Genomic DNA, 72089 nt, shown 5'->3' with positions numbered 1-72089 from the left:
TGGGGGGAGGGGAGCTGTATACCCATGGGGGGAGCTGTATAACCATGGGGGGAAGGGAGCTGTATACCCTTGGGAGGACAGCTGTATACCATTTAGGGGAAGGACAGCTGTATACCCTTTAGGGGAAGGACAGCTGTATACCCTTGGGAGAGGAGGACAGCTATATACCCTTGGGAGAGGAGGACAGCTGCATACCTTTGGAGGAGCTATATACCAGGGAGGTGAGCTGTATACCCTTGAGCCGAGTGTTAGCTGGCTGAGAACAGCTGGTATATTATATATATAAAAAAAACAAAAACAACAATTGATAGCACCTCCAAGATTAAGACAAGTGTGGACAGGTGCAAGCCGAGACAAGAAGTCAATATAACCCAAAATTGTTTTTGGTTATAGTGACTAGTTGTCTAGACTTGCACCTGTTCACACTTGGAGGGTGTTTGTCAGGTGTTTTATATTTGCAGTATACTCCTTTTGGACTGAGCATTTCGCCCATGAGCCCAATGTGTTTTTATTTCGAGCTGGATCCTGACCTTAAAATTGTAAGCTTTCAGTCCGGGTAGAGACATATAAGGTTAGGATCCCAACAAAGGGGTACGCCTTGTCCCTGGCTGTTGGGCTCTGACAAATTGGCCAATTTGTGCTCTAGATACTTAATTTTTGAATAGTTTCTATAGATGTAATGCAATTCCAATTTTATAGATTCAATATTTACATTTTATAGCATTTCAGAGTCCAGCTGTATCTTTTTGGTTCTATTGTAGTGAAATAAGCATAAAAAAGTCATGCTAGCCGCATGCACCTAATTGTCTAGTATGTACTAGAATAGTAGACATTGTTCTATAATTGGTAATACAGAACGTCTCAAGGTGATGCTAGAAAGAATGTTCCTATAGTGTGATGTAAGTACAACGCATTCTGTACTTCCCAACGTGCCACAACGGAAACGTGGGATAAGTACCAGTGTCACGCTGTTCACAAATGTACGACCTGCACAACATAGGGGGGCGGTGTGAAATACTGCATCCCCTCCCCCGCCGCTGCAGAGGCCAGAGAAAGTGAATGTCAGCAACAGGATTATGCTGAGGTCTTGTTAGTTTTTTGGAACTAATGATTGTCAATGAGAGCATGGTGTGACTGTTAGGCTACGTTCACATATTGGGGGTCCTCATTGCCTCCTATATGAAGAGGTAATGTGGTTCTTGCTGACCTTACATAAAGAAGTGCTGTGACTGCGGGGAATCCGGCAGGAGGATAAACAGTATATTAACCTAAATGGGGCAATCCAAGATATCAGCAATGTGCGGGAGCAGAGAGAACCCCAGATCGCAGGCTGTGCGGCTGTCACCTTTCACCGGTAGCATCTGCTGATTCACATGATAAGTGTGGCTTGTGGCTCAGCAGATCTGTATTTATGCCAAGGGTCAGGACACGTCCTTAGAAACGTCTGTTCCTGAAGAGGCACTTATTTCTCAGAACTGACCATGTAAACAAAACTCACAGAATGTCATTCCTGAACAAAAGCTCCGGCTCCATCTGAACATGCTTAAAGGGTTAATCTCGTCTTCAAAATCCTATCCCAATATGTAGCAGGCGTAATAATAATAATAAGAATATTAGCAAATATCTCCAATTAGAAATGGAGTATAGTTCTTCTGACTCAGTATGACCACTACCAAGTAACTAAGTGTGACTATATGCGTGGCCGTAACCATAGATACCTAAGCTCCTGCAATGCCCTGCACATGAGGTAAGTGATATCTTACCAGGAGTGCTAAAATATATTATTATTATACCTACTACATATTAGGATAGGATCTGAGAGATGGGAATACCCCTTTAAGCATGTAGCTGAGCCCAAGGAGCTGTCTCTTTCCAAACCAGGCTCTCAATAGACATTGTACATTGACTGAGGTGTCAATCACAGCAAGGGGCCTGTCTGACTGCTGTGTACATTAGTTTTTAGTCCTGCACTGTTAAATCACAGGGTAATAAAGCCATTAGATTGCATAAACGATAGCTCACAGACATAGATAAGAGCAGCCACAAGCAACTAAGGGTACCATCACATTTTAGCGACGCTCCAGCGATCCCACCAGCGATCTGACCTGGTCAGGATCGCTGGTGCGTCGCTACATGGTCGCTGGTGAGCTGTCAATCAGGCAGATCTCACCAGCGACCAGTGACCAGCCCCCAGCCACCAGCGACTCGTGGAAGCGATGCTGTGCTTGGTAACTAAGGTAAATATCGGGTAACCAAGCGATTGGTTACCCGATATTTACCTTGGTTACCAGCGCACACCGCTTAGCGCTGGCTCTCTGCACTTGTAGCCAGAGTACACATCGGGTTAATAAGCAAACCGTTTTGCTTATTTACCCGATGTGTATTCCGGCTATGTGTGCAGGGAGCAGGGAGCCAGCACTGGCAGCGTGAGAGCAGCGGATGCTAGTAACCAAGGTAAATATCAGGTAACCAAGCAAAGGGCTTTGCTTGGTTACCCGAAATTTACCTTGGTTACAGCTTGCCGCAGGCTGTCAGAAGCCGGCTCTCTGCTCCCTGCACATTCAGATTGTCGCTCTCTCGCTGTCACACACAGCGATGTGTGCTTCACAGCGGGAGAGCAACAACTAAAAAATGGTCCAGCACTGTGTGCAACGAGCAGCGATCTCGCAGCAGGGGCCAGATCGCTGCTCAGTGTCACACACAGCGAGATCACTAATGAGGTCACTGCTGCGTCACAAAAAACGTGACTCAGCAGCGATCTCGCTATGTGAGAAGTACCCCTAACTAATTATGACTATATGAGTGGTCTTAACCCGGTCTAATACTCACCCTCCAGCATTTTCACCTTTTTCAGCGCCACTCTGGTCCCGCAGCACCAACTTGGGCTCGTAACGTCTGACTGGCCACAAGCCAGAAGTTACATCACAAGCTCTCAATACAAGTCTATGTGAGCCAGAACACGTTTCTCATAGACTTATATTGATTTGTAACCTCCGGAGTGCTCTAGAAAATACTGGGCTGCAGGCAGGTCACAAAGTGCCTGAGACTGCCAGGAGCGGCAGTGTTAGGAGATGAAGACGCTGGAGGGCGAGTATAATACAGGGGGCATAGATTTAAAGCACCCCTCCAGCAATGCATTAAAAAAAAAAAGAAAAAAGAAAACGCTAGAGTAGTGCTTTAAGAAAGCAAGTGCACATCATCAGGAAGGAGAGCACAGCACGTCCAAGAAATATACATAACATAACAATCTTAAGTAAATGCAATTATGCAGAGCAAACAAGGCAAACATCCTTATAAGATAAAACAATAAAACAAAGAAACAGACACGAGTCCCCGGGAAAATAAACACTGTGTAGACGGTCACCCAGCAGATCATCCAAGACCATGAGTCCCCGGGACAATATAATCTGTAGACCGTCACCCAGCAGATCATCCAAAACCATGAGTCCCCGGGAAAATAAACACTGTGTAGACGGTCAACCAGCAGATCATCCAAGACCATGAGTCCCCAGGAAAATAAACACTGTGTAGACGGTCAACCAGCAGATCATCCAAGACCATGAGTCCCCGGGAAAATAAACACTGTGTAGACGGTCAACCAGCAGATCATCCAAGACCATGAGTCCCCAGGAAAATAAACACTGTAGACGGTCAACCAGCAGATCATCCAAGACCATGAGTCCCCGGGACAATATAATCTGTAGACCGTCACCCAGCAGATCATCCAAGACCATGAGTCCCCAGGAAAATAAACACTGTGTAGACGGTCAACCAGCAGATCATTCAAGACCATGAGTCCCCAGGAAAATAAACACTGTGTAGACGGTCAACCAGCAGATCATCCAAGACCATGAGTCCCCAGGAAAATAAACACTGTATAGACGGTCAACCAGCAGATCATTCAAGACCATGAGTCCCCGGGAAAATAAACACTGTGTAGACGGTCAACCAGCAGATCATCCAAGACCATGAGTCCCCGGGAAAATAAACACTGTGTAGACGGTCAACCAGCAGATCATCCAAGACCATGAGTCCCCAGGAAAATAAACACTGTGTAGATGGTCACCCAGCAGATCGTCCAAGACCACGAGTTCCCGGGACAATATAAACTGTAGACCGTCACCCAGCAGATCGTCCAAGACCGTATACCCCTAACAGTCCCAATATAAGAAGAGACGCAGCAAACCCTAGAACACTATGTCTGAAAAGGAGCCGAGCGACAACCCTGCTACTGCCTTGAGCTAAACTCACACAAGCATATACACAGTGCTCAGCAGAAGTGAGTACACCCTCTCTGAAAAGTAAAATTGTAAGTATGGAAGAGCGGACACGGACTGTAAAAGTCTGGATCCGCGCAGTTTCACAGGTACTCGGGTAGCAGGCCCGGGCCTGGGGTTTAATCCGGATCCGGAACTCAAGAAATGAAAAAGAAAATAAGAATGAAGCACTTACCGAGGCTCAGTGTCATGGCGGCAAACTGTTTCCAGGTCGCGCACTCACTTCTGGTGCCGCGCATTATCTCATCGCATATACACTGCTTGGCGTCTGTGATTGGTTGGAGTCAGATGCGCTCCCAGCTTGTGTGACAGCGTCTGACTGCAACCACTCACAGGCGCTGTCTGCGGGTCTGCACTGAGGTCGAAAAATAAATAAAACAATTGGCGCAGGTCCGCCCATATTATGTTACACAGCACAGATAAAACATATGGCTACAGGCTGCAGCCCCCAGCCGTGCCCTTATCTTGGTTGTGTATCAAAATAAAAAGAACTTTTTTTCCCTTTTTTTTTATTTAAATAATTAAATGCAATGAGATAATGTGCGGCACCGGAAATGAATGCGCGACCTGGAAACAGCTGGTCACCGGGACACGGAGTCAGTAAACCGTGTGCGGTCCTACCCCCTGTCTATTCCACCACCATTTTTAATTGCCGTACTCTGGTCCCCATAGACTTATATGGGAACTGGTTTCCGGACAGGAGCTGGATTTTACACTTTTTTTTTTTTTTTTTTTAATGGGACCCGCCGGTTATCTGCTAGTCCGCTCATCTCTAATTGTAAGCAATCTCACTGAACACAAGAACAATTTCCAAAATTTGGAGAGGTCCAAGTTTCATAGAACATTTTTTTTAACCCATGACATGAAAGTTGAGGTTAAAGTAAACCCGACAACTGATACATACTGCCCGATCTACAGGCAGCACGTACCAGACACCGGCCGCCCGATCTACAGGCAGCGCGTACCAGACACCGGCCGCCCGATCTACAGACAGCGCGTACCAGACACCGGCCGCCCGATCTACAGGCAGCGCGTACCAGACACCGGCCGCCCGATCTACAGACAGCGCGTACCAGACACCGGCCGCCCGATCTACAGGCAGCGCGTACCAGACACCGGCCGCCCGATCTACAGGCAGCGCGTACCAGACACCGGCCGCCCGATCTACAGGCAGCGCGTACCAGACACCGGCCGCCCGATCTACAGACAGCGCGTACCAGACACCGGCCGCCCGATCTACAGACAGCGCGTACCAGACACCGGCCGCCCGATCTACAGACAGCGCGTACCAGACACCGGCCGCCCGACCTACAGGCAGCACGTACCAGACACCGGCCGCCCGATCTACAGGAAGCACCTACCAGACACCGGCTGCCTGATCTACAGGCAGCACATACCAGATACCGATTGCCCGATCTACATGCAGTACATACCAGACACCGGCCGCCCGATCTACAGGCAGCACGTACCAGACACCGGCTGTATGATTTCAGTCATATAAGTTTAATATTGAAACTCTGCAGTGTTTCAGAGAAAAACATAGTTAAATAGCTGCCATGGACCAAGTTGTATGGGAGACTAATCGGACAAGTGGGTCTTTGGTGGCAGTGGTGTCTCCACAGGAGGGCTGCTACTGTCCAGGACGCAGTGTCGCTGCACCATGTGTACATGTTTGCTATCTATGAACCCGTACTCACCTGGACAATGATATTGCCAGGTCAGTTTTATGATATAGCCTATATGGTAATTAAAAAAATTGTGGCATTACATTCAAAAGTACAACTTGTTCCACAAAATACAAGCCTTCACATGGCAAGATTCACAGAAAACTAAAAAACAGTTATGGTTCTTGGAAGAAGGGGAGGAAAAAACAGAAAATCTCTGGGTGCTGAAGGGGTTAATAGTCACCTGGCAGAGAGTTGCAAGGGCGACTAGTTGTAGCCTTCTCCCCGCTTGCTCCCCTTGGGTGATAGGTCTCTCCCTGTACACACACACAGTCACTGACAGTGGCAAGGAGAAGCCACCAAAGACCCACTTGTCCGATTAGTCTCCCATACAACTTGGTCCATGGCAGCTATTTAACTATGTTTTTCTCTGAAACACTGCAGAGTTTCAATATTAAACTTATATGACTGAAATCCTACAGCCGGTGTCTGGTACGTGCTGCCTGTAGATCGGGCGGCCGGTGTCTGGTATGTACTGCATGTAGATCGGGCAATCGGTATCTGGTATGTGCTGCCTGTAGATCAAGCAGCCGGTGTCTGGTAGGTGCCTGATCTGGAGAATACAAGCCACCTTGTATTGTATAAAAAACAGCTGGTCTTATAACTGGCTGACGATAGGGTTCAGATAACACTGACGAGCGGGGAAGTTTCACATTTCTATACAGATCCCTGCAGCTCTTATTGGTGCATGGTAATTTCTTTGTTTGAGGTACTATATAAACTGGTCACATGATGTAATAAACCAGAAACTCTCAGTACACCATGCTAAGCTATGCTGCATTGATTGTAAAATAAATCTTATTAATTTATGAGTATTTCACTCACGGCAGCATAAAATTGTCATGCTGCGGTTCGTGAAGTCGCACCACACGTCCGATAACGCTGTGAAGAAAAACAAGCACAATGGGCAGAATATTTCTATAAATCCATATTCTGTGCTTGTACTGTACAACGCAGCGTTTTGGAGGCAGCGAAACCACACGAAGTACAAAACGCTGCTATTCCTGATGGTAGAAACTTCCTGATGAAGAACAAAAGCTCCATCCTGGCTGAAGAGAAGAACACTTTTAGCAATACACTTTCTCACGTGTTCAGTAACTACTGGATCCAAGCAATGTGGGTTTAGTTTTGGGTGAGTAAGTGGCCCTGTGTTTGGCTCTGTCACTATGCGGAAAATGTAATCAGGACGCAGCCTGGAATAACATCAGTGACCCAGCTAAAACTGGCACAGGCATGTGGGCACTGCTTAATTCCCCTGGTAACTAGATTAACTTCCAGCCTGCCGGCACAATGGCGCGGGATCACAGGACTTACTACAACTGAAGGTCATTTAAATGCAGATTCACAGCCACTGATCCATGACCAGGTCTACAGATCTGCAGCCTCCGGGGATCAGCGCAGATCACTCTCTGTACACACCGGCGAGATCACATGTAATCCAAGGGATCTTATGTGCCAAGGACAGAGGCACCAATCATTCAAAATCCTACACTGGATTCCCTCCAGCCTCCATCTGGCATATCTGCATTATATATATATATATATATATATATATATATATATATATATATATATATATATATATATATATATATATATATATATATATATATATATATACACATACACACACACACTATATAGTATAGGGAAGCCCAGCAGACTGCTCCTATACAGAGGGACACTGCAAATACACATAAACCATGGTGTATACGTTTCCCCTATGATGGAAGGATCCTCTGCATTGACCCTGAGAGTGGCCACTGTCGGGCACATATGGAACCCCCTGAGCGTGCGAGTCCAACAAGGTGCGCCTCGTAGTGTGAATGGAGCCTTACGCTGTGAGGAAGATGAGTCCAGTTCAGCTTCTTCTACATTACCTAATTTCTTATTTGCCTTAAAGGGAGCCTGTCAGGTGCCATATGCCTGCAGAACCACGAGCAGTTCTGGGTACATATTGCTAATTACTGACTAACTGTGTCTGTATCTAGCAGCATAGATAAAGAGATCTTTAAAAAAAGTATTTCTAAAGATCCTTTATGATATGCTAATGAGACCGGGGACTAATCGTGACGGCGTTACTTCCCTTGGCTAGTCGGCCCCCTTAGCATGTTAGGGTACTTTCACACATCCGGATTTTTGCTCTGCGGCACAATACGGCGTTCTGCAGAAAAACCGCAACCGGCTTTTGTAACGCCGATTGCGGTTTTTTTTTGCATTGACTTACATTAGTGCCGCATTGTGCCGTAGGGGCTTGCGTTCGGTCCGGTTTTTGCCGCATGCGGCAGATTTAGCCGATGCGGCGGCCGGATCGAACGTACCCTGCAACGTTTTTTGCTCCGGCAAAAAACACCGCATCGCGCCGCATCCGGCCGCTGCGGCGCATTTTTCAATGCATCCCTATGGAGGCCGGATGCGGCGCGATGCGGAAAAAACCGCATCCGGTCGCCGCATGCGGTATTTTCCACTGCGCATGCTCAGTAGCATGCCGCAACCGGAAAAAACCGGACCGGCCGCATGTAAAAACTGATGCAAAGGATGCGGTGTTTTCACCGCATCCGTTGCATAGTTTTCACAGCCGGATTGAGCCGCAGGGCTCAAACCGGATGTGTGAAAGTAGCCTAAGCATACCCCCGTGGGCGTGCTAACATGGTAATGAATGTGCAGCATCAGAGGCATGGCCGCTTACCTCTCTGCTGTCACTGCAGCTGACTCTGAATTTCGGCTCAGTGCGCACGATCAGAAGTCTCGGACTTCTAGTCATGCGCACTGTGAAGCCGTGTGTACGCGTCCCCAGTTCAAACGAGTGTAGTGTGCATGACCGGAAGTGTGGGCACTCTGATCATGCGCACTGACCCTACACCCAATTTTTTGAGGCGGTGACAACGAACACAGGTACGTGCATCACCGCTGATGACGCTGGGCAAGTCATTGAATAGCCTGTGAGTACACCCATGAGGGCATGCTGCCATACTAAGAGGGCGGAATGAGCACAGGAACTAAGGTCCCTGGGACTAGTCCCTGAGATCATTAGCAAATCATAAAGGATCTTTAGGCAGGGATTAGCAATATGCACCCAGAAATGCTCATGGTTCTGGGTACATATTGCACCTCACAGGTTCCCTTTAATCATTTTAGTCATCCAATAATATGTCTGTATTTGAATTTGTCTTTAACCCCTTCCCGACCCTGGCGATTTTCCATTTCTGAGCTTTCATTTTTTTTAATTTTTTTTCAGAAGATTGACAGCAGCATTTAAGAAATTACTGGCCTTAGGCACAGGTCGTCTCCACTCGCTGCTGTCAGAGGCAGATGCTGGCTGTGCATAACAGCCATCATCTGATGGGTTTTATGCCGCCCAGTTACTGAAGTAGAAACAAGGTCACCCGATAGATGACCTAAATGTATGTCATACCTGAGGAAGGTTATTAAAGGGGTTGTCCAGTGAAAACTAGTTTAACACAGCATACGTGATAAAATATTTATTATTGAGTCTTGTCGATGGGACCTGCACTGATGGGGATAAAAGTTCTCTGTTCTGCCAATTAGAGCAGAGTAGCAGTGCCCATGCTCGACCAGCACTCCATTCATTCCCTATAGGACAGCTTTGTACTCAGCTTTTTCTGGGAGCCCCCTAGAGAATGAATGAAATGGAAGCCGGATGTCATAGAAGGGACCAGAGGAAAAATTAAGTAGAGAGGAACAGGGAATAGTTAGATTAGTGAAGTGAAGAGATTGGCCAGTCTAAAGAAATGTGGTTTTAGTGCGCACTTTAAACTGTGGATACTGGGAATTACAATTATCCAAATTGTCTGGGGTAGCACATTCCAGAGAACTAGTGCAGTACAAGAGGAGTCTGAGAGACGGGAGGTACAGATTATCGAGGAAGCTAATCTTAGGTCATTAGCAAAACAAAGAGCACAGGTAGAGGGGTAGAGATGAGGGAGGAGATGTAGGGCAGTGGGTGCAGAACTGTGGAGAGTTCTATGGGGGCAAGTGATAAGTGAACACTGTAGCAGATGGGCAACCAGTGCAATGACTGGCACAGAGAAGAGGCATCGGTGGAGCAGCTGTACAGACATATGATCCTGGCTCCTGCGTTCAGGGTAGATTGGAGAGGGGAGCGTTTTGTAAGCGGAAGACAGAGTTGCAGTAATCAAAGTTGAAAATGAATCAAAGCAAAAGTAAGAGTTCTTGCAAAGTTAAACCACCCATAGGCAGCTTCTCCAGAGTGTAAAGAGCAGAAACCGGATAGTAAAAGATCAAAACTAGAGTTACGTGAGAGATAGCGGATAAGACGAGATTAGATTAAGAGTTCCAGGAGTTTAGAGCCCTCTCCTGCCGATCGTACGGGTCCTCTCCAACCTGTAAGGAGAGAAGTCCTCTGCCGAAAAAGGTATATAAAGTAGATGTCTCCTGGCAGGAGTCTAGTATATTGTATAATATAATAGTATCATAGGTAATATTTACTCCAAATCTCATTTAACAGACAAATCAAACATTTTGTAAAAGCAAGCGAGGTTCCCAGGAGTGGACAGAAATCACATGCCGATGTGGATCTGAGAAGAGGAACTGAATCTGGCCCAAAATCAGGAGGTGACAAATCCACCAGAGAGCAGGCGACGGGTCACATGGACTTTCTCACCCCGACAGACTTTGCTCGCTGATAACCTCAGAGCGCTGTGTGGAGAATCATTGCCATAGTGTCAGTCCCTGCTGATCAGTGTAACCACGCAGCGGCCCTCGGTGTCTGCACACTGCCGAGCCCGGGACCCGAGAGCCACAAAAACCAGGAGAAATGGACAGCCTTACTTAACTACTGAGTATTCCACTGATATTACATTGCATCTACAATTCAGGTGACCACTGCAGCCAATCAGTGGTGATCTATACATGTGGATGCTGAGGATAGTGATTGGCTGCAGTGGTCAGGTGACTGACGGAAGGGTTGTTTTCACTGCACCACTAGTAAAGACCACCCAACTAGTGGCACAATCAAGGGACATTTTATGACACAGGAGATCGCTATAGAGATATATATAGAGATAACTATATATAGGTTTCCGGTTGGATTGTAGTTGCTTTACGCGACTATTCCTGGTTGGGGAGAGGTGTAAAAGCCGCTGTCAGGTGTCTCTGGAGGAGGCGCATCTACCACAAGAACGAATGGCCGGCATTTTGAAAACCAACATGTCCAATCCTTTTTTCCCTGCAGGGACATTGGTTGGTTTAATTGAAGGAGTTTTAAACCTTAAACATAGGAGATGCCATGAATGTTTGCTTAGTTTGGGTGGAAGCTCAGGAACCCGCAGCCATTTCCAGAGAACAAGGTCTCTTGATCCCCTGAGCCACCTGAGGCCGATGGTCAGGGCATCTAGGTCTCGAGGATGGAAAGTTGGCGGTGTACGTGGTTGGCTCTCTCCATTCACATCTATGGGTATCATGGAGATTGACATCTGTTCTGGGTAAAGGTGTGGATCCAAAAGCCAAATGCGCATGAATGGAAGTCCCGGGTACTCTGGATCATGCGCACTGCGTATCCATCCTCCGACCACTGCCATGAACATTGAGGTATGTGCGACGTTGCTGCGTATTCATTAGCATGTTAGTACACCCACAGGGGAGAGCTACCATGTTATGTGGGCTGACTAGCCAAGGGAACTAATGCCCTCGGGACTAGTCCCCAACCTCATTAGCATACAAAACAATCTTTACAAATCCTTTTTCTAAAGATCTCTTTATCTATGCTAGTGTATACAGGGACGGTTAAGGCCCCGTCACACTAAGCAACATCGCTAGCAACATCGCTGTTAACGAACAACTTTTGTGACGTTGCTAGCGATGTTGCTGTGTGTGACATCCAGCAACAACCTGGCCCCTGCTGTGAGGTCGTTGGTTGTTGCTGAATGTCTTGGGCCATTTTTTAGTTGTTGCTGTCCCGCTGTGAAGCACAGATCGCTGTGTGTGACAGCAACAACTAAATGTGCAGGCAGCAGGAGCCGGCTTCTGTGGAGGCTGGTAACCACGGTAAACATCGGGTAACCAAGAAGCCCTGTCCTTGGTTACCCGATATTTACCTTTGTTACCAGCCCCCGCCGCTCTCACTGTCAGTGCCGGCTCCTGCTCTGTGCACATGTAGCTGCAGGACACATCGGGTTAATTAACCCGATGTGTGCTGTAACTAGGAGAGCAGGGAGCCAGAGCTCAGTGTGCCCTGCTCTCTGCACGTGTAGCTGCGTGCGCTGGTAACCAAGGTAAATATCGGGTTGGTTACCCGATATTTACCTTAAGCTGGGTTTACACACTGCAACATCTCAAACGACATCGCTGTAACGTCACCGGTTTTGTGACGCAATAGCGATGTTGTTTGCGATGTTGCAGTGTGTGAATCCTATCAGTGACCTGGCCCCTGCTGTGAAGTTGTAATTGTTACAAATCGTTCAGGACCATTCCTAGGTCCTTTGTTTCCCGCTGTGCAGCATGAAGTTTCAGTGTGTGAAGCCTTTTCAGCAACTTTGTTAGCAACTTCCCTTTCAAAAGGCTGCTTATCAACGTCCCCAACAACCAGCTAGGTCGCTCTGCAGGTCTGGATCGCTGGTAAGTTGTTGGCCAGGTTTGCCTGTTTGAACGCTCACCAGAGACTTAGCAGAGACTTAGGGAGGTCGCTATTGCGTCACCAAACCGGTGACGTTACAGCGATGTCCTTTGCGATGTTGCAGCGTGTAAACCCAGCTTTAGTTACCAAGCGCAGCATCTTCCACGCGGCGCTGCTGGCTGGGGGCTGGTCACTGGTTGCTGGTGAGCTCACCAGCAACTCGTGTAGCGACGCTCCAGCGATCCCTGCCAGGTCAGGTTGCTGGTGGGATCGCTGGAGCGTCGCAGTGTGACATCTCACCAGCAACCTCCTAGCAACTTACCAGCGATCCCTATCGTTGTTGGGATCGCTGGTAAGTTGCTTAGTGTGACTGGACCTTTAGGCAGGGATTAGAGATATGCACTCATTACGGCTCATGGTGGTGGGTGCATATTACACCTCACAGGTTCCCTTTAAGGCCACACTATGTGATAGCATCAGGGACGCACTATAGCAGTGACTTGTTGGCAGACATTGGTCGTTATCATGTGACGCTTTCTTTTCTTTCTTTCTTCACGCTTGCACTTTGTGTTGGGTGACAAAGCTCGATGTCACTTCCAGAAATAAATCTGCCTTTGTACCAGGAGAACAATGAAAAGAGGATCCTCACGTCGTCCCGGTCACAGGCCACTGTAACCAAAGAGATATACTAAGAGCTAGAAATCTCACTATAGAGTGTTGTCAGTGCACAGAGCACTCCGCACCCCGGAGCCGAGCATCGAGAGGCACGGACGGGACCAGAATCTATCCTGGGAGGTGAGGAACGATCTGCACACATATGGATCTGCAAACAGCCTGACCTATAGGGGCTGTCCAGGCGAAATACAACTTTACCCAGGGGATGGGATAAGTAAAAAATAACCAGCACCCACCTAAATCAGGCCGCACCATGATCTGTGTAGAGACAAGAAGCCATAATGTCACGGCTCCACCAGCCGTTGTGCCAACTTTAATGTTATCATGAAACATTCAGTGACCACTGCAGCCAATCACAGGCCAGACGTGGACCCAGTGGGGTGTTGGTAGAATATAGTGGAGTTTATTTTATACATATCCTGTTCCATTAGATATAGTTTTACTTTGCAAGAAAAAAAAAGCTTTAAATGGAACCAGACAACTGAGTGATGCTGCCCGACTGACCGGTGACGCTGCAGAGCTCCAGAGAAAGCCGGCCGCGGACCCTGCTGCGAGGGACGAGTCCACGAGGCCGGACCCCGGCTGCTTCCCTCCACCTCGCTCCCCAAATAACAGATCCCTCTCTACATGTCCCTACACGAGCTGCAGGCATCAGCTGCCAAGTGCACTTTATGGCTGAGTTCACATGTCCTGTAATCGTCCGTTAGATCGGATCCTGTAGAGATCTGTTGGCAAAAAAGTTCTGCAAACACACCATTTTTTTTGTCCGTTGTTAAATAACTGATGTCTGCCGGATCCGTTTTTTTAACATTGAAGTCTATGGAGGACGGATCAGTTAACGGCTTGCTATTTAGTCATCCGTTATTCTTGCATTTGTAAAGGATCTGATGTGTTCTTACCGGATCCATTTCAAATGGAAGTTAAATAGCGAGCCATTAAAGGGAACCTGTCACCAGATTTGGGGCCTATAAGCTGCGGCCACCACCAGGCTCTTATATACGGCATTATAACGTGTTGTATATAAGAGCCCAGGCCGCTGTGTAGAAAGTAAAAATGACTTTATAATACTCACCTGAACGGTCGCTGCGGTGGAGTTGGGTGATATGGGCGTCTTCGTTCTCCGGTGCCGGCGCCACCTGTTTCGGCCATCTTTGTTGTCCTTCTGAAGCCGCGGTGCATGACGTGTCTTATGTCATACACACTCGCTGGCATTCAGGTCCTGAGCAGGGCAGATCAAAGTATTGTAGTGCGCCTGCGCGGGACCGACGAGGGTGTGTGACGTAGACGCGTCATGCAGACAGGCTTCAGAAAGAGGACGAAGATGGCCGAAAGAGGAGGCTCCGGCACCGGAGAAAGGAGATGCCCATATGACCCAATTCCACCGCAGAGCAACCGTTAGGTAAGTATCATAAAGTGATTTCCATGTTCTCACAGCGGCCTGGGCTCTTATATACAGTATTATAGAATACTGTATATAAGAGCCCGGTGGTGGCCGCAGCTTATAGGCCCCAAATCTGCTGACAGATTCCCTTTAACAGATCCGTTCTCCATAGACTCCCATGCTAAAAAAACAGATCTGGAACAAATCATTTTCCCAACGGATCTCTGCAGGATCCATACTAACGGAAGATTACTGGACATGTGACCTCAGCCTACACGGGTTATTTCACGAACAACATTCATCAGCATTGCTTAATGATCACTGGTGATCCGACCCCTGGGGACCCCGGCTATTATGTCAAGGGTCTCGATTACCCCATGTGAAGTGAGCAGTAGTCCACGTTTGTATTACTACGGGTCCACCTCAGGAGGCTGTGGTCCTACATGGGCACAACATCTCCCATAGAAGTCAATGGACCACTGGTCACACAAGCACTCCAGCTCCACTCACTTCAAGGACCTGGACCCCTATTCTGGTGATCGGCTGGGGCTCAAAGCACAGATTTATCACTGATGATTTTATCACTTCCTAGTCCTCTAAGGGGCATGTCTCATACAGACAACTTCTGTCCCCTAATGGAGCCATAGAGCGGAGCTCTGCCCAACCAGACCCCATACAGTGGACTTTACAGCAGACTCATTATCAACAAGACTACAGTGACAGATAACACCTCTATACACAGTATATAACACAGGATTGACTCCTCACAAAAGTCGATGTCACAGCTCACCTCCTCCCCCTCCTGTATAATGACTGATAGCACCTTTGTATACAGTAGACAACACAGGATCCACAACTCACAATAAGTGATGTTACAGCTCACCTCCTCCCCCTCCTGTACAATTACTGATAACTCAATATATTTATTTTACTTACTTATATAGAACCATTAATTCCAGACCATTAATTCAGACATGATCATCACTGTCCCCATCGGGACTCACAATCAAAATTCCCTATCTGTATGTCTTTGGAGTGTGGGAGGAAACCGGAGAACCCAGAGGAAACCCACGCAAACACGGGGAGAACATACAAACTCCTTGCAGGTATTTTCCTTGGTGGGATACAGTATATAACTGCTACGGGGGACTCGGCCGCTCCAATTCAGAACAGAAGCATCAGGGAAGTAACGAGGACAGAACGTGGCAAGAAAGGCAATGGTCAGCAATTACAGGGGATTTCTGAGAGCCTGAAAACTTTGTAAATGGAGTTAAAATGTAAAATGAAACAAGGAGCCACTGCACTTGACCACTGCAGCCAATCACTAGTATCAGTGGTATACTAATGTACCGCTGCAGGTAATCAACAGTCTCAATCACTGTTGAACTACTTCAGCAAATCACTAATCTGACTAATATACTGCTGCAGGCAATCACTAGCCTCAGTGGCATACTGCTGCAGGCAATCACTAGCCTCAGTGGCATACTGCTGCAGGCAATCACTAGCCTCAGTGGCATACTGCTGCAGGCAATCACTAGCCTCAGTGGCATACTGCTGCAGGCAATCACTAGCCTCAGTGGCATACTGCTGCAGGCAATCACTAGCCTCAGTGGCATACTGCTGCAGGCAAACACCAGCTTCAGAGGCATACTGCTGCAGGCAATCACCAGCTTCAGAGGCATACTGCTGCAGGCAATCACTAGCCTCAGTGGCATACTGCTGCAGGCAATCACTAGCCTCAGTGGCATACTGCTGCAGGCAATCACTAGCCTCAGTGGCATACTGCTGCAGGCAATCACTAGCCTCAGTGGCATACTGCTGCAGGCAATCACTAGCCTCAGTGGCATACTGTTGCAGGCAATCACTAGCCTCAGTGGCATACTGCTGCAGGCAATCACTAGCCTCAGTGGCATACTGCTGCAGGCAATCACTAGCCTCAGTGGCATACTGCTGCAGGCAATCACTAGCCTCAGTGGCATACTGCTGCAGGCAATCACTAGCCTCAGTGGCATACTGCTGCAGGCAATCACTAGCCTCAGTGGCATACTGCTGCAGGCAATCACTAGCCTCAGTGGCATACTGCTGCAGGCAATCACTAGCCTCAGTGGCATACTGCTGCAGGCAAACACCAGCTTCAGAGGCATACTGCTGCAGGCAATCACCAGCTTCAGAGGCATACTGCTGCAGGCAATCACTAGCCTCAGTGGCATACTGCTGCAGGCAATCACTAGCCTCAGTGGCATACTGCTGCAGGCAATCACTAGCCTCAGTGGCATACTGCTGCAGGCAATCACTAGCCTCAGTGGCATACTGCTGCAGGCAATCACTAGCCTCAGTGGCATACTGTTGCAGGCAATCACTAGCCTCAGTGGCATACTGCTGCAGGCAATCACTAGCCTCAGTGGCATACTGCTGCAGGCAATCACTAGCCTCAGTGGCATACTGCTGCAGGCAATCACTAGCCTCAGTGGCATACTGCTGCAGGCAATCACTAGCCTCAGTGGCATACTGCTGCAGGCAATCACTAGCCTCAGTGGCATACTGCTGCAGCCAAGTACTCAGTAACAGTCTGGAAGAATCGGAAGGACACTGATGGAAGGAGTTTGCATTCTCCACTTCAGCCTATAGCAGCGGCCTCCAGGTTGCAGTTGTATAACAGCTGGAGAGCCACACTCCGCTCGCCCTGACACATCGCATGCTGACAGGTCACATCTCCAGCAATCATCCGTTACAACAGATCCAGCGTCCATCCATTGGCACAAAACAGTTCTGCAAATACAACTTTTTGGGGTTTTAAAAAAACTGATTTCTGCCGGATCCTTTTTTTCAATATGGGAGTCTATGGAAAACCGATCCGTTACCTGATTACTTCTATCTTCCATTAAAAACGGATCGAGAAAGAAAAAAACAGATCTTTACAAATGGAAGAAAAACGGATGAGTGAATGGCGGTCTGCTGACGAGCCGCATCCAGAAACTCCCATGGTCACAGAACAAAAAACATCGGGCACACTATCTATTCTGCTAAACGGAAAAGAAACTTGTATTTACGGAACTTTATTTGTCTCTACACACAATCCCTACTGGACCACCTGATGATATCATACAGTCCCTGCACACAGTCCCTACTGGACCACCTGATGACATCACACAGTCCCTGCACACAGTCCCTACTGGACCACCTGATGATATCATACAGTCCCTGCACACAGTCCCTACTGGACCACCTGATGATATCATACAGTCCCTGCACACAGTCCCTACTGGGCCACCTGATGATATCATACAGTCCCTGCACACAGTCCCTACTGGACCACCTGATGACATCATACAGTCCCTACACACAGTCCCTACTGGGCCACCTGATGATATCATACAGTCCCTGCACACAGTCCCTACTGGACCACCTGATGATATCATACAGTCCCTGCACACAGTCCCTACTGGACCACCTGATGATATCATACAGTCCCTGCACACAGTCCCTACTGGGCCACCTGATGATATCATACAGTCCCTGCACACAGTCCCTACTGGGCCACCTGATGATATCATACAGTCCCTACACACAGTCCCTACTGGGCCACCTGATGATATCATACAGTCCCTGCACACAGTCCCTACTGGACCACCTGATGATATCATACAGTCCCTGCACACAGTCCCTACTGGACCACCTGATGATATCATACAGTCCCTGCACACAGTCCCTACTGGACCACCTGATGACATCATACAGTCCCTGCACACAGTCCCTACTGGACCACCTGATGACATCATACAGTCCCTGCACACAGTCCCTACTGGGCCACCTGATGACATCATACAGTCCCTGCACACAGTCCCTACTGGGCCACCTGATGACATCATACAGTCCCTGCACACAGTCCCTACTGGACCACCTGATGACATCATACAGTCCCTGCACACAGTCCCTACTGGGCCACCTGATGACATCATACAGTCCCTGCACACAGTCCCTACTGGGCCACCTGATGACATCATACAGTCCCTGCACACAGTCCCTACTGGGCCACCTGATGACATCATACAGTACCTGCACACAGTCCCTACTGGACCACCTGATGACATCATACAGTCCCTGCACACAGTCCCTACTGGGCCACCTGATGACATCATACAGTCCCTGCACACAGTCCCTACTGGGCCACCTGATGACATCATACAGTCCCTGCACACAGTCCCTACTGGGCCACCTGATGACATCATACAGTCCCTGCACACAGTCCCTACTGGGCCACCTGATGACATCATACAGTCCCTGCACACAGTCCCTACTGGGCCACCTGATGACATCATACAGTCCCTGCACACAGTCCCTACTGGACCACCTGATGACATCATACAGTCCCTGCACACAGTCCCTACTGGGCCACCTGATGACATCACACAGTCCCTGCACACAGTCCCTACTGGGCCACCTGATGACATCATACAGTCCCTGCACACAGTCCCTACTGGGCCACCTGATGACATCACACAGTCCCTGCACACAGTCCCTACTGGGCCACCTGATGACATCATACAGTCCCTGCACACAGTCCCTACTGGGCCACCTGATGACATCATACAGTCCCTGCACACAGTCCCTACTGGGCCACCTGATGACATCATACAGTCCCTGCACACAGTCCCTACTGGGCCACCTGATGACATCATACAGTCCCTGCACACAGTCCCTACTGGGCCACCTGATGACATCATACAGTCCCTGCACACAGTCCCTACTGGACCACCTGATGACATCATACAGTCCCTGCACACAGTCCCTACTGGGCCACCTGATGACATCATACAGTCCCTGCACACAGTCCCTACTGGACCACCTGATGACATCATACAGTCCCTGCACACAGTCCCTACTGGGCCACCTGATGACATCATACAGTCCCTGCACACAGTCCCTACTGGGCCACCTGATGACATCATACAGTCCCTGCACACAGTCCCTACTGGACCACCTGATGACATCATACAGTCCCTGCACACAGTCCCTACTGGGCCACCTGATGACATCACACAGTCCCTACAAATAATAACTACAGGGTCACCTGGTGACATCACACAGTCCTGATGACTTCACACTCCCCCTCAGCACCTGATGCTGACCATCTCTGCAGCCATCCCTCTCTCCCCGGCCCCATCCTCCTCTCCCCTATATCATCACACGTTAGTTACTCACATCTGCCATGGTCTCCGTCCGCCGCCGCTGCTCCCCGTACACTGCGCTGCTGCCCGGTGTCTTCCAGTCCTTCCGGCCTCGCTGACGTCACCGGCACGTCACTGCTCGTCCTGCCCCCTCCTGGGCGGCTGTTGCCCCCGCTATCTGCTGCATGACGTCAGCGGGTGTGCGGCTCCTGGCTGCGGGGGGAGAGGTGAGCGGGGCCGGGGGTCCTGACTGCGGGGGGAGAGCGGCACCGGGGCTCCGGACTGCGGGCGGCGTGCTACCCACACTGCACTGCGGCACATGGCGGGACTTTTGGGTTCTGTTGTGACTATATCCCAGGGGGCTGAGACCCAGGTCCCTCCGTCCACCCTCAGGCTGCTCTAGGCCCCGGTCCGCTATCCTCCGGGCTGCAGCTTTCTACAGATGAGAATGCTAAATCCTGGTGGGCTGGGGGGCACATTTTATAGAAATATATATGAATCCTGTGATTTCATTTTTACCAAAACTGGTGAGCAAAGGTCTACCGATATCTATGTTCACACTGCGTTTTTGCTGCGTCAGTTGTCTGCAGTACATGTTTAAAGTTTGTTTCATTCACGCAAAAATGCAGAAACCAGTGCAGCTGTTTTTGTACTCATTGCTTTCAATGGTAAAAAAAAAGCAGCAAAAGCGCTGCGAGGACGGCCATGCGTCTTCCTGCAAAAGCGCTGCGAGGACGGCCGTGCGTCTTCCTGCAAAAGCGCTGCGAGGACGGCCGTGCGTCTTCCTGCAAAAGCGCTGCGAGGACGGCCGTGCGTCTTCCTGCAAAAGCGCTGCGAGGACGGCCGTGCGTCTTCCTGCAAAAGCGCTGCGAGGACGGCCGTGCGTCTTCCTGCAAAAGCGCTGCGAGGACGGCCGTGCGTCTTCCTGCAAAAGCGCTGCGAGGACGGCCGTGCGTCTTCCTGCAAAAGCGCTGCGAGGACGGCCGTGCGTCTTCCTGCAAAAGCGCTGCGAGGACGGCCGTGCGTCTTCCTGCAAAAGCGCTGCGAGGACGGCCGTGCGTCTTCCTGCAAAAGCGCTGCGAGGACGGCCGTGCGTCTTCCTGCAAAAGCGCTGCGAGGGTGTGCGTCTTCCTGCAAAAGCGCTGCGAGGACGGCCGTGCGTCTTCCTGCAAAAGCGCTGCGAGGACGGCCGTGCGTCTTCCTGCAAAAGCGCTGCGAGGACGGCCGTGCGTCTTCCTGCAAAAGCGCTGCGAGGACGGCCGTGCGTCTTCCTGCAAAAGCGCTGCGAGGACGGCCGTGCGTCTTCCTGCAAAAGCGCTGCGAGGACGGCCGTGCGTCTTCCTGCAAAAACGCAGCAGTTTTCCATTTCAGTCAGGGGAAAAAAAAAAAGTCTCGTGTGTGAGATTTCTGGAATCTCCGGCCTTGCCGCTCCCTGATTACCCTGCTGTAAGGCTGCTTTCACACATCCGTTTTTTCAAATCAGACACAATCCGGTTTGTGCCTGATGCAACGGCTCAGATTGTGTAAAAACGGATGCGACGGATCCGGTAAAAAAAATGGATCCTTTTTTTTATGCTGAGAGAGAGACCCCATCATCACCCCACAAACATCGACACTACCGCCCCCACCATCACCGCACACGCAGGCACTCCCGCACGCATCATCACCGCACACGCAGGCACTCCCGCACGCATCATCACCGCACACGCAGGCACTCCCGCACGCATCATCACCGCACACGTAGGCGCTCCCGCACGCATCATCACCGCACATGCAGGCGCTCCCGCACGCATCATCACCGCACACGCAGGAACTCCCACACGAATCAACACCGCACACGCAGGCACTCCCGCACGAATCAACACCACACACGCAGGCACTCCCGCATGAACCATCACCACACACGCAGGCACTCCCGCACGCACCATCACCACACACGCAGGCACTGCCACACGCATCATCACCGCACACGCAGGCGCTCACGCACGCATCATCATTGCACACACAGGCACTACCTCAGTGACGTCCCCGCTGACAGCGCGACTCCCTTCAGTTGCTGCGTGGAGCTCTCAGCAGCGGCGGTGTTTTACTGCCGCTCCTGTCAGCTTCATGTAGCAGAGCTGAAATCGTCATGGGACCTCTTTGGATTACGTCGGACCTGGAGGGGTATTTGGAGATTTTAATAAGTTGGTGAAAGAGGGTGTGTTTTGTTTTTTTTTTTTTTGTCTTTTATTCCAAATAAAGGATTTTTTTGGGTGTATGTGTTTATTTACTTTCACTTACAGGTTAATCATTGGGGTGTCTCATAGACGCCTGCCATGATTAACCCCTTACCCCGATTGTCACCGCACGAGGGCAATTCGGAATGAGCCGGGTAGAGTCCCGGGACTGTCGCATCTAATGGATGCGGCAATTCCGGGCGGCTGCTGGCTGATATTTTTAGGCTGGGGGCTCCCCATAACGTGGAGCTCCTCATCCTGAGAATACCAGCCTTCAGCAGTGTGGCTTTATCTTGGCTGGTATCAAAATTGGGGGGGACCGCGCACCGTTTTTTTTTTTTAATTATTTCTTTATTTTACTGCATGATATAGACCCGCCCACCGGCGGCTGAGATTGGTTGCAGTGAGACAGCTGTCACTCAGCGTGGGGGCGTGTCTGACTGCAACCAATTATAGGCGCTGGTGGGCGGGGAAAGCAGTGAATACGAGATTGAATAATTGGCGACCGTTTTTTTCAAATCAGGAGAAGCCGCCAGAGCTTTGTGACAGCCGTGCAGCGCCACGCCGGTGATCGGTGAGTAGGAAAGAGAGAGTGAATGAGTCAGTCAGTGAGTGAGAGAGAGAGTGATTGATTTTCTGACAAGCAATGTCTTTATATCACTTATATCACTTCTGGGCATGCTCAGAAGTAAAACCCGGATCCAGTACATGCTTTCGGCATTTGAAGCATGCCACCGTATCCGGGACGCATAGACTTTCATTATGCACCATGCCCACCCGGCGCTATGCAGTTTTTTGCCGCTGGCAAAAAAACGTTCCTCTGTGCGGCCGCCGGAGTGACGATTTTTGCCGGCAAAAACTGGATCAAACACAAGTACATGCGGCACAATCCGGCGCTAATAAAAGTCTATGAGGAAAAAAACGCACCCGGTGGCAAAAAAAAACGGATGCGTTTTTCCCGCAAATCGCCGGATTGTGCTGCAGAGCAAAAACCTGATGTTTGAACATACCTTAACTGAATAAAAGTATAGTGCATATAAATGAACATAGGGAACTTAGTAAACACCGTTTTGATCAAAAAAGCGTGAAGCCATCCCACCGCGACAAGGTGTACCCAATTGGGATAGTACCAACACTCTATTAAAACCTCACCACGTTTCACCAGACATCAATCTGAATAAGGGCAGAAAGTGGCTGGATCCTGACTATAGGCACACAGCCATGGGAAGCACTAGATGAAAGCCCGGCTCACTGAGGGGTGGGGGGGGGCACATCCTATTTGTACTGAATACAAGAGACTTCGAAAAAAAAAATTGAAAATGTTGCTGCTCTTGGAAGCTCGCAACACAAGCAAGATTTTCTATTTTTTTTTTTTAAAAAAAAAAAAATTAAGATTTTTTTTTTTTCCCCATATAACTAAAACAGCGGATCGAACCACTCGGATCCGGGGGTGGTGATTGCTCGAGGGTCTCCGGACAAATGAAGAAGGGGATTATTTACAGGGGATAGATATAGTTTGTGACGTCACCCGTGGTGTACAGTAGTTGGGAGTACCACCACTGCCGTTGGGAGTACCCGGGGTGATGGAGTGGGGCAGCCAGATGACGTTGGCCTCCACAGGTAGGGGTAGGCCCCGGGACCCTGGATGGTGATGCGGGGACGCAGTGCAGTGGTCAGTCGGGTACTCACTCAGCAATGAAGCAGACGCTGACAACAGTGTAAGTCTCTGACTGCTGCTGTCTCTTGAGGGGAGCTCGTCCGGGTCCTGTCCCATGCAGCACTGCCTGGTGGTCCGTGACCTGCCTCCTGGCACAAAAATTAAGATTGTCCGTTGTGGCCCGGTAGCTTGGAGCTGTCTGGGCCCCGCTCCCCACTATAGCTAAGGGAAGGAGCCTGCTCTCAGGAGCTCACGCTTGGGATTTCAGTGGGCCGCTTGCTAAGAAAGCCCTCTCCCCCTCGTTGAGCTAGTGCACCCGATCTCTGAACTTTGTGGGAACAGGCCATAAGGCCCTGTCCTCCGCAGGTTAATGGCCGGGTCACCTGAAGCTTCTCCCCAACTTAGGTCCGTGTACCCCGACGTGCCTTCGGTCCCGGACCGGTGATAGGACCAGGCTGCTCCTTGACGGGTTCCAGGCACCTAGCCTCAATCCCCTGCGTCCGGGGGTTTGACTCCTCTAGGTCCAGACTACTGTCTGCGACCTAGTCTGCTTCTCCCCTGGGAGCTACAACTCCCAGCTTCCTCAGAGCTCCTCACAGCTCGAGGGTTCCTACTCGACTACCTTGACACCTCCCTGTCTGACCCCTAGGTGGGCGGCCCTATTCCTGCTTAAGCAGCCCACTGGTATGCCTGACAGGTGTGGGGCAAAGTGTATCTAGGATTTGTGAATGCTGGTGGAGGCAGTATTGCAGGATGGAGACCCAGAACCATGGGGGTTTGAGCCCTGCATGGGGAGGGCAGATTGTGCAGAACTCTGTGACGACCCGAATAGTCCAGGGCATCACATTCCCCCTTGGTTAAATGTAGCTCATCCCCGAGCTACAGGACATCCAGAGGTTTATTTTGTAACTGAAAGAACAAAAAGAAATAACAAATTTCTTCATCGTTCCTTATGGGAGACCCAGACCATGGGTGTATAGCTTCTGCCTCCGGAGGACACACAAAGTACTACACTAAAAAGTGTAGCTCCTCCCTCCTAGCATATACACCCCCTGGATAACCAAATATAGCCAGTTCAATGCTTTGTGTTCAGGAGGCACACATCCACACATGCATTCTCGTCTGATTTTTGATTTTAAAGAGTTTGAAGAAAAGCGGGTCCAAGCTGGACCCCCGGCATGTCCCTTCTCACCCCACTGTGTCGGCGGTGTTGTTAAGGTTGATTTCAAGGCTGGAGCCTTACATGCCGCGCTCCTTCACCATCCCTCGGGCTCTGGCTTGAAGTGGGAGCCAGCACGGTTCTCACTGCTTTGCAGGAGACCGGTCTCCATCCGCAGCCCTTTCAGGACCCTGCCGGACGGAGCACTCATCCCTCAGGGACCTGGCCCTGCGTCTCACAAGCTAAGTATTGAGACGTTATTGTCAGGGGGGTCCCTTGCACTTTAATTTTGGGGAGAGTGTTTTATGTAACCTTTGTGACATTTCCGGCCGGTTCTCCGGTTTTCACCAGAGAACCGCGCCGAGGGTGCCTGCGCGCCGGCCGCATTGTAAAATTTAGGCCCCGGCTTCGGCTGCGGCCTACTTTCGTTTTCACTGCCCCTGCATGTCAGTCATGCAGAGGGACAGTGCGGCGCCGCCCACCGGCCGTTCAGCACAGGGGAGGACACTCCTCTCTGAGGAGATGTTTCCCTCCCCTGTATATCTCCTTGGCCCTCCGGTTCCCGCTCTTGGACTAGGCCCCGCCCCCCCTCCTCACTCCGGCGCCATTTTATCAGCGTTCTCACACTGATCGGCGCTGGCTGCTGCATCTCTGCAACCTGTCTGGGGGTCCGAGCTGTGGGATCCGGAGGGCACACAAACGGTCTGGTAAGCCACAACCTCTGGTTGTGGACCTTCTTATACTCTCTCTAGGAGTCATTCTGAAGGAGTGTGTTCTTTACTGCAGAGCCTCCACCTCAGCAGCATGTCTCACACTAGGAGCAAGGCTGCAAGGCTGTACTCAATATGCACTGCACGTAAGCTCGTACTGCCTGAACTGCAGAGCTCACAGAGGATTCTTCATCTGCTCCCAGACCCCGTCCTCCTAAAAGGAGACGCAGGGTCCCCTCTCCTTCCTCGTCCCGCGGCTCCGATTCACGAGCCGACTCGCAGGACGAGGAGGATGTCTTTACTGGGGGCTCGGACGCTACCTCCATGTGCCCCATTGATCTGACCGAGGGTGATGCAGATGTGAGTGATTTGATTGCGTCCATTAATTCTGTACTGGACCTCAATCCGCCAGTATCAGAGGAGCAACCCTCTCTGGCAGAAAAGCACCAGTTTACCTTGCCTAAGAGAACAAGGAGTGTGTTCTTTAACCACTCCAGTTTTCAAGCCACTGTGTCCAAGCCCAGAGCCTGTCCTGACTCCTTTTCCACCAGAGGTGGTCAAGGAGTGGGCTCATTCAACAAAGGTAGACCCTCCAGTGTCTAGACTCTCAGCCCAGACAGTTGTATCTGTGGCTGATGGCACCTCACTTAAGGATCCCACTGACCGCCAGGTTGACCTCCTGGCCAAGTCTGTCTATGAGGCGGCAGGGGCCTCGTTCTCCCCATCCTTTGCAGCAGTGTGGGCTCTCAAAGCCATCTCTGCTTCCCTAGAGGAGATGCATTCCCTCACTAGGGACTCTATGCCTGAATTGGTTACCTTAACTTCCCAGGCTTCAGCCTTTTCAGCCTACGCCATGTCTGCCATGCTGGAGGCCTCTCACCGCACTGTGGTGGCCTCCGCTAATTCCCTCGCTATCCGCAGGATCTTGTGGCTTCGACAGTGGAAGGCAGATGCTTCCTCAAAGAAGTACCTTGCTGGGCTCCCATTTGCTGGGTCCAGGCTGTTCGGTGAACAACTGGATGAAATAATTAAGGAGGCTACTGGCGGGAAGAGTACTTCCTTGCCACAGACTAAAACCAGGAAACCTGTCCAGGGCAGGAACCAGTCGAGGTTTCGTTCATTTCGTTCCTCTAACTGGTTGTCCTCTAAGCCCTCGGCCTCGTCCACTAACTCAGCCAAGGACCAGAAGCCCACCTGGCGCAAGAAGCCGCGTCCACAAAAGTCCGCAGGAGCTGCTGCCACCAAGGCAGCCTCCTCTTGACTCTCTGGCCGAGCCAGCAACGTCCTTGGTCGGTGGCAGGCTCTCCCACTTTGGCGACGTGTGGTTTCAACACGTCTCCGATCAGTGGGTGCGGGTTATCATCTCCCACGGCTACAGGATAGAGTTCTCTTCCAGCCCGCCAAACAGATTTTTTCTGTCAACTCCCCCCTGCTCCAAGGCCGCCGCCTTCTCTCAGGCCGTGGCATCCTTGCAGGCCAACGGAGTAATTGTACCGGTTCCCGCCAGGGAATGGTTCAGAGATTTTTACTCAAATCTCTTCCTAGTCCCCAAAAAGGACGGTTCCTTCCGGCCCATCCTGGATCTCAAGCTTCTCAACAAGCATGTTCAGGTGCGGCACTTTCGCATGGAGTCTCTGCGATCAGTCATTGCCTCAATGACCCAAGGAGATTTCCTGGCATCCATCGACATCAGAGATGCCTATCTGCATGTGCCAATTGCACTTTCACACCAGCGTTGGCTACGTTTTGCAATCGGAGAGGAACATTTCCAATTCGTGGCTCTCCCCTTCGGGTTAGCCACGGCCCCTCGAGTATTTACCAAGGTCATGGCAGCAGTGGTTGCGGTTCTGCACCTCCAGGGGTTGGCAGTGATTCCTTACCTGGACGACCTTCTTGTCAAGGCTTCATCCAGTGCAGACTGTCAGCGGAGTGTCTCGCTCACTCTCGCCACTCTTGTTCAATTCGGGTGGCTTGTCAATCTGCCCAAGTCCACTCTGACCCCGACCCAAAAACTCACGTACCTAGGGATGCAATTCGAGACTCTGCCGGCACTTGTCAAGCTGCCCTTAGTCAAACAGCAGTCCCTCCATCTGGCGGTGCGCTCTCTGTTGAGGTCCCGCCGTCATTCCATCAGGCACCTCATGCAGGTGCTGGGTCAGATGGTGGCGTTAATGGAAGCGGTTCCCTTTGCCCAGTTCCATCTGCGTCCTCTGCAGCTGGACATTCTCCGCTGTTGGGACAAGCGGACTACTTCCTTGCACAGGTTGGTGGCTCTGTCGCCACAGACCAGGAGCTCTCTTCAGTGGTGGCTTCGGCCCCTCTCTCTGTCTCAGGGACGCTCCTTCCTGACCCCATCCTGGGTGATCCTCACCACGGATGCCAGTCTATCCGGCTGGGGAGCAGTATTTCTCCACCACCGAGCACAGGGCACTTGGACTCCGTCCGAATCAGCCCTCTCGATCAATGTGCTGGAAATCAGAGCTGTGCTCTTAGCTCTCGTAGCCTTTCACCACCTGTTGGCGGGCAAGCACATTCGAGTCCAGTCAGACAACGCGACAGCAGTTGCCTACATCAATCACCAGGGCGGGACTCGCAGCCGCCTGGCAATGTTGGAGGTTCAACGCATCCTTCAGTGGACGGAGGACTCCAAGTCCACCATATCCGCAGTCCACATCCCAGGCGTAGAAAACTGGGAGGCAGATTATCTCAGCCGTCAAACCGTGGACAACGGCGAGTGGACTCTGCATCCGGCAGTGTTCCGGTCGATCTGCCGCAAGTGGGGCACTCCGGAAGTGGATCTAATGGCATCCCGGCACAACAACAAGGTCCCGGTTTACGTGGCTCGCTCCCACGATCCTCAGACCTTTGCAGCGGACGCGCTGGTTCAGGATTGGTCCCAGTTCCGTCTGTCTTACGTGTTTCCCCCTCTAGCTCTCTTGCCCAGAGTCCTGCGCAAGATCAGAATGGAGGGCCGTCGGGTCATACTCATTGCTCCAGACTGGCCCAGGCGAGCTTGGTACCCAGACCTGCTCCGTCTGTCCGTAGAGGTGCCGTGGCATCTCCCGGACCGCCCAGACCTTCTCTCACAAGGTCCGTTTTTCCGCCAGAATTCTGCAGCTCTCAGATTGACGGCGTGGCTCTTGAGTCCTGGATCCTGACGGCTTCCGGCATTCCTCCCGAAGTCATCTCCACTATGACTCAGGCTCGGAAGTCTTCCTCGGCCAAAATTTACCACAGGACTTGGAGAATTTTCCTGTCCTGGTGTCGTTCTTCCGGCCATGCCCCTTGGCCTTTTTCCCTGCCGACCCATCTGTCCTTCCTGCAGTCTGGTCTGCAGCTAGGGCTATCCCTCAATTCCCTCAAGGGACAGGTCTCGGCTCTGTCAGTGTTGTTCCAGCGGCGTATCGCCCGGCTGGCTCAGGTGCGCACCTTCATGCAGGGCGCATCTCACATCATTCCGCCTTACCGGCGGCCTCTGGATCCCTGGGACCTTAATCTGGTCCTCACGGCCTTGCAGAAACCCCCTTTTGAGCCACTTAGGGAGGTTTCTTTGTCTCGTCTTTCACAGAAAGTGGTCTTTCTAGTGGCCATAACTTCCCTCAGGAGAGTCTCTGATTTGGCTGCGCTCTCTTCGGAGTCACCTTTTTTGGTTTTTCATCAAGACAAGGTGGTTCTCCGTCCGACTCCGGACTTTCTTCCTAAGGTGGTATCTCCTTTCCACCTTAACCAGGATATTTCCCTGCCTTCTTTTTGTCCGGCTCCTGTTCATCGCTTTGAAAAAGCGTTGCATACTCTGGATCTGGTGCGGGCGCTCCGGATCTATGTGTCTCGCACCGCTGCTCTTAGGCGGTGCACCTCTCTTTTTGTGCTGACCAGTGGTCGGCGTAAGGGCCTCTCGGCTTCTAAGCCGACCCTAGCTCGTTGGATTAGGTCGGCCATTTCCGATGCCTACCAGTGTACTCAAGTGCCTCCCCCGCCGGGGATCAAGGCACACTCGACCAGAGCTGTCGGTGCCTCTTGGGCTTTCAGGCACCAGGCTACGGCTCAGCAGGTCTGTCAGGCTGCCACTTGGTCCAGTCTGCATACCTTTTCGAAGCACTACCAAGTGCATGCTCATGCTTCGGCAGATGCGAGCTTGGGCAGACGCATCCTTCAGGCGGCTGTCGCCCATTTGTGAAGTTAGGTTTCGCCTACTTCTCAGTTTTCTGTTTATTCCCACCCATGGACTGCTTTGAGACGTCCCATGGTCTGGGTCTCCCATAAGGAACGATGAAGAAAAAGAGAATTTTGTTTACTTACCGTAAATTCTTTTTCTTATAGTTCCGACATGGGAGACCCAGCACCCTCCCTGTTGCCTGTTGGCAGTTTTCTTGTTCCGTGTGTTTTCACCGGCTGTTGTTGTAGACAGAGGTTCCGGTTGTTCCGGGTTTTGCTCTATCTCTACTTGTGGGTGGATGTCCTCCTTCAGCTTTTGCACTAAACTGGCTATATTTGGTTATCCAGGGGGTGTATATGCTCAGAGGGAGGAGCTACACTTTTTAGTGTAGTACTTTGTGTGTCCTCCGGAGGCAGAAGCTATACACCCATGGTCTGGGTCTCCCATGTCGGAACTATAAGAAAAAGAATTTACGGTAAGTAAACAAAATTCTCTTTTTTTTAGCATACTCTTTTTCATCCCTCACAGGGGAGGCACATTACTTAAACGTTATAACAAACTCTAAAGGGTGCTTTACACGGGACGACCGATCGTGCAATTTCACGATCGATCGTACCCGCCCCCGTCATTTGTACGTCACGGGCAATTGAAAGTCGTTAACCCCCCCGTCACCTGTACTTACCTCCCGTGCGATGTCGCTGACGGCGGGAATATCCTCTTCCTGGAGTGGGAGGGACGGTCGGCGTCACAGTGACGTCACACGGCCGCCGGCCAATAGAAGCAGAGGGGCAGAGATGAGCGGGATGTAAACATCCCGCCCACCTCCTTCCTTCCACATAGAGCCGGAGGGTGCCACGGGATGCAGGTAAGCGATGTTCATCGTTCCCGTGGTGTCACATGGAGCGACGTGTGCTGCCACGGAAACGATGAACAACCGGCGCCAAGTTTCATAAACAATTTTATGAAACCTAGCGACGAGTACACGACTCACAATTTGTGAGCGATACTACGTCGCTAGGAGGTGTCACACAGGCCGGCATCGCAAGCGATGCCGGATGTGCGTCACAAAAACCGTGACCCCGACGATCTATCGCACGATAGATCGTCTCGTGTAAAGCCCTCTTTAGAGTTCATCTTTTTGTAAAACACGTGGAACGCTACCGGTTGTGTTGATAGCGAGGGTTCAACCTGCTCCGTTGCAGCCCCTTCCTGCGACAGTCCAGTTCCAACATCCCGGATCCCATTAACCCGCCACCCAAACAAACCTGACCTGCTGCATTCCTACTTGGGGGTCCGTGACAGGGTTAAACTGCTGGATTCAAAAGGACGACTCTGGTAGGCACAGGAAGTGCAACTTATTTACAATAGCACAAGTCCATGCTGGCCGCAACCAGTCCCGCAGCCATGGTCCATTTTTACTACTAAAATACGAAGTCCATGCACCGGGTGCAAACATTATGCAAAATTTTCAATCAGGTGAGGTACTCTGTTGATTAAAACCCGGTAATCATCATTTTTCATATAAACATCACTTATCATTTTTCAAGAAAATAGCAAACTAAGAAAAATAATAAAAGAAAACACAGATTTAACGTGAACTTTTGGATAGCCTGGTACCGCAACTATTAATGCTTGTAACCTACAGCGGAAGCTTGCATGACCTGCTCATCGATCATACCAAGCCTTTTTACATCCAAGGCATACCAGCCCCGCTCTCCACAATGCCGGGTGTACGAAACCACCTCTCCTGGCTCCAGGTTACGGCCCGGGTGCCCCCTCGGGACATGCTCCTCTACGTCTCTCCGGGAGACAAACACCTCTTCTGTGAGGCCTGCTTCCATTATGAACCCCCACCCTTTTTCGGGGTCAAAGTGCCTCACATGGCCCTGGTGCCGCGGCCCTTTGACGCGGAAGGTAGCCTTTCTCAAATGTTCCTTCTCTGTTTGGGCACGGGCAGCAATCTGCTGTCGTCGCTGATCTCGTGTTGTCATCTCCAGTTGCAACTTGTGCTGTTGTCGTTCCCAGTAGGGGGCGTCAGCATCCGTCCTCGCCTTCCTTACCGGTATGGGTCGTAGGTACACTTCTGCGGACCCAGCAGCCAACCATGGGGGGTTGAGCCCTGCATGAGGAGGGCAGATTGTGCAGAACCCTGTGACGACCCGAATAGTCCAGGGCGTCACAGTTTGGTGTCTACGTAATCATACTGATCTGCAGAATGATGTGCCTGGTCAGTTTTATGGTAAAATTAACCCTGCAAATAAAAAAAAAAAAAAACCAGAATTTGGCTGTTTATACTATTTTGTTGCACTTGGATGGTGTCACTTAAAAGTACAACTCATCCTTCAATAAACAAGCCCTCACACGGCTATATCGACGGAAAAATAAAAAAAAGTTATGGGTCTTGAAATAAGGGGAGCAAAAAGGGAAAAAAGGAGAAATTGCCTGATCCTTAAGAGGTTAAAGGCAATGCAGGTCACCAACGTTCATTTATAAATGGATTGAGCATTGCTGTTGTGGCTCCGGTGTGAACAGACTACATAAGACCTGTGTGATCAATATTGTAGAGCTATCTGACTGCCTAATATAGCTGTCAGCCAAGCAAATCTGCGCCCCAAATATTCATGACCATCTTGGCCCAGCATGTAGAGAGAAGATTGATATGTACAGACCCCTGCACAAGACCTCCAGCATGTAGAGAGAAGATTGATATGTACAGACCCCTGCACAAGACCTCCAGCATGTAGAAAGCCATCACTACCTAACCTCGCTTCCATTTGGACCCTCAGGCCATGTTCCCATGTAATGTAAACAATGCGTTTTTAGGGGGGATTTTTGCACATGGGACCAGGGATTTAGGGTAAGACCAGATGTAGAGGCCGGTGCGGGAGTAATGTAGTAGAGAAAATTGTGGTTTTTTTGTGGCTGTGCAGCCGCTTGTCTCCCTATTAAAATGACACCTTGTTAGTAACGATCCGATGAGCCAGTCATGGGAAATCTAGCTTGGAAGACATCTGCAAATTGGACTGAAAGTGCATGGGGGAGTGTCAGTGCACCTACACTGCTAGAACAAATGCACAGACATGCCCCTAGTGCACTTCAGCCTGATTTGCCTAGGAATATATTTTGCATGACTGACTCCTCTGACCTCCACAAAAGTCTCATTTCTATTGGATGACAAGCACCAATATAGCTGTTCCAATAATGTGTGCCGACAAGTTCTGTTAAAGGGAACCTGTCGGGTGCAATATGTACCCAGAACCATGAGCAGTTCTGGGTGCATATTGCTAATCCCTGCCTGACTGTCCCTGTATCAAGTAGCATAGATAAAGAGATCTTTAGAAAAGTATTATTAATAATTCTTTATGCTAGTGTATACAGGGACAGTTAGGCAGGGATTAGCATTATGCACCCAGAACTGCTCGTGGTTCCGGGTGCATATTGCACCTGACAGGTTCACATTAAAGGTATTATCCCATCAACCCTCTTACACTAGATTAAACAGGTATTTGCTAAACAGGTATTCTAAAGGCCGCTTTACACGCTGCGATATCAGTAACGATATCGCTAGTGTGGGTACCCGCCCCCTTCGGTTGTGCGACATGGGCAAATCGATGGCCGTGGTGCACAACATCGCCCAGACCCGTCACACTACTTACCTGCCCTGTGACGTCGCTGTGACCGGCGAAACGCCTCCTTTCTAAGGGGGCGGTTCGTTCAGCGTCACAGCGACGTCACAGCTGCGTCACTGAACCGCCGCCCAATAGAAGCGGAGGGGCGGAGATGAGCGGGACGAACATCCTGCCCACCTCCTTCCTTCCGCACTGTGGCTGGGAGGCAGGTAAGGAGAGGTTCCTCGTTCCTGCGGTGTCACACGTACCGATGTGTGCTGCCGCAGGAACAACTTCGTTACTGCTGCAGCAATGATATTCGAGAATGGACCCCCATGTCACCGATGAGCGATTTTGCACATTTTTGCAATGATGCAAAATCGCTCAAAGGTGTCACACGCAACGGCATCGCTAATGCGGCCGGATGTGCGTCACCAATTCCGTGACCCCATCGAGATCGCTTGAGCGATGTTGCAGCGTGTAAAGCGGCCTTTATGCTGCAAATTTTTTGAAAAGGAAAATCATTTTTTTTTTTAATTGTTGCTGGGTTTTGGGTGAGGAAAAGCACTTCCCCATTGCACCCATCTACAATTATAACCCCACCCCCGAGGAGCCGGTGTCTTCTCCCAAAGCCTCCCCATAGAGGGCAGAATTATCCAGAGGAATGCACTGATGCCAGGGAGAACAAGGAATAGCAATGGAGCATGTGAGTGCATCACTGACTGTTGTGGAAGGTGGATGCAGCATTAGGGGCTTACTGCAACCATAGGGGGCGCTATCATCTACATCAGTTATCTCTGGAGAGAAGAACGTTTTATTTTGCATCAAATATGTTTTATTTATTTTTTTTTTAGGTAAATGTATTCCATCCTCTTTAATCTAATACCTTTCTGTTCCTCAGATGACCCTTTTAGTATTCACATCGGTACAGTGAAAGAATGGAGCTCGCTAGTAACAATGGACTTGCTGTTGCCCACAATGGACAGATCATTACATTTCATGTGCTACAAAGAAAGAACTCGGACTCATCAGAGAAAAATGTTCTAGCGTTCTCGAGGAAGACCTTCAGTGCCGAGGCTGGACAGTTCGTTGACGCCTCTGGTGGTGAGTACAACGTCCCGAGTTGTAAGTCCGTCCTGGAACTTGCTTGCGTCCGTTGTGTGGCAGATGCCAGAAGCGGCCTTCGGCTTCCATGCGTTTTGCTGAGGACTTGTAAGAGAAAGTCTAGCGGCTTTTTCAGGCTGATCTTGCTGCTTCTCCACTCGTCTAATGAACTGGAACCCTACTCCAAGTTCAAAGTGAACTCGGAAACCATGGACGATCTCACCATAACCGATGGCCCCACCGTTCTGTGGAGACAACAGGAAACTCTCCGTTACGTCTCATCATTAACTTCTGAAGTTTTTACGGCACCAATCAATATTTCCGCTCTTCTTTGGGCTGGCACTGTTGAAGAAGGAACTTGTATTTTGGGGATAACAAGCATGAGATTGGACGGCGAGCATCTAACAAGTTCTTCTCCTAATAGCACTCTTCAAGGGAAGGAGTTTATTTTGTACTGTATTGAAAATCAGAAAGCTGTGCCAGGATCTTGTCTCGTTCCGCACGTATATTCCAGCGTGCTGCGATGCCTTGAAGTTTGTGTGATGCAAAATGTTAATGGCAGATATGAGACATCAGCAATAGCAGCCAGCAGTAAGCAATTGATCTGGTTCCATAATGGAGTCCCTAAGCAGGTCTGCCAGCTTCCGGCTGAAAACCCTTCAAAGTTACAGGTTGCGTATACAAGCCAAGCAGATATATTATGTGTTCTCTCCTCTTCTGGGGATGCCTGCGCAATATGGAGAGATGGATGGAAGGTAAGTGTGAGGATATATAAGATGGATCAGAATTTATTTACCGTACATGTTTGAAAGGGAACCTGTCACCAGATTTGGTGACTATAAGCTGCGGCCACCACCAGTGGGCTCTTATATACAGTATTCTAACATGCTGTATATAAGAGCCCAGGCTGCTGTGTAGAAGGTAAAAATCACTTTATAATACCTAAATGGTCTCTGCGGTGGAGTTGGGTCATATGGGCGTCTCCGTTCTCTGGTGCCGTTGCCTCCTATTTCGGCCATCTTTGTTCTCCTTCTGCAACCTGTGTGCATGACGCGTCCTACGTCATACACACTTGCCGGTCCTGCGCAGGCGCACAGCAATACTTTAAGGCTACTTTCACACACCAGTTTTTTGGCATCAGGCACAATCCGGCGTGTGCCTAATGCAACGGATCCGGCGCAGAATATGCAAAAACGAATGCGCCAGATTCTTTTTTTTTTGACGGATCCGGTATACCTGATCCGTCAAAAACCAGATCCGGCGCATCTGTTTTTGCATCCATTTCGTCCGTTTTTTTTGCCGTATCCGTTTTTTTTTTTTTTTTTTTTTTACAATAAATTGGAGCATGCTCAATTTAAAAAAATGGATCCAGCATCCGCATCCAGTTTTTGACGCATTATGCCGGTCCGGCGTCCATAGGCTTCCTTTGTAAATCACGCCATATCGCGCCGGATCCAGCGCGATGCGTTTTTTTGTCAGAGACAGAAAACATTACAAGAGACATTTCATCCGGCCGCCGCATTAGCCAATTACGCCGGATGCAATGCAAGGCCATCCAGCACAATCCGGTGCTAATACAAATCAATGGGGATAAAACGGATCCGGCGCCGGATCAGTTTTATCTGCTTTTTTCTGGATTGTGCCTGATGGAAAAAAACTGATGTGTGAAAGTAGCCTAATTTGCCCTGCTCAGGACCTCAATGCCGGCAAGTGTGGATGACATAGGAGGAGTCATGCACCCCGGCTTCAGAAGAAGGACGACAAAGATGGCCAAAAGAGGAGGTGTCGGCACCGGAGATTGAAGACGCCCATATGACCCAACTTCACTGCAGCGACCATTTAGGTAAGTATTATAAAGTGTTTTTTTACGTTCTTCACAGCGGCCTGGGCTCTTATATACAGCATGTTAGAATACTGTATATAAGAGCCCGGTGGTGGTGGCCGCAGCTTATAGGCCCCAAATCTGCTGACATACCCCCCCGCAGCGGCTATCTCTCACCATCGCCCCGTACACACATTTAGTGCTTTCATAACCCGGCGATTTTTGCATTTTTGTTTTTTCTTTTGGAAGAAGTTTTTGTTTTTTTTCCCTCGTACACCTAACCGTATGAGGGCTTGTTTTTTTGCAGGACGAGATGTATTCATATTTAAGATTAAAAAAAATTCACAATATTTTGTTGGGGTTTTTTTTTTTTTTTATTTTATTTAACATGTTTACTATACAGTAAAACTGACCTGGCAGCATGATACTGTAGGTTAGTATGATTACACAGATACCAAACACAGGTTGTATGTTTTTTAAGCAGTGAAAAACAAAAAAATTAGCTTGTCACCATTTTCCGTGACCCATAATACTTACAATTTTTGGGATCTGGGGCTTAGTGACGGCTTTTTTTTTTGCGCTCTGAGCTGTTGCTTTTACTGATACCATTTTGGGGTAAATATGATGTTTTGATCATTTCCCTCTGAATTTTATTACGATGTTGTGGCAACAAAAAAAACCCACAATTCTGGTATTTCCATTTCTTTTTCTCACTAAGCTTGTTTACTCGTGGGATAAATTTGTTTTATATTTTGATAGATCGAAGTTCTACACACGCAGCGATTTTCTCCCCCCCCCCCCCCCCTATTTTTTTTCTTCTTCTAGTAATGTTTTAATTTTAATCTGGCTAATGGGGAGTGATTAGAACTTGTGTTTTTTTTATTTTTTCATATTTTTTTAAAACTTTTTTCATTTTTATGGTATTTATTCCTGAAGCTGTGATCATCTGATTGCTTGTACCATATAGAGCAGTGTATCAGCACTCCTATATAGCTAAAATCACGGTCTTCTACAAACACTAGCTTTGGGACGGCGTTCACAGGAGCATTGTAATGACAGGCACAGGGGTCTTTAGCAGACCCCCAGCTGACATGGTAAACCATCGGCGCCCTGTGATCATGTCATGGGCGCGCTGATGCTCATGTGGAATGACGCGGCCCCGTGTTGTCACGTGTTAAATGCCGCTGGATTGACATTGGTATTTAACAGATTAATAGCTGCGGGTGGAGCGGTTAAAGAAAAAGATGTGTGCTCGGTGTTTGAGCTGTTATGATCTGGTCTCCATGGATGATCACAAAAATCCCATAAGCAGAAAAACACAAGAGTAGTTGGAACCTGAGCTGACTGCATTCTCCTATCTGTCAGACCACACTAGAAGTAGCCATGAAGCATTCCTAAACACCTAGATGCCACGTCACAGCCGGAGAAACTTACTACACCTCACAGATAGGTTTCCTCATTTCTATCTTGCCTCAGAGTAGTCCCCAAAGGAATAGCAAGCCCCCAAAATATAAAGCCAACGGTGATGTAAGAAAACACAATAAACAGATAGGAAATATAGATTAGCAAAGGCAAGGCTCGACTTCCTAGATATAACCGTATTGGACAGATAACTGATTGCGACCAGCAGAAAACTCTGAAAAATACCAATCTCCTGATAATAAAAAAATACTGAGACCACACTGACTCTCCCCCACTATATCAGGTACTGTTGTAAATAATGGGGGAATCAAAATACTGAAAAAAACACAGGAAACACAAAAGCGCAAATAATCAAATAGAACAGGGAGAATCTCCCTTTTCTTGCAGTGGGGCCTGCAGAGGAGGAACCCCCATGCTCATCAAAACAGACAATTCCTCTCCTGCAAGAAAACAGACTTTAAGCAAAACAAAAAGAAAAACAACATTTATAACCGGCCCCAGCCAGCAGACACTGCTCTTCTATATAACCCATTCTGATCTGCAGTTGGGCTTCCCAAACTCCCAATTAACTCCCACACCTGTTGAGGCACAGTCAGCTTCACCCCTAGTCCTGACCACCAAAGGAATCTCCAAACCATCACCCACTCGGATGACATTCACAACAGCGAGCCCATGTTAAAGGCAGGGACTCAACCTTTGACATACATGTACATCAAAGGGCATGACATGGTTAAACGAGTTGTCCACTACTCACACAAGGTCTCCCGGGGATCATGTGACAATCTTATGTCATGCTATCCCTGTGGCCAATCAGCAGCAGCTTCACTGTCTCCTCTTTCAGCCGTAATTCACATCCGCAGCTCTCACTTGTTAAGATGACTGATTTGTTTTAAGGAGGGGAGAGTGAGTGGCTTCTGATTGTCCTCATGGATGGTGTAACATAATGTCTCACGAGCCCTGTTAGAGCCAGTGCCGGCACCGCTGGAATGATGCCGGCACTGGAGGTGAATCATTTATTTTAGGAGGAAACCTACTCATTGAGAAGAGTTTGGGTCAGTCCCATACGGTTTTGACCATTGGCCTTTTACTTTTTAACCAGTTAGTGACACAACACTTGCCAGTATAGGAGAGAAATGACGTGTTTAGCAGCCGTTTATAGGTAATCTGCCAGGAGCAAGGAAGATTTATTAAAGTTAATTTGTAGTAATTTTAAAAACAGAAGTCGAAAGGGATGGCGTCATGCCCAACAGCCACCTGACTGGTAGAACCACTGATTAACCGCAGCGTTAAGTGACTGATGACTGGCCTTCATCACTTTGGGTCCGCAGAGTTGTTGGGAGCACCTGTGTGGAGCAGATATTGGTTTATGGAGACAGGTGTGTTTCTCTAGAAGCATCCATTCCCACTACTTAATCTAAATAAAAATCTCAAAACTCTATTAAATCTTTCCTCTGGCTCTGTGTACGGGAGCATATTGGAATTTCTATAGTTACTTTTCCTATAATCTATTCCCTGAATGCCTCATTGAGTCCTGATCACCTGATTTTCTTTTGGGAATGAGGAACTTAAAGGCAATGTGGCACTAGATGTTTTCAGAAGAATCCAACACCATTCTGTTAAGCGGGCTTTACACGCTGCGACATCGCTAGACGATGCTAGCGATGGCGAGCGTGATAGCACCCGCCCCTATCGTTATGCCGATATTTGGTGATCGCTGCCGCAGCGAACATTATCGCTACGGCAGCTTCACACGCACTTACCTGGTCGGCGGCGTCGCTGTGACTGCCGAACAATCCCTCCCTCAAGGGAGAGGGACGTTCGGCATCACAGCGACGTCACCGCGTCGTCACTAAGCGGCCGGCCAATCAAACGAACATCCCGTCCACCTCCTTCCTTCCTCATTGCTGGCGTGTGGCAGGTAAGGAGAGGTTCCTCGTTCCCGCGGCGTCACACATAGCGATGTTTGCTGCCGCAGGGACGAGGATCAACTTCGCCCACGCGACAGCAGCGATTTTTGAAAATGGACCCCCATTTCAACGAGGAATGATTTTGGACGTTTTTGCAACGATCCAAGATCGCTCCTAGGAGTCACACACAAGGAGATCGCTACAGCGGCCAGATGTGCGTCACAAAATCCGTGACCCCAATGAGATCACTGTAGCGATCTCGTAGCGTGTAAAGCCCGCTTTAAGCTATGTGCACACGGCGCTTTAAAAGTGCCCCCTAAAGTGAACATAGTACATGGCAATTTCAAAACTTCAAGATATGCACTTGTATAAATCCTATATCACTTTTTTACCATTTCAGGGTTCCAAAATACATTAAAGAGGTGACGTACTCATTCTTTTTGCTGTTTCCACTCTGAAGCCAACCTCCCTATACTTCACATTATAGACTAAAGGCCGCTTTACACGCTGCAATATCGGTACCGATATCGCTAGCGTGGGTACCCGCCCCCATCTGTTGTGCGACACGGGCAAATCGCTGCCCGTGCCGCACAACATCGCCCAGACCCGTCACATTACTTACCTGCCCGGCGACATCGCTGTGACCAGCGAACCGCCTCCTTTCTAAGGGGGCGGTTCTTTCAGCGTCACAGCTGCGTCACTGAACCACTACCCAATAGAAGGGGAGGGGCGGAGATGAGCGGGACGTAACATCCCGCCCACTTCCTTCCTTCCGCAAAGCGGCCGGGAGGCAGGTAAGGAGAGCTTCCTCATTCCTGCGGTGTCACACGGAGCGATGTGTGCTGCCGCAGGAACGAGGAACAACTTCGTTACTGCTCCAGTAACGATATTTGAGAATGGACCCCCATGTCACGATGAGCGATTTTGCACGTTTTTGCGACGATGCAAAATCATTCATGGGTGTCACACGCAACGGGATCGCTAATGCGGCCGGATGTGCATCACCAATTCCGTGACCCCAACGACTTCGCATTAGCGATGTCGTAGAGTGTAAAGCTCCCTTAAGACATCAGGGTGCAAGAACAACCACAAAGTCGCTTCAGGAAAAATACTGACAGTGTTTTCCTGAAAGAGCTTCACCTGGAAAAACTCTGCGGCCTCGCTATCATCTGCCATATGCTATGGGAGCATAGCTTAATAGTACTTTCTAATAGCTTTCGAAGTATATTGCTGGTAAAATAGTCCAATTTTATTAAATTGGATAAAAGAAGTTATAAAACAGTGCGAACCACTTGCCAAGAGTCATCTGGGTGGTGCCGAAATGGTGGAGAGTCACGGTATCCTCACATTTTTCTTGGTTGACGCCCATCGGACTTCATGCATGATTAGATGTGGTAACCGTCACGGCACACTCTGTTTTGTAATTGCTATTTAGAGATTATAAAGCACAATAAAGAGGTTATAGGCCTCCACTAAAAGAATATTATAAAGTAACACCCCAACCAAAGGAGATTCAGTGTATTACAGCCTAAAGGGGAGCATGCAAGTATTAAAATTCTCTCTTTGGTATTCTATAATCTGCATTATTTTATTGTTCTCCCATATTCTGTTATCTTGTTGTAAGCTTTGTAGAGATCAGTCTAAATTCCGCTTTACACGCAACGACATCGCGATGTCGTTGGGGGTCACGGAATTCATGACGCACATCCGGCCTCGTTAGCAATGTCGTTGCGTATGAAACGCACAAACGACCGTTACCAAACAATTTTACTTACCTTATCGTTGATCGTTGACACGCTGTCCACTTCCCAAATATCGTTGCTGTAGCAGGACGCAGGTTGTTCGTTGTTCCTGCGGCAGCACACATCGCTACGTGTGACACCGGAGGAACATCACCTGCGGCCGCCCGCGACGAGGAAGGAAGGAGGTGGGCGGAATGTTTGTTCCGCTCATCTCCCCCCCTCCGCTTCTATTGGGCGGCCGCTTAGTGACGTCGCTGAGACGCCGAACGAACTGCCCCCTTAGAAAGGAGGCGGTTCGCTGGCAACAGTGACATCGCCGGGCAGGTAAGTAGTGTGACAGGTGTTAGCGATGTTGTGCGCCACGGGCAGCGATTTGCCCGTGACCCACAACCGACGTGGGCGGGTACACTCGCTAGCGATATCGCAGTGTGTAAAGCGGCCTTAATGCAAGTCTAGTCAAGTGTATGTGAACACAATTTACATATTCACTTCTCTCACTTCCCAGTGCATTCACTATCACTGCTGAGAGGTGGAACGGGGTATAGGTGGGGGCAGCAGAGCAAATTCAATTCAGATTTACTATCACGGATTCCAGCACTGAGAGATGGGTGGGGGGAGCGATGAATATGCAGTTTGTATTTACATATGATTGACTATTTACTACCTCACACTGAATTCTATGGGGCTTACAACAAGATAACAGGATAGAGTAAAGCTATTAAAGTTACTGATCCTGAAAGATCTCCTTAAGCCCTATTTAAAGATAACATTAGTGTTGTACTAGAAAATCACCTGACTGATTCCCTTTAAGGGCAGCGTTATATGCATAGGTGACATGAAAAGTGTTTATAATAAATGTATATCTGTGTTTTTACAGACCGCAGCCACTTGGAAACATGTGAGAAATATTCTGGTGGACGATTTTATTGGTATTGGCTCAGATCAAATTCTTCTGCTGTTCAATTATGATCCGAGCGACTGCTCAGAACAGCGGCCATTCACACTCACCAATTGTGGGGACATCAGCTACCCAGTAAGTGTACACGTCCATCCTGTTCTGATGTATCATGTCATGTACTAGTGTGGAGAGCATACAACACCTCCGCGCCTGTCTGTTCAGCCCAACATATTCACCCTGTCCGCCGGGACGCAAAACTGCAGCAAATAAAATACTTTAGGAGCTCAGTCGCTCCTCCATCCTTGCATAAGTCAATGTATATTCTCTTTGTCGTGAATTTACCCTGTATCTTGTTCAATGTCTTTCCATCATAAATAGATAAAATTGCAAAGTGATTATGAAAAACAAGTATGTGTACTTTACATGTCAACTAAAATCCTCTGCGTTCTCAACAACAGATGATGTTTCTTTTGGCGGTTTACTCCTCGTTGGCTCGGTCACCGGCCACCTCTGCAGACTATCGGAAGATAACCATTGTTTTGGGAAGATACCCAGTATTTCCAATCTGTTCTATGGAACTTTACATGTGCTGCTCTGAAGCTGGTGGTGTAAAATGATGGACACTTTTGAGTTCTTTGTGTCAGGGGTTTGTCTGGATCCTGTTTTTAGGGGGATGCAGTAAAAACCCCTTGATTTATATTCCTTGCAGTGTGAACAGGGCCTAAGATATGATTCAGTATCTCAGACAGGAGAGCAGGAGCAGAAACTAAGACTCATGAGGCTGATAGCAAAGGGACAACATATTTATTCTGCCGATTTAAAGAGGACCAACCACCAGGATTTTCCTATATAAAGTAAAGCCAGTGCTATACTGGCACTATCATGCTGATTCTATACATACCTTTAGTCGTGAGATCGGATGTATACTTTCTGAAATATAGACAAAGTTTGTGAATTTCACTGTTATTTGATGAGAGGTGCAATGGAATATCTAATAGATGGGTCGGGTTTTGCTAGTTATTCCCGCTATTCTTTCCTTGCCTGTCCTTCCTCCCCTTATTTCTTCTTCCCTCCTCCATCCCCCTGTAATAACAGAGACAGGGAGAGGAAGGACAGACAGAGTTGGGAATATCTAGCAAAACCCGACCCACCTATTGGATATTCTGTTGCACCTCTCATCAAATAACAGTGCATTTCACATACTTTACTTTCCTGTATTTCAGAGAGTATACATCCGATCTCACAACTGAAGGTATGTATAAAATCATCATGATAGTGCCAGTATAGCACTGGCTTTACTTTATATAGGGAAATCCTGGTGGTTGCTCCTCTTTAAAGCCTAAAGGCCCTGTCACACTCAACGACATATCTAACGATATATCGCCGGGGTCACGGATTACGTGACGCACATCCGGCATCGTTAGCGACGTCGTTGTGTGTGACAGCAAGGAACAACCGTTAACGATGGAAAATGCTCACCAAATCATCCATCGTTGACACGTCGTTCCTTTTCAAAAAATCGTTGATTGTGGAGGACGCAGGTTGTTCGTCGCTCCTGAGGCAGCACACATCGCTACGTGTGACACCTCGGGAACGATGAACTACAGTTTACCTGCGGCCGCCGGCAATGTGGAAGGAAGGAGGTGGGCGGGATGTTACGGCCGCTCATCTCCGCCCCTCCGCTTCTATTGGGCGGCCGTTTAGTGACGCCGCTGTGATGCCGAACAAATTGCCCCTCAGAAAAGAGGCTGTTCGCCGGCCACAGCGACGTCGCTAGGCAGGTAAGTATGTGTGACGGCTCCTAACAATTTTGTGTGCCACAGGCAACGATTTGCCCGTGATGCACAAACGATGGGGGCGGGTACACTCACTAGCGATATCGCAAACCCTTTACAGGCTACACATGAGCTGCAAATTGCCAAAAATATTATTTGGCTCCTAAATGTTTAGACTTAGAACACAAAGGCTGGAGTGAAGTCCTGAGCCTCCAGGTACTTTAGTATTCATTCCTCATGTTTTACATGAGATAAAGCGTGGTTATCCTCTGAATATGCTTCCTAATCACTAAACAGCAGAAATATTGAAGATATGGTGTATCGCGCTATTCCTGGTAAGCGTCCACTGCCCGGCTGCCTGCGCTGTATGTAGGTGACAGGCTCTTATCTGCAGACACTTTATATATAGTACATTATTGTCTCCTCCACTCAATTATCAGATCTGCCCGTGGGCAGCGAGGAGAGAATAACCTGGTCTAGGCCCTGCAGTCGTCTTTCTGTGCAACCATTAGAGCTGTCACCTGTGTCATTACTGTCATATGGCCAATAAAGACAAACATGGGGCCGGTGCAGGAGGACGGCTGGCATTAGCACTTTCCTATCTGCTGCAGATTGTGCAACGCTTCCTCCAGGAGACAAAGACTAATACGGGAGAATAACGAGGGAAGACGTTATGTTCCACGTTATCTTCTTTTCTAATGCAGCGGTCTTGACTTTGAACGGCACAAATAGTTTGAGGTTGGCTAGCCGTTTAACCACTTCCTGTCTGAGCCGTCTTTCACTTTTTAAGATACCATCTTACTAAAGACCAGGGGGCACTCACTGCGAGTGGAAGAAAAGTGATTCTGGCAGCTAAATAGGAAAGGGTTCTTTACAGTTAGAGCAGTCAGACTGTGGAATGCCCTACCACAAGAGGTAGTAATGGCAGATACTATAACAGCTTTCAAAAAAGGGCTGGATGATTTCCTCAGTACACAACATTGTTGGTTATTAGTGACTTGGCGACAAAATATACAGTGTGTGTAGCCATATCCTGTCCACCGCCATTAACTTGAGAACGGCGGCAGCTATAGGCATAGAAGAAGTGTCTAGGTATAGTAAAGTAGCCATGCGCTATGCAATGAAACCACCTATAGCGCCACCTGGTGGAAAACAACGAATCGACACCTTGCATACAGAAATGCTATGATTAGAACGTGTAAAACTCACAAGGCTGCGGACGTGAAGCGATACCTCATGGAGACCTTCCTACAAGTCATTGGGTATGGTGGCTGTGTGGAGTGGCCTCCACGCTCACCTGACCTGACCCCATTGGACTTCCTTCTGTGAGGTCACATCAAACAGCAGGTGTATGCGTCCCCTCCACCAACATTGCAGGACCTACAACGACATATCACAGATGCTTGTGCAAACGTGTCACCTACCATATTGCACAACGTGCAGCAAGACACAGTATGCTGTCCAGAGTCCAGATGTGCATTGCAGCTGACGGTGGCCACTTTGAGCACCAAAGTTAAATGAGCGCCATATGCGTGACCAGCATTCAATGTTTTGGGGGGTCATGGGTTTCATATCATAGCATTTTTGTATGCAAGGTGTCGATTCGTATTGAATTGATGATGCCCTGCAACTTTGTAATTCACTTTTTTTTCTCTATATCGTTCCGTTTTCAAAATAAAAATGCTAACTCCATTGTTTTCCACCAGGTGGCGCTATAGATGTTTTCATTGTGTAGCGCATGACTACTTTACTATACCTAGACACCACTTCTATGCCTATAGCCGCCGCCGTGCTCAAGTTAATGGCAGTGGACAGGATATGGGTGGACACACTGTATAATTGTGGACGATGGTTGAAGTAGATCGACCTAGGTCTTTTTTCAACCTATGTAACTAGGTAACTTTATTTTTATTTATTTATTTTATATTTTTATTTTATTTATAGCTGTTAGTTCCCAATTCGAGTGTTGGGGTGGACGCACACGATCAGGACACGTTGCCTTCTGGACGCAGCATGCCCTCTCCTGCAGAGATACAAGTGCTCTCTGCAGGAAACCGCAGCGTCCTGTGCCCACGATCAGGATTCGGGCTGCTGAGGACTTTGTCTGTGTTCTCGAATCTCTGCAGCATAAATTGACATGCTGCTGCTCGGAAAGCTACGCCTCATGTCCGTTTATGCTGAGGAGAAAAGAAGCACAGTGGGCAGGAGATTTCTATAAATCCCATCCACTGTGCTTCTACTGTACAATGCAGCGATTTGGACTCGGCAGTAACATGCTGCTTCCAAAACGCTGCTAATACTGATTGTGAGCACCAGGGCTGTGGAGTCGGAGTCGGAGCTCATTTTGGTGGAGTCGGAGTCGGTATAAAATGCACCGACTCCGACTCCTAAAATATATAATAAATTGGGGACAGGAGTGCAATGCAGAATGTGCTGAATATTTTACTGAATAATAACATTTAGTATAATGCTTATATTTAAGTGAAAAATGTATTGTAGTACAATGTGAATATCAGACATTTAATTGTTTTTATGATACAATAATCAAGATATTTGGATAGAACATAAAATATTTATTGGAATACAACTTTAGAACACAAAAAACTAATAAATTGTAAATATGTAATATATATATACACAGTGTATATACACACACAAGATATATATGTAATCTACTGTATATTACATAGTGTATTACATATTTACAATTTATTACAGTTTTTTGTGTTCTAAAGTTGTATTCCAATAAATATATTTTATGTTCTATCCAAATATCTTGATTATTGTATCATAAAAATTATTAAATGTCTGATGTTCACATACACATGTTCATGTACTATAATACATTTTTCACCTAACTATAAGCAATATATGTAGGAGCCGGAGCCGGAGTCGGAGTCGGAGTCGGTGCAAGAGAATTTGAGGAGTCGGAGTCGGAGTCGAAGGTTTGGCTTACCGACTCCACAGCCCTGGTGAGCACACACCCTAACAGGATTGGTTGGAGATGGCTGCTCTCTCATTGGTCACAAGTTTCCTCTGAATTATGTAATCAGAAAGGCTGAAGGAGTATACCTTTATAGACAATAGGACTCCGATGAGTCTGGGAAGAGACAATGGTTAATTTCTCTTGATTTAACAAACAATAGGACCCATACGTCTGGCCTAATTATGAACAGTTCACCCCCCACACAAATGGCCAGATGCTGTCGTCACACCCAGCATTATGTTACAACTAGTGAAAAGTGATTAACGGCAATTAGATCTAGCTCTAATCGCTGTAGTTAGTGGTAGGTGCTGCTTGGAGGGGTCTCATCAGTCACTGGCCTCATTGCGTGGTACATCATCACTGGGAGCTTGTATACAGAGACCAACAATAAATCGTCTTTGAAAAAAACGTAATTCTGACATTGTTTTTGGTAAATGTTTTTATAGCGTACATTGTGTGATAAACCTGACATCGCAATATGAATCTAGGGCATAGGAAGCTGAACAAAATGATACCTTGAAATCTGTGATCCGATGTCTTATTCCAGAGATACAGTATCCATATGTTCTCAGTATGTAACTCTGCTGTTAAAGGGAATCTGTCACCAGGTTTTGCTACTTAACCTGAGAGCAGCATATTTAGGGCATGGGAGCCTCATTCTAAGGATGTGTCACTTATTAGGCTGTGTGTTGTAGTTTTCAATACAATCAGTATTTTATCAGCATGAAATTAACACTACAGGACTACATCTGGAGGGCCAGGCAGTCAGGCTAATCTGTGTAACCCCGCCCCCACCACTGATTGGCACTTTGCTGACAATTCACAGCATGCACAGTGCCAATCAGAGGTGTGGGAGGAGTTATACACAGCTCAGAAGTCTCCGCTACATCTACATCAGACAAAACAGGGATTCTATCAAATCTGAACCAAGCAGCCCAGTAAGTGACACATCCCTGGAATCCAGGCTTTCTTGCCTTATGTTATGCTGCTCTCGACTATATAGCCAAAACCTACCGACGGATTTTCTTTAAGATCTCTGGGCTGGACATAGCTCTCCATGAGAATCTTCCACCGGACCTTATTTTAAATGAGAGGGTGCTACTAGTGTGAGACATGTAATGACTGACAGTCGGCTCTGCTGATCTCACTGCAGAGCATTGTGTGATTCTAATTAACACAGTGCAATACAAGTGAATTAAGCAAAGCCGCATATGTCTAGGCAGAATTTTGTCCGGAAGTAAGCAAATCACAAACTTGCGGTCACATGATCGCCCATTCTCACTGCTAATACCGGTGAATCCTAACAGTGGGCACACGCCCCGCACATCGTAAGGATTCTGGAGTTTGTAGTCATATAGAGTGACTGCATACTGTTATCATAAGTCTGGAAAACCTCTTTAATATATTCATTAATATAATTTTTATATTGTGTGTGTGTGTGTGTGTGTGTGTGTGTATGTGTGTGTGTGTGTGTGTGTGTGTGTGTGTGTATATATATATATATATACTAGAAGGTGGCCCGATTCTACGCATCGGGTATTCTAGAATTTACGTATTGTGTAGTTAATGTATGATTTTTGTTATGTATATATATATAGATGTTGTTCTGTGTAGTAACCAAGTGTTTGTGTAGGGCGCTGTACATGTTCTGAGTGTTGTCTGGGTGTGGCGGGGGGTGAGAGCGGTGTTGTATGTGTGTTGCGTTGTTTGTGGAGCGCTGTGTGTCTGTCGCGTTGTGTGTGTGTGTGTTGCGCGGTTTGTGTGGGTGTGGTGTGTTTTGGGGGGAGGTATGTTTTGTGCAATGTGTATGTGCGTATATTTGTGTGTGCCGCGGTGTTTGTGTGTTGGGTGTTGTGTGTGTGCAGCGTTGTCTGTGTGTGTGGGTGTCTGTGTAGGGCAGTTGTTTGTGGTTCCCAGTGTGTGGTGTGTTGTGCAGTGCGCGCGCGTGTGTGTGTGTGTGTTGGGGGGAGGTGTGCACTTCCCATCGTGCTCCATCCTCCATGCAGCGCACTCCCCATCGTGCTCCATCCCCCATGCAGCGCACTCCCCATCGTGCTCCATCCCCTATGCTGCGCACCCCCCATCGTGCTCCATCTCCCATGCTGCGCACTCCCAAACATGCTCCATCCACCATGCTGCGCACTCCCAAACGTGCTCCATCCACCATGCTGTGCACTCCCAAACGTGCTCCATCCGCCATGCTGCGCACTCCCAAACGTGCTCCATCCGCCATACTCCGCACTCCCCATCGTGCTCCATCCCCCATGCAGCGCACTCCCCATCGTGCTCCATCCCCTATGCTGCGCACCCTCCATCGTGCTCCATCTCCCATGCTGCGCACTCCCAAACATGCTCCATCCGCCATGCTGCGCACTCCCAAACGTGCTCCATCCGCCATGCTGCGCACTCCCAAACGTGGTCCATCCGCCATGCTGCGCACTCCCAAACGTGCTCCATCCGCCATACTCCGCACTCCCCATCGTGCTGCATCCCCCATGCTGCGCACTCCCAAACGTGGTCCATCCGCCATGCTGCGCACTCCCAAACGTGCTCCATCCGCCATGCTGCGCACTCCCAAACGTGCTCCATCCGCCATGCTGCGCACTCCCAAACGTGCTCCATCCGCCATGCTGCGCACTCCCAAACGTGCTCCATCCGCCATGCTGCGCACTCCCAAACGTGCTCCATCCGCCATGCTGCGCACTCCCAAACGTGCTCCATCCGCCATGCTGCGCACTCCCAAACGTGCTCCATCCGCCATGCTGCACCAGCATCAGCCTCTCTCCTCCCAGCATCAGCCTCTCTCCTCCCAGCATCAGCCTCTCTCCTCCCAGCATCAGCCTCTCTCCTCCCAGCATCAGCCTCTCTGTCCCCAGCATCAGCTTCTCTGTCCCCAGCATCAGCTTCTCTCATCCCAGCATCAGCCTCTCTCCTCCCAGCATCAGCCTTTTCTGTCCCCAGCATCAGCCTCTCTCCTCCCAGCATCAGCCTCTCTCCTCCCAGCATTAGCCTCTCTCCTCCCAGCCTACCCCAGCCTCAGCCTCCCCCAGCATCAGCCTCTCTCCTCCTAGCATCAGCCTCTCTCTTCCCAGCATCAGCCTCTCTCCTCCCAGCCTACCCCAGCCTCAGCCTCCCCCAGCATCAGCCTCTCTCCTCCCAGCATCAGCCTCTCTCCTCCCAGCATCAGCCTCTCTCCTCTCAGCATCAGCCTCTCTCTTCCCAGCATCAGCCTCTCTTTCCCAGCATCAGCCTCTCTCCTCCCAGCCTACCCCAGCCTCAGCCTCCCCCAGCATCAGCCTCTCTCCTCCCAGCATCAGCCTCTCTCCTCCCAGCATCAGCCTCTCTCCTCCCAGCCTACCCCAGCCTCAGCCTCCCCCAGCATCAGCCTCTCTCCTCCCAGCATCAGCCTTTTCGGTCCCCAGCATCAGCCTCTCTCCTCCCAGCCTACCCCAGCCTCAGCCTCCCCCAGCATCAGCCTCTCTTCTCTCATCCTCCCCATCCCAGCCTTCCCCAGGATCAGCCTCTCTCCTCCCAGCCTCCTACAGCACGCCGTGCTCCTCTGCCGACACTCACAGATCCGATCGCATACACTCACACACACACCCGATCGCATACACTCACACACACACCCGATCGCATACACTCACACACACACCCGATCGCATACACTCACACACACACCCGATCGCATACACTCACACACACACCCGATCGCATACACTCACACACACACCCGATCGCATACACTCACACACACACCCGATCGCATACACTCACACACACACCCGATCGCATACACTCACACACACACTCGATCGCATACACTCACACACACCCGATCGCATACACTCACGCACACACACCCGATCGCATACACTCACGCACACACACATTGACGATATTGCACATACGCGCTCACACTCACAACATCCGGAGATACTACATGCTTCTGGCCATGTGATCCTCCGGCAGGTCCTGGAAGCTCACAGCACAGTATCGCCGCCGAGAAGCAAGCGATATCCCAGGATGTTGTGAGTGCGTGGATGCGATGTGATGTGTGTGTGAGAGTGAGTGTGATCTGATGTGTGTGTGTATGTGTGTGTGTGTGCGTGTGTGTATGTTCCGCCGCTGCAGGACCTTGATGCGCTGGTAACTATGCTACCATGGTTACCAGCGTATCTCGTCCCCCGCTCGCACGGGAGCCCACACCAGCATACGCCGGCCAGCCCCAGCAATGCGAGGGTATGTGTCGGCTGGTTTGGCGGCGTACGCTGATGTGGGCTCCCGGGGGTACAGTACTCACCTGGGAGTCGTGACCGTGTCGGTTCGGGGAATGCGTGGGGGGGGCGGGGCCAGAGCTAGCGTGCATTGCGTGAGGGGGTGGGGCGTGGCCGAGTTGCCAATGCCTGCAGGGTGCCAGGGCGAGAGGCCAATCTGTGGGGGGGGCGGAGCCTGGGCGAGCGGCCGGCCAATCCGTGTGGGGGCGCAGCCTGGGCGAGCGGCCAATCCGTGCGGGGAGGCGGGGCCATGGCGAGCCCAGCGGCCAATCAGCTTTGTGTCACCGTAAGGACACAATTTTGGAGCAAGACAGACAGACAGAATAAGGCAATTATATATATATATATATATATATATATATATATATATATATATATACAGCGCCCACAAGTAGTATTCAACCCCCTGCAGATTTAGCAGGTTTGATAAGATGCAAATAAGTTAGAGCCTGCAAACTTCAAACAAGAGCCGGATTTATTAACAGATGCATAAATCTTACAAACCAAAAAGTTATGTTGCTCAGTTAAATTTTAATAAATTTTCAACATAAAAGTGTGGGTAAATTATTATTCAACCCCTAGGTTTAATATTTTGTGGAATAACCCTTGTTTGCAATTACAGCTAATAATCGTCTTTTATAAGACCTGATCAGGCCGGCACAGGTCTCTGGAGTTATCTTGGCCCACTCCTCCATGCAGATCTTCTCCAAGTTATCTAGGTTCTTTGGGTGTCTCATGTGGACTTTAATCTTGAGCTCCTTCCACAAGTTTTCAATTGGGTTAAGGTCAGGAGACTGACTAGGCCACTGCAACACCTTGATTTTTTCCCTCTTGAACCAGGCCTTGGTTTTCTTGGCTGTGTGCTTTGGGTCGTTGTCTTGTTGGAAGATGAAATGATGACCCATCTTAAGATCCTTGATGGAGGAGCGGAGGTTCTTGGCCAAAATCTCCAGGTAATAATATAGAGATAGACCTGGCTCACTCAACGTGGGGGTGCTCTGGAATAATAAGTCCAATATAACAAAAGAATATATCCGGCACACCACTATGCAAAAGAGGAATCTTGGAATTGGTTTGAAAAAAACATGGATTTATTGTGTATGTACAGGAAAGTCCGTCCAACGTTTCGATCCAAAAGGATCTTTCACAGGGACAATGGGACCTGAGGTATACAAGGGTTGTCAACTCCTATCAGTGCAGGAGGCCATCAAAGTGTACCAGAAGGATGCAAAAGCGGTCTCAGTGTTTCTATAAAGTGATATAGTGCTAAGGGAGTGTCCAACAAGAACGTGCCGTGGTCTTGTGTATAGAAGGGAAAAATCCTATATAGTGCTGACAGATGGGAAGTGAGGTACGTGATTACTGTGGTGAGAAGTGGAACGTGATGGAGTGCATCGGGGAGTTCACGTGGCTAGGGGAACCTGGGATCTCGTTTGTATGCGATAAGATGGGTTTGGCCTTCCTCTTACTCCTCCTTGTCTTCCGCCTGGGTGCTGCCGTGTATCTAAAAAACGAGAAGAATTGGAAGAATAGGACTCGCTATCGGAGCTGGAAGAGGCTGAATATCTGTTATAGTTGGGACGACGCGTAGAGTTAAAGTCCATAAAACGCCAGCGGTAGAACCGATCCTTGGCGTAGTCTTCTTGGTCTCGTATAAACTTCAGTCTTTTCCTTTCTTGCAGAGTTTTCTGAAATCCTGCGATTGTTTCCCTTATCTTCAATTTCAGCTTATCCCATTCTGTGGTAGATAGGGTATTGGAAAGTTGATCTTCTATGGAGTGAATCTTGGGCGTTAATTCGGTGATTTCTTTTTGGAGATATTCTATAGTGAGAACAATAATGTCCATTGAACACTTATTTAGAATACTTTCGTATTTTGTACAGTATTCTGGGTTATCGGAAAAAACCGTAGGGCGTAAAGAAACTCGTAGGCCTCTGGGGATTCTTTGGGCTTTGTGGTATTCCGCAAGGGTACCGCAATGGAGCTCTAGAGCTGTTTGTTTCCTCAGCTCTCTTTCATAGTCCCGCCCGCGCAATTCCTCTGATGGTACTGTTAGAAAGGAAACTGGGACTGTTACCTTGGAGAGGATGTTGGTCACTTGATCTTGATCGTAGGAAAAGGTTGGAAGAGACATTCGTACAAAAATTATTACTGGAGCAGAGGAGCTCAGGAAAAAACAGTCAATAATATAGAGATAGACCTGGCTCACTCAACATGGGGGTGCTCTGGAATAATAAGTCCAATATAACAAAAGAATATATCCGGCACACCACTATGCAAAAGAGGAAGCCTGCAACTGCGTTGGTGGGAAGGTGGATATCCAGTGATGGCGTCATCCACCTTCCCACCAACGCAGTTGCAGGCTTCCGTTTACCCATTCTCAGCCGGCAGCACTGCCATTCCTCCTCTCTGGAAGCATTCCTGCTCTGCTTGCTGTAAGGGAATTCCCCTCAGACAAATTGGATCCCTCCTCTGTAGGGAACTGGTATATGTCTTTCCAACAAAAGCCATTACCTACAAACCAGCCATATACCCAGTGATACGCATTTTACAGTGACCGTCATTGTGCCACTCCACGTTTAATATTAATGCCCTATTTACCAGCAAGGTTCCCCCTTCTCCGATCACGTTATATAAAGGAATTACATTAATGTGACCCAGTCAGTGGCATGATCGGTTTCCCCATCCGACATTGTGTAACTAACATTTTTGGTTCCATTGATCCTGATTTTTCCCTTCTATACACAAGACCACGGCACGTTCTTGTTGGACACTCCCTTAGCACTATATCACTTTATAGAAACACTGAGACCGCTTTTGCATCCTTCTGGTACACTTTGATGGCCTCCTGCACTGATAGGAGTTGACAACCCTTGTATACCTCAGGTCCCATTGTCCCTGTGAAAGATCCTTTTGGATCGAAACGTTGGACGGACTTTCCTGTACATACACAATAAATCCATGTTTTTTTCAAACCAATTCCAAGATTCCTCTTTTGCATAGTGGTGTGCCGGATATATTCTTTTGTTAAAATCTCCAGGTAGGCCGTGCTATCCATCTTCCCATGGATGCGGACCAGATGGCCAGGCCCCTTGGCTGAGAAACAGCCCCACAGCATGATGCTGCCACCACCATGCTTGACTGTAGGGATGGTATTCTTGGGGTCGTATGCAGTGCCATCCAGTCTCCAAACGTCACGTGTGTGGTTGGCACCAAAGATCTCGATCTTGGTCTCATCAGACCAGAGAACCTTGAACCAGTCTGTCTCAGAGTCCTCCAAGTGATCATGAGCAAACTGTAGACGAGCCTTGACATGACGCTTTGAAAGTAATGGTACCTTACGGGTTCGTCTGGAACGGAGACCATTGCGGTGGAGTACGTTACTTATGGTATTGACTGAAACCAATGTCCCCACTGCCATGAGATCTTCCCGGAGCTCCTTCCTTGTTGTCCTTGGGTTAGCCTTGACTCTTCGGACAAGCCTGGCCTCGGCACGGATGGAAACTTTCAAAGGCTGTCCAGGCCGTGGAAGGCTAACAGTAGTTCCATAAGCCTTCCACTTCCGGATGATGCTCCCAACAGTGGAGACAGGTAGGCCCAACTCCTTGGAAAGGGTTTTGTACCCCTTGCTAGCCTTGTGACCCTCCACGATCTTGTCTCTGATGGCCTTGGAATGCTCCTTTGTCTTTCCCATGTTGACCAAGTATGAGTGCTGTTCACAAGTTTGTGGAGGGTCTTAATTAGTCAGAAAAGGCTGGAAAAAGAGATAATTAATCCAAACATGTGAAGCTCATTGTTCTTTGTGCCTGAAATACTTCTTAATACTTTAGGGGAACCACACAGAATTCTTGTGGTTTGAGGGGTTGAATAATAAATGACCCTCTGAATAAACTTTTCACAATTTAAAAAAAAAAAGAAAAAAAGAAATAACATTCTTTTTTGCTGCAGTGCATTTCACACTTCCAGGCTGATCTACAGTCCAAATGTCACAATGCCAAGTTAATTCCGAATGTGTAAACCTGCTAAATCTGCAGGGGGTTGAATACTACTTGTAGGCATTGTGTGTGTGTATATATGTATATATCTGTGTGTATATATATATATTTATGTATGTGTGGATATAGATATATATAAAATATATATATTATTATTATATATGATACTCTATATATTACACTAAATTTGCATTATTGTGCTTTATTTCAGGCTGACCGCATAGATGACGATGTCGTTGGGTTTCAGGAAAATCACTTTCTCATGTTACCGACACTGGAAGCCAGATTGCAGGTTTAATTTTCATAAAGGGGCTTTATAGTGTTAGTGGATTGCAGGACATATCGGAAAGCCGAGCAGAAGTTACCACAACTGTTTATCTCCTTCAGATTCCCATCAGTCCTATTTGCAGGGCTGGAGATTGTGGCCATAGCACTTGTTACCTCTGATCATTATTGTAATTCTTCACTTGCCTGAATTAGCCTAAAACATATAGAATTTAGCTGCTTCATTTTGGTTATGTAAGGAGCTCAGGTCCTTAAATGCCATATGGGGCACTTTTCAGGCTAATATAGTTCCAAAGCTGTGCTGAATTCCCGGCCACCTGGAGAAATGCCTACGCAGCTTCAGTCACCTCTCAGTACACTGTGAGCAGCAGCTATAAATACATCCTGGCACATCGGCTGACAGTCATCTTTGTACTGACAGCGGTCAGTCAATGCACTGAGCGATGACTGAAGATGCTTCAGATGCACCTCTATGATTGAAAGCCGGAGGCTGCTGGGAGGAATAAAGTTCATTTCCTCCCAGAAGTCAGGCTCTCAGTACTGCCACACTGTACAGCTTTGGAACACTATTAATGTACAGATTAACCCAATATCTTTATGTAATAAGGGTACTTTACACGCTGCGATATCGGTACCGATATCGGTAGTGAGCGTACCCGCCCCCGTCGGTTGTGCATCACGGGCAAATCGCTGCCCCTGGCGCACAACAGTACTAAGACCCGTCACATGGACTTACCTTTCCTGCGACGTCGCTCTGGCCGGCGATCCACCTACTTTCTAAGGGGGCGACTCATGCAGCGTCACAGCGACGTCACAAAGCAGCCATCCAGAGGGGCAGAGATGAGCGGCCGGAACATGTCGCCCACCTCCTTCCTTCTTCATTGCCGGTGGATGCAGGTATGGAGATGTTCGTCGTTCCTGCGGTGTCACACACAGTGATGTGTGGTGCCTCGGGAACGACAAACAACATCGTACCTTCAGCAGCAACGATATTTTGAAAAGGAGCGACGTGTCAACGAGCAACGATTTTTCACATTTTTGCGCTCATTGATCATCGCTCCTTGGTGTCACACGCTGCGATGTCGCTAACGACGTCAGATGTGCATCACTAACACCGTGACCCTGGCGATATATCGTTAGCAATGTCGCAGCGTGTAAAGCACCCTATAGTGTTTTGGGGACGTGGCAGGTTCCCTTTAAAGCCTTTGGAAAAGAATATCTTTGCAAATGTTAGTGATTGCCTTTGATGATTAAAATTGCACTAAGTTTTAGTTTGCAATTTCCATTCCTTAATTACCGTAGTTTTCAGACCCTTTCATTCGCAGTTTGCAGCTTGATCCAAGTTTTAGGTTTTTCTCTTGTTGGACTGTCTCTTAATGAAGAATTCTTATAAATTCTCCCTAATATCTGCTGAAAAGAAAGTTATGGATTAAATGTGAAGGCACAATCCATGGAGTGAATGGTGATGGTCACGGATCTGCTCACCTTGTATTCTGTGCCACTTACAGGCAAATGTACTTTCCCTTGAAGACCTGCAGCGCCACATACAAGTCCAGGAGGGAGTGCTGGAGTCCTCTTGCGATGCGTTAGTGCACATGTCTCTGGGCGTGGAGACTTCTGTTCCCTCTGCTGGGAAGGTACGATAACACTTTGATTTTCTGGGAGGCGTGAGATGTAGATTCCTATGGTAAAAATATCCATCCATGTAAGGGTGTATCCACACGTGAAATATTAGCTGTGTTATTGATGCTTTTTTCTGCACAGTTTTGCAACGAAAAACTGAAGGATTGTCTACTACTAGCAAAATGAGTAAAGGACCCGTCACACACGAGATCGCTAACGAGATCGTTGCTGCGTCACCGTTGCCAGGACACAGCCGCGATCTCGTTATGTGTGACACCTACCAGCGATCAGGCCCCTGCTGTGAGGTCGCCGGTCGTTGCTGAATGGTTGGGACCATTTTCTTCAAAGGCGATGTCCTGCTGGGCAGGATGCATCGCTGTGTTTGACGGGGAAAAATGCAAGTAAAAAACGCGTCAGAAAGGGAAGGAATTTTCCTGCCGACCCATTAGTATGTGCAGCAGATGTTTCTAATGCAAATACTGAACATGTGCACATACCCGAATTGTTTTTTTCTGTAACTAAAAGTTTACAATGTTTTATGTTTTGAACACTGCTCTCATGGTGCATTAATGGTACTTGTAAAAGTATAATGTGGAAACCCTTTTAAAGCACCACTCCAGCTTTTATTTGTTTTGGGTTTTTTTTCAATGCTGGAGTGACGCTTTAATTCTAAGCCTCCTGCCTACTGTCATATTCTCCCCTTCTAGTAGCTTCACCTTCTACCAACACCGCTCCCACGACGCCATCCAGTGACTAACTTATGGCTGGCCAGTAGTGAGAAGTTACATCACAAGCTCCCAATGCATCTCTAAGAGAGCCAGAATGAGGCTCTCATAGACTTCTATTGAGCTGTGACTTCCGGCGCTCTCCATGAAACAATGGAGGTACCAGCAAGTCGCAAATCACAGGAGCCCACCAAAAGTGGCAGAGATAGAAGATGAAGCCGCCAGAAGGTGCATATAATACAGTTGGCAGGGTGCTTAGACTTAAAGTGCCACTCCAGTGGTTAAAGTGCATTCACCATATGTACATGTTTTCCATTGTAGAAAGTACTTTTCTGATACTAACTAATCTCCGTGTACAGATAAGAATCCTCCCACAATTACACTTATCGCCTATCCACAGGATTAGTGGTAGGTTTTTGACCATCCGAGGTCCCATTGCAGGGACGTCTACCAGTCACAAGAACAGGAGCTGTCTTTGCTGTCCTACTGGCAACACATGGAGTGGCAGTGCGCATGTGTGACTTTTGTGCCATTCCAAACTGGGGAACACAAAACCCAAATTCTGATGATTGATGGAACCTCCAACTGCCGTATCAGCAACTTATCACCTATCTTGTGGAAACATGATGGCTTGTCATTGTTGGACTTGCAGTACTGGCCGCTGCAGTTCCAGGTGTCTTTTCTCACTCATATGTCGCTCGCCCGGGAAGTACCGGTCACCCGCTGTGATGGGCCCCATCGACCTCGGATAAGTTTGGAAAGTTTCCTTTCTAAGAGTTGCTCATCCAGTGGCGAGGAACCCGGGCTGAGCGTCCCGCTCCACGCCTCAGGCTCCGTAAAAGAAAAAAAAGGAAGAAGGTGAGGTTGGTGACGTGTCACCAGAACAGATGTCCCGGCTAGACTGACTGCAGAATTGTGTAAGGTTGCTCCTAATTCTACCCCAAGTGGAACCCGCCCCCCAGGTGGTTGTCCTAGTGACCGGGAAGTCCCATGCTTCGTGTTGGCCACCCCCAGCCTACCCTAGTCCAGCTCCCCAGTGAGAAGTCTCCTAAGGTGTATGTAAAGTGTGAATGTGGAACACCGGTGATTAACCCCCTTCTTACCCGAGGCGAATACCGCACCTTAAATGAGGTGCAGTACGTTGTGGCGACTGGTGCCGCAGGGGAGCCACGCATCAGCTGATTAGAGGCGACTAATAGATTTTATGTATCGGTCTTTAATGACAGGTTTCTGTTGCCATTATAGTACTGTACAGTGTAAATTCCAATAGGCTTGACAAAAATATCCTACCTATTGCACACCTATGTGTCTCCATGGTAACAGACTACAAACAAAACTCCATGTAGTCTGACCCTGCGGACATCCTCTCTACTTTTGTTTTTTGTTTTTTTTTCAACTAACATAGCTAGTATATTGAGTGTCACCAAAAGTAGGGGGCAGATGTAAAAAGGTGTAACTGCAGGATCGGACTACAGAGTGTTTGTTTCTATGTTCATAGACCTACAAAGGTCTGCGGAGGAGTTTGTAGGTCGGAAAAGAGGGATATTTTTAAATAAGACTATTTACGAAGTTGCTTAATTTGTTTGTTTTTATATTTTGGATGAATTTCATCAAGGTCAAAAACCTTTTACTTTTTTGACAATGGAAAATATCAGCTTTTCATGCGGCGTACAAATGTGTTAATAGTGTTCATGAGGTACTATATGATTTTTGTTACAGGAAGGCCTTGTCTCGCTGTGGGATGATGTAGAAGATTGTCCTCATCCCCCCGCTGCAGATGGCTCTCCCCCTGTCCGCTCAGAACAGCTGGTCGAGGCGACATGGCATTGTGTGGTTGATGATTTACTGGTGGTGGGTGTGAGGCTGAAATCTTCAGTGCTAGAGTACGTAAGCATTGTAGGTCGTCATCTTCTGTACATACAACAAAATGCATCCTGGAAAATTACGTGTCTAAAATGCCAAATTTTAATGTTGCGTACATAGATGCAAACAATAAAAAGTAATCAGTTCCTGTCAGTCGGCCCAAACCATCAGTAAGTGATAGCGTATCCATCACTTCAGTGGAAAAATCTCTTTACAAGTTGTAATTGCCATTTTATGAAGGGTTTAGATGTTACGGTTTATTTTTGTTGATCGGTGGAAGTCTAGGTCTTTTATAAAAGGGCAGTTACGCTTTAAAGGGAATTTGTCAACAGGTTTTTGCTATCTCACCTGACAGCAGCATGATGTATGCAAAGACCCACTGAGTTCAATGATGTATGACTTAGATTAGTGGCTGCAGCCGTTCTAATACAGTGAAAGATTTGAGATTTTGTATGTAGCAGTGCTGGCAGAGCTGCCCCCGCCCACATCAGGCTTTCAGTGCTAATTTCCATAGACAGAAGCTGCTAATTACAGAGGGGGCGCAGAGTTGGGCTATAACTCACCTACTGCTGAGACCCACTAATGATAAAGGCAAGAGGCTTAAAGTCTTTACAACAAATAACGTACTGGGCACGTCATGGATCGTGTCAGATTACTCCCTGCCTGCCTTTAATTGTCGCTGCTCTGGACCCGCGGCGCCATCTTATGACCACAACTTCTGACTTGCTGGAGGTGAGAGGTTATGTCACCTATGTCATGCATCTCCGAGAGTCAGAACGAGGCTCTCATAAACTCGTATTGAGGAGTGACCTCGGGTCACTTTACAAAAACACTATAACGACCTGGCAGGTCACAAATTGACGGGCACCATCCAGAACGACGCCGATAACAGGTGAAAATGGCTGAGGCTGAGTACTTGGGGCAGGGATCATAGAGTAAAAGCACCACTCCAGCGGTGAAAAAATAAAAAAGCTGGAGTGGTGCTTTAAGTTACACTTTTTTTAATCCAAAAATAGTTCCGTCTACAGTGTTTTGATTTGCCATTAAAAATACTTCCAAAGGGAAGCAAGTGGATCCCGATATAAATTAATGGGATCCGTTAGGAAATGGATCCTTCATAGCTGTCATGGCTGCATGAAGGGAGGATAAGACGCCTTTGGGGAAGGTGGTGGCATACTTTCTGGCTGGATCTAGCATCAGATGTGAGGAGACGCCGCTGCAGGCTGGAGTGGACAGTAGCCTGATACCTTTTTTTAGTCCTGTGTACAGTTCTCATGCAGAGTAGTTGCAGCATGAATGAAATATAAAGGAACATTATGTTATGGAAGACTAATCATCTTTAGGGAATGATGTTATTAGAAATAATCTTGCGTAACGTTATGGTGCAATCAGACAGGATAATAGCAGAATCTGACAACAGAAAGAGAGTGCCCAATAGTCCAATATACAAAGATAATAGCGGGGACTAAAACTTAACTTTTAATATATAATCAATAAAATCGATATTAATTTTCATAATAGTGCAGTAAAAGATTAGTGCCAATTTGGCTACATATTAGAATGATCTCACCCAGATGTTTTCCAAGGGTAAGAAGACCCACCGATCCAGAGTTGGTCACAGGCTGGAAGAACCAGTTTACTTGGACACATAGGTTTTCTACCTTTCTGATCCCTGCCACTGCAGGTTGATCAGTCTTGTGGTCCCTGCCATTGCAGGTTGATCATTTGTTTTTGGTCTCCCCTGAGGAACTGTTGCCATTTAGAGGGAAACTCGTCGGGAGGCCGTTCTTGTTTGTTTTTGCATGGTTGCGGGGCAGACAGCTCATTTGGGTGCTGCCCTTGTCAGGACGGAAGCACAATCACGGGGCACGACAGGGGTTAGTACATCATCTCCCAACGCCTTACCCCGGTTCTTCCAGCCTGTGACCAACTCTGGATCGGTGGGTCTTCTTACCCTTGGAAAACATCTGGGTGAGATCATTCTAATATGTAGCCAAATTGGCACTAATCTTTTACTGCACTATTATGAAAATGAATATCGATTTTATTGATTATATATTAAAAGTTAAGTTTTAGTCCCGCTATTATCTTTGCAATCAGACAGGGCCGCGTATGAGTGTTCAATTATCGGCCTATTTAAACATGCCGGGGAGCAGGTAACAAACGAGCAGAATGTTTTGTTCATTGATTGATATACAAGGCAGTAAACAATCGACTTGTATGCAGTCGATCAGCGCTCGTTAGGGTGCATTAAAGGGCTGAAGTCAGCACATCTAAATGCAACGTTGGTATATTTTGTTTACAATATGTTTTATAGCCTCCCCTCAAGATTGAAAGTTAAAGGTAATCTGTCAGTAGGTTTTTGCTACCTCATCTAAGAGCAGCATAATATAGGCACAGAGGCCCTGAGTTTAACGATGTATCACTTAGATTACTGGGTACAGCCATTCTGACACAGTGAAAGATTTTAGATTTTGCATGTAGTAGAGCTCTGGGAGTTGCTCCCTCCCCACACCAGGCTCTCAGTGCACATTTCCACAGATAGAAGCTGCTAATCACAGATGGGGGCGGACTCGGACTTCAACTCACATGCTGCTGAGATCTACTAATGGTAAAGATAACAAGCTTAAGCTAACACTGCAGGTAAACAAAAAAAGACTGTAAAGCTGGAGTCACACACAACCACAGCGACAACGACGTCACTGTTACGTCACCATTTTCTGTGACGTAACAGCGACCCTGAAAGTCGTTACATTATCGCTATTTAGCTGTCAAACATGTAGTTTTAAACAATGACGGAGCAGCGATCTAAACGACCTCGACGGTCGTTGGGACGTGTCACATGCGTCGCTGTGCGACTTCTCAGACGTTGATAGAGGCGTGGTGTTTACCCCTTTGCTTTGCCTTTTTCACGCCCCTCTGTTCCGATTGGTGGAAGAATACAACTACTATAATACGGCTCCTATATACAAGACTACTATCCTATATACAACAATTTGAGAAGACAAAGCATACCTACCTTTTCAATCACTGTAACGCCTTCAGCAAGTTACCCAATCGGAACGTTGTTGTGACCACCAATCGGAGTCATGGGGGCATTGTAAAAAAACACCGCAAAAACACGCTCTTTTCCTGCCTTCAGTCTGATGTCACTGCCTTCAGCGTCGTCGCGACCGTCGCTGCTACTGTGTCAAACACAAGGATGCATGTGGCGCAACGGGATAGCAGCGATCAAAAAATGAACTGGGATATTCAAGAGCGAGCAGCGATCTCGCAGCAGGGGTCTCATCGTTGTTATGTGTCACACATAGCGACGTCGCTGTTACGTCACAGAAAATGGCGACTTTGCAGTGACGTTGTTGTCGCTGTGTGTGACACCACCTTTAGATAACAGATGCAAGGCTGAAGTCTCTATTTTAACTATTGCAGCATGCTATCTTCATGTTACATTGCAGAAACCTGCTGACAGAGTCCCTTTAAATGTTTAGCTCATATATATAGAAATATAGCACAGTGAATTCAGCACATCTAAATGCAATGTTGGTTGGTATATTTTGTAACAAATTGTATCAAAGCCTCCACTCAAGATTGAAAGTTAAAGGGAATCTGTCAGCAGGTTTTTGCTACCTCATCTGAGCGCAGCATTATGTAGGCAAAGAGGCCCTGAGTTCAAGGATGTATCGCTTAGATTAGTGGCTGCAGCTGTTCTGACAGAGAGAAAGATTTTAGAATTTGGATGTAGCAGAGCTCTAAGAGCTGCCCTGCCCACATCATGTTTTCAGTGCACATTTCCATAGACAGAAGCTAAGCTGCTAATCACAGAAGGGGGTGGAGTCAGAATACAGCTCAGTGCTGCTGAGACCCACTAATGATAAAGATAACAAGCTTAAGCTAACACTGCAGGTAAAAGACTAAGATAACAGATGCAAGGCTGAAGTCTCTGTTTTAACTATTGCAGCATGCTGTCTTCAGGTTACATTGCAGAAACCTGGTGACAGTCCCTTTAAATGTTTAGTTTGACTATACAGAAAACTAGTACAGTGAATTCCGATGATCCTTGCCATATTTCATGAAGTGCCTGTAGAGGAGCTGCCGACGACTCGCCAGGGTAGTTTTTCGTCAATCTAGCACTGGATTGACTGTTAAGATGCCAGACTCAAAAAATGTAACAGATGAGAAATGCACGTGACAGTTACCTATATCCCCATCACTCTGGATTCAGCCTGGATTCTCTTTGTGTCAGTAAATTCTGCTTGTGTGTCCATGTTGGGAGATGTACGCTTGTTTACAGTGCTGTTCTGCTGTTTTTCACAGAACGCTGAGTGACATCGGCTTATCCCTTATAATGGATGGAGACGTGGCTTCACCCTCCCCAGTCACCAAGTGTCAAACTAATGTGCTAAAATTGGCCATCAGTTCTTCCCAAGATTCCCGTCCGATCCGCCACACAGAACCCTCAGCAAAGAGACAACGGCTCGACCTCCACAGCACGGCCGCTCTTACAGGGGAGCGCTCCCAGAGACCCTGCCCTCCGTCCTATCAAGATGATTTGGAGCGCACAGTAACTGCTGTCACCGAGCTGTCTCCACTGCTGGCACGTAATCACACCGCGTGTGCGCTGCTGCTGCACGCCAGGAGGAAAACTCAACCTGACTGTTTACTTAGAGGCGAGAAGCTGATTGTACCATGTGGGAGCGTTTCTTTAAGCCTTGAAGATGTTTTAAAAGGAAAACGTACAATAAATGTATTTGAACACTGTCAAGGTAAATTTATAAGATTCAAGAGAAAACATCTCTAAATTATTCAGCAGTGCGAAGGCACAAAGGTTTCCTGGGTTTATTATTCACAAGTTTCGGCGAGAACTCTAAAAAGTTTTCACTTGAATTTTAAATGGATGGAAACAAATGCAATTTAGATGAGATATAAGCAGCAGGGTGGCTCAGTGGGTAGCAAGGGAGGCTCGGTGGGTAGCACTGTTATTTTGTGGAACCCGAGTCCTTAGTCTACATCTGACCAGGACGATATCTGCAAGAAGATTGCATGCCGCCCCCACCTAACATAGTTGTTCTTTACTTTCCCCCTGACAATCAAAATGGGAATGGAGTCCTATGAAAACGATCCGGTCATCTAGACGAGAGAGAGAGAAATTAGACTGCTTGCAGACCAGCAGTTAGGCCCTGTGCGCACTAGAAAATGGAATTTTCTTAAGAAAATTCCACAGGCTCTCAAAGATTTCTGCACCTGCAGGAAAAAAACGCACCAAATCCGCACTGAAATCCGCAGGCGTTTTGGTGCAGATTTGGTGTGGTTTTTCCACAGGTTGTTCCCTGCGGTATTTCGCAATTACATTAGTGAAATCCCGCAGCTACTTGTGGAAAAGAAGTGACATGCAATTGTTTTTGCTGCGGGTATCCCGCAGCAAATCCTGCGGCTGTTAAAATCGGCCTAGTGCGCACAGCATTTTTTTTTCCCATCGGATTTGCTGGTGAATCACTGCAGAAAGGTTAAGAACATTTTCTGCAGCGAAACATGCAGCAAATGCGCGGTAAAATCCAGCTAGCGCACACAGAGCCTTAATGGTTCTTTACCTCTTATTTTTTTTTTATAAAGTATTCCGCTCTCCAGTCTTCCAAATTCCTAATTGCTGGGGTAGGATATTCCTTTTTGAGTGACCGTTTAGGCTAGCCGCATTGTCTCGCTGCTGGTCTGAACTGTGCACTCACAGAAGCGCAGAGGGTTTACGAGTAGAGATGAGCGGACCCATGGAAGTTCGATTCAGTGGGTGCAGGAAGACTTTTAAAAAAGTTCGGTTTGGGACCCAGACTTGACCTGAACCCCAGTGGAAGTCACTAATTGGGCAATTCGGGTCTCTGTCCACATGCAGCCAGCTATATACAAATCACTCCTTGGGCAGGTAGGGGGGCAGGGGTTTTCCTTTTTTTTTTTTTGCGGGGGGGGGGATGGGTGTCCATGCTGCATCTGATCATGATGTTACCCCCAGTGTGAGCGGCTCGCACTGGGCTGAGCACCGAGCGTACCCGAGCACAGCGATGGTTGCATACATAAAGCAACCAAACTCCGAACGCAAACCCTGTTTTTTCTTTGTACGGTCTGTGTTTGGTATTAAATTTGAACACCGAACCTTGAGTTCGCTCATCTCTCTTTTGGAGCTAACCCCACGCTCCAGCAATCCGGGCCGGCTTTACAGCAGTGCTTACAAGCTCATTATAAAACAGTGTGGTCTAGCTAGTGGTGGGCGTCTCCTTGACGAAGAGCAGTGAATAATAAAATAAAGAAATAAAGATTTTGGATAGAACAAAACATTTTATTAATAAATACTTTTCAAAGTTACTTGTTTTTGCAAGTACTTTCTAAACCAACCCATTTTAGAAAATTAGTCACCAAAAAAATCTTCGTTGGTAATAACTTGTTTGGCAACGCTACCTTATGATTAGTTGTGGGGTTTTTTTTAAGAGGTTTGTTTTGAACATAGGAGGACCGCACTGGAACGAAATTTAAAATGAACCTGTCCGGTGCAATATGCACCCAAAACCACTGGAGCATTAGATCCTGCATTCATGCCGCCCTCTTAGCATGTTAGCATGCACACAGATTTCTGCAGACAAACTAAAGGCCGCGTTACAGGCTACGACATCACTAGCAATTGCTAGCGATGTCGAGCGTGATAGCACCCGCCCCCATCGTACATGCGATATCGTGTGATCGCTGCCGTAGTGAACATTATCGCTACGACAGCGTCACACGCACTTACCTGCTCTGCGACGTTGCTGTGACTGGCGAACCACCTCCTTTCTAAGGGGGCGGTTCGTTCAGCATCACAGCGACGCCACAGCAGCGTCACCGAACCGCCGCCCAATAGAAGCGGAGGGGCGGGGATGAGCGGCCGGAACATCCCGCCCACCTCCTTCCTTCCTCATTGCGGCCGGCTGCAGGTAAGGAGAGGTTCCTCGTTCCTGCGGTGTCACACGTAGTGATGTGTGCTGCCGCAGGAACGAGGAACAACTTCGTACACCGAGCAGCAGCGATATTCGAGAATAGGGGGGCATGTCACCGATTAGCGATTTTGACCATTTTTGCGATGATTCAAAATTGCTCATAGGTGTCACACGCAAAGACATCGCTAAAGCGCCCGGATGTGCGTCACAAATTCTGTGACCCCAACGAGATCGCTTGAGCGATATCGCAGCGTATAAAGTGGCCTTTAGATGGCATCCTTGAGCAGGCCTCCAGCTATCATGATAACCTTTTAACACCCTGCAGTCGTGCTGCAGAAGGAGCTAATGGAATCTAATGTATGCGTGCAGGGACAATTGTGCCATTGACATGTTGGTCACTGCTTGTTACAGAAAGATGCTGGCTGTGTGACACAGCCTGTATCTCCCTAATATGCTGCTGGACAAGCAAGGAGTTAAAGGGTATTCATAACCTATATCTTCAGGAATGCATTATTTTAAAAGTTCTATTATGTACAGCTGGTTGCATAGGTTACCAGTCAGTATATCAGAGGTGGCCAGTTTCTTAGGCAAGGTGCGCAGTACTTACAAGGTCTTTGCTATAGAGTTTGGAAGCGCTGCTGTGAAGCTGGCCTTGATCACTGCATTCTTATAAACTGAAGAAAACAAAAAATAAAATATGGCTACAAAGAATATACTAAAATATTGTCTTTTTTTTTCTTCTTTTTGTATATAAGGATCCTGGAGTCTGGAAGATATTTTTGCTGTTCTCTCAGCATTTAAGAAGTGTTCTCTTCATATCTTGTCACAAGATTACACGATTCCAACAGTAACTGAATGGATGAGGGCTCATATGTATGGAGAGCCCCTAAGACAAATGCCGGAAATGATGGTGTGTAAGAAAGATGGATCTCTTCATGGGACTCTCCTAACCTGGAATCCTAAGACGCCGTGTGAAGGAACCCTCACTGTGTATTATAGGTAATCCTGAACGCAAAGCTCATTCATTACTGCACATCATTCATGATCACATCCCCTAGTAATATTGTGCTCCACAAACTTTTGATTAGGTAATAGCAAAAAAAAAGCATAAGGCACGAGACTTTCATACCTGACTCTATAAACATGTAGCAAACTTTCGATTTTGCAATTTACTTTTTCTCCTCGTTTTCCAAAAGTCATAACTTATATATTTCTGTGTCATAGTCGTATGGGAGGCTTTTTTTGGGTGTAAAGCTGTAGTTTTTAATTATATCATTTGAGGGTAGATACTCTGAATTTTTTTTGGGAGGGGGGAGTCGGCAGTCACGAAAAAAGGTAAATTTGGTATTTCAACTTTTTTTTTTTTTTTTTATACATGCCTTATGGGTTATATGATTGTATACTTTGATAGATTTAACGTTTACAGAAGTGGCAGTAATGAGTATGCTTCTTGTTTGTCCATTTTCAAATAAGAAAAATAGGAATGATTTTGAATATCTTTTAGTTTATTTTTTATAAAACTTTTTTTTTCTACTTTACTGCATGTATATTTTAGTTTTCCTTCAAGAGTCAAACCTGTATTGTTTGATCTCTAGTATTGTACACTGCAATGTTTTAGCATTGTAGTATGTTGTGAAAATTATGGTCTCTGAAGGTCTCAGTCTATGAAGCATTGCGTATGCTTCACATGAGTACAAAGATGCCTACTACAGGTAGCCTTTAGCAGGCCCACAGCTGCCATGGTAATCCTTTGGCACCCTTTAGTCGTGACATGGGTAGGCAATTGTGTCTTCAAAAAGACACCCAAGCAGGGTAAGGGTAGGATCGCTTACATGTCCCTTTCAAATTAATAGTAGCCTTTAAATGGTTAAAGAAGCAATTGGGGCCAGCTTTGATCACTGCTGATAAAGGTAAGTGTCGGCTGTGTAATACAGCCAGCACCTGCCCTGTATGCTGATTCAGATTGGTCAGTGCAGTTACAGCAGCTCCAGCTTTCACACTCCTAGCTGACCCTTCAGACTTCAGAAAGTAGAAGGAAATATATCACAAGAAGGTATATCACACTTTGACCCAGTGACTAATACACTTTAAGTGTCACGGGAGGGGATTTTCAGGTTTTTGGAGTATTGGTTTAGGATTGATTGTGGGATGTTATAAATAGAGATGAGCGAACCCGAGGTTCGGTGTTCATACCAAACACAGACTTTACAAAAAAAACAGAGTTCAGACACTTTACATATGTAAATCACTCACGCGAGCATCACTGTGGTTTGGTACAATCGGTGCTCAGCCCAGGGCGAGCCGCTTGCTGTGTTTGAACGGCTCACACTGGGGGTAGCAACAGCATGATTGGACGTGGTGTGCACCAAACAAAAAAGTGGGGAAAAAAAATATGGAAAAACCACACTCACCCGGCCCCGGAAGGGATCTGTTTATGGCTGGCTGCTTGTGGGCCCAGACCTGCACTGCCCAAATTATGACTTCCGTTGAGGATAAGATCCAGTCCAGGTCCCAAACCGAAGTTTGTATGAACCTGCCGAATCGAACTTCCACGGGTCCGCTCATCTCTAATTATAAAATGTGCTCAATAGAATCCCAATCATCAATTTTGTCACTTATAGACTGAGCAGGAAACTTGTCCAAAAAACTATTTTAGATCAATTTTCTAAGTTTCTGATACAAAAAAATAGAAAATAAATCCGTGAAGCGGTTGTGGCATTAGATTAGAGGCTTGTGGATAGCGGTTCACCTTGGAGTTAGCTGCGGCGCCGTATCTTCATTATCATGGACGGATTGTTTATTTTCTGTGATCCAGAGAAGAAAGAGCAAAACTTCAGTGGATTTTAGTGACAAATAAAAGGGTCTTTATAGTTTGTATGAAAACTTTTCTGAGCCAGCTGCCAACTGGAGGCCGGTGCTAGTAATCAGCAGGGAGGACGCGCTCATCGATCACCATCTGCCAAACAAAAACTGTCTGGTAATAGAAAGTATTACTTTTTTCTTATTATTTCTCTTCTTAACATTCAGTCTTAGTATTTAAAATGTAAAAGGAAATCTAAATATACCCAGGCTGCATTCACACCTGCGGCGTGTCTTTCATTCCGCTGTCCGGTGGATATCAGTGGTATCGGAGACACTCCTTTGACTTGCATTAGTTCTTTTGTGTTGTCTAAATTATCCTAGCAAGTTTTGCTATTTGCCCCATCAGATCTTATGGAATTGGCTGTGAAGTGTGAACATAGACTAAAGGCCCCTTTACACACTGAGACTTGGCCTAGCCGGGATCGCTTGAAAGTCTCTAGTGGGCTGTCAAACAGGCAGATCTGGCCAACGACGCAACAGCGATACGGACCTGCAGAACGACCTCGCTGGTCGTTAGGGACGTGTCACACAGCAGGGGACGCTATAGCACACCTACGGGCTAGGTTCTAAGTCACTAACTATGTCGTTGGAACGGTTTCAAACACACTGATACATGCTGCGCAGCGGGAAACAAAGGACCAAAAAATGGTCCTGAAAGATTTGTAGTGATCAGCGACCTCACAGCGGGGGCCAGGTCGCTGATGCGTGTCACACTCTGCAATGTCGGTGGGGAGGTTGCTATTACGTCACAAAACCGGTGACGTTACAGCGATATCGCAGTGTGTAAAGGGGCCTTTAAAATGACACTGATAAAGGAAGCCCTCGACCCATGCGGAGAGGTCCAATGAAATCACTGATTAATCTCCCTTGTAGTCAGAGACAATTTATTCAATCACCGTTATATTGCTTTTAATGTCTGTGCTTCTAAATTCTTTGGTTCAAAAACATTGGTGATTTATTGTTGATAATCGGCTAATTGCGAAGAACTGCGGCAGACACACTTTGTATACACTCGTTTTCTTGTCTTGCAGGAATGATGCAGTTCTTCTCCAGTGTCTCCATAGCCTGAAATGTGTTCTCCCGCCAACCTGTGCGGTAAATGTGAAGAGACAGGGTGACAGAAATAGTATGACTATGAACTTAGCGCAGTCTGTGGAAGAAGAGCTGCTCGCCTTAAGAAACTTGGTGTCTGCGGCAGAAAGTGAAGTTGAAAAGGATTTGACCCTGAACTGCAAAGCAGAGGAAAAAGTCACAAGCCCAACCGACAGCGTTACTGATATAAAAGAGCAGGTACAGAAGTACCGGGAGGATCTGAGAGCGGAGCGGGCACACGTCAGGCTGGGGGCACACTTATCTGCCAGCAGCGAGCTGTACAGACACAATATGCTGCGCATAGTGCAGCTACAGATGAACTCTGATGCATTGGCATGTGAAGTAGCTAATAGATGACTGGGTTTGATTTCTGGGTTCTTTTATATATAGGGGCACAAAGATAGGCCTCTATATGGCACTTTATACTTTTGTTGGCTGTGCTTATTAAATAAAATCATTACCAAAAGTGTTTTGTTTTTTTTTATTGATTTGCTCGACAAGCTCTGCTTAATGAATTCAATGCCCCATCTAATATATAAAGCTGAGTGTGTTGTGTGTGTGTGTATGTATATGTGTGTGTATGTATGTCCGCTAAAGGAATCCGCACCGTCACATTTACAATCCCAAATTTTGCACAGACATTCATTTGACTCAGGTAACGTCATAGACTATGTTTTGCCAGGAAAATTTAACCCCGCGCTTTAGTTATTCGCCAAAAAACCTGCTTACATTAAAGTCAATAGAGCTGGGAGCTACAGGTCAATAATAGGAGCTGTGATTGGTTGGTGATAGGCAACAAAGGACATTGTCAGTATAAGAAGCTTATGTGTGAGGTAATATGATTTCGGTGGAGAGACAGACGGAGAAAGAGACAGGCAGAGAGACAAAGAGAGAGACATACAGAGAGAGAGAGACGGATATAGAGACAGACAGAGACATTGAGAGACAGACAAAGAGAGAGAGAGGCAAAGAGATGGATAGCGAGAGACAGAGAGAGACAAACTGAGCGAGATGGAGAGGCAGACAGGGAGAGCGACTGAAAGAGAGATAGGGAGAGAGACAAAGAAACAGAGAGAAAGATGGAGACAGGCAGAGTGGGAGAGAAGGAGAGAGACAGTTACTATCCAGGGCAATGCCAGGTACTACAGCTAGGCTAATATATAAAGCTGTGTGTATGTATGTCCTACAGTAGGAGTAGTGTCCGAGTAACCCGCCTAATCTAATAGTAAGGGCGTGGTAATAGGTTGCTGGCTGGACACCATGCGCATACAAGTGTGAACAGTGCCCTATGCGCGCCACTAGTGTGCAATTTACCTTGCACCTGTGAAGTGTCCATCATATTGAGAGGCTTGTCTGCATCCTGTTTGTGCATTAGATGTGTTGGCCTGGGCTAACTGGACTGGTTGCCCTTTTTTGCTGTGAGTG

The 72089-nt window shown here is 47.9% G+C and overlaps 2 protein-coding genes across 3 annotated transcripts in view; one reads left to right on the top strand and one right to left on the bottom strand.

Moving 5' to 3' along the window:
- MOSPD2 (motile sperm domain containing 2) overlaps positions 1–11562 on the bottom strand; it is a 153698-nt gene extending 142136 nt beyond the window's left edge. The window contains exon 1 of the mRNA XM_075333416.1: positions 11157–11562. Coding sequence (XP_075189531.1) covers positions 11157–11562 — 406 coding nt within the window. The remainder of the gene's footprint in view (positions 1–11156) is intronic.
- Positions 11563–19969: 8407 nt separating this feature from the next.
- Positions 19970–71352, top strand: FANCB (FA complementation group B). 2 transcript variants are annotated; one of them, XM_075333109.1, is made up of 10 exons: positions 19970–20047; positions 22563–22613; positions 34231–35188; positions 42204–42359; positions 55470–55550; positions 57052–57180; positions 59611–59774; positions 64069–64517; positions 67466–67709; positions 70604–71352. In XM_075333109.1, the coding sequence occupies exons 3-10, from the start codon at positions 34268–34270 to the stop codon at positions 71019–71021; spliced, it is 2562 nt and encodes an 853-aa protein (XP_075189224.1). In that variant the 5' UTR covers positions 19970–20047; positions 22563–22613; positions 34231–34267; the 3' UTR covers positions 71022–71352. The 2 variants fall into 2 exon arrangements, with proteins under 2 accessions (XP_075189224.1, XP_075189228.1); XM_075333113.1 differs by lacking the exon at positions 22563–22613 and having other exon boundaries at positions 19984–20047.
- The last annotated feature ends 737 nt before the right edge of the window (positions 71353–72089 follow it).

This window comes from Anomaloglossus baeobatrachus, chromosome 2 (assembly GCF_048569485.1).
Source record: "Anomaloglossus baeobatrachus isolate aAnoBae1 chromosome 2, aAnoBae1.hap1, whole genome shotgun sequence".
Taxonomy (NCBI): Eukaryota; Metazoa; Chordata; class Amphibia; order Anura; family Aromobatidae; genus Anomaloglossus; species Anomaloglossus baeobatrachus.
The sequence above is the reverse complement of the archived record's forward strand: the minus strand, read 5'-3'. Positions and strand labels throughout refer to the sequence as shown.

Excerpts from the sequence above, each read along its gene's own strand:
- FANCB (XM_075333109.1), top strand. The coding sequence starts at position 34,268 with ATGGAGCTCGCTAGTAACAATGGACTTGCTGTTGCCCACAATGGACAG. Across the intron at positions 35,189-42,203 it reads TATGGAGAGATGGATGGAAG|ACCGCAGCCACTTGGAAACA; the intron begins GTAAGTGTGAGG and ends GTGTTTTTACAG. Across the intron at positions 55,551-57,051 it reads CACTGGAAGCCAGATTGCAG|GCAAATGTACTTTCCCTTGA; the intron begins GTTTAATTTTCA and ends TGCCACTTACAG.